Here is a 71683-nt window from a genome sequence, read left to right as displayed (position 1 = left end):
TCACAGTGATGTGCCAGTGCTGTAAATCTGGCTAAGACTGGTTTGTTTCTAGACACTGTGTTCCACAATGAGAAATACTGCATGTTATATTGTGCTTGTGTCTCCCCCTACAGGTCCTCGTACGGTAGTGCAGAAGCTGAAGGAAGAACCCAACGTTCTCCTGAACAGCAGAAAGCTACAGATACTGATGGTAATATTGAGGCAATGTATCAAATATAGCTAACAGTACAATCTTAGAAAAAAAAGGTTGAACCTTCAATTTAATTCTTACACCTTCAATGTGAAATGAAGCTGTAAGGTAAAAAAAATAATCAGAACCTGTTTTCAGAGAAAAAAGGACAAATAAATAACCTACGCTAACACATTTTTAAAGATACCTTTGATTTTATAACACCACTTAGTATTTGGGGGTAAAAATAAATATAATAACTGCTTAAAATTCACAAAAAAAATTCTTCACATGATGTTTATAGTGAATAGAAAGAATTGCAGTAAACTGGGCTATGAAGAAAAGACAGGTCTATTTATTCAGACCATTACAGTTTCCCTTAAACTCCATAAATAAATAAATAAATAAATAAATAAATAAAGAGAAGCCAAAAAAAATAATATTTTGAATTTATGAACTTTCAGTAATTAGTCATTAACTTCTAAGTTAGTGGTCCACTTCATATTCCTGGCAGTGTGTTTCTACAGAAATGTGTATATGTTTATTTCAGAGCTAATAAATTGAATGTGTAACATTATTTATGTAACACTGTGTTAAATATGTTAACTTTTTGGTGCAAATCTAATACAACAATATATATTTATATGGTTTAAAAAAATAAATATTACACAGAATTATGAAACATTAATTATGAAATATTCTTATATTCTCTCAGGTTGTTTTTCTTACATTTTTTTTTTGTGGTCATTTTGTTTTATTATTTTCTCACAGGTTCTGCAGTGAATGAGGAGACTAAGGCCAAAACATGAAAGATTTGCCTTCATAAGCCTGGCTTACTTCAGACTGATGGAAGATTTTCCAACTACGTATACAATTTTCACTTGTATCAGTGACCCTTTTGCTCCATGGTTTGCATAGATTACATACTTTACAAGCTGAGAGTTATACAATGACATAACAATAAACCACATGGCTGTAAGATCACTTTTTCAAGTCACAATGCAAAACATGCCTCGCATTTAATTGTATACACACTACATGTTTTGAACATTTTCTCAGAAAGTAAGCAAAACCTCTCACTCTAAAATAACACCCCTTAAACACAGTGTTTTTGCACTGGGAGAGGAAAAAAAGAGTCCTGAGTGAAAAATGACTGGTCAGGGTGGGCTGAGAGAATAATTGCCTTGATTGTCTCAGCCCACACCTCCACGCATCATAATAACACTCCATGGTCGTAATGACATAGCTGCGAGCCAGCCACTCGGACGTCAGTCCGTAATCCATGTCATTACTCGACAGTTTAGGAAATCCACAAATTACAGGTGCAGTAATGCTTTGGTTGCAATGAAAAAAAAAACACCACAGCACTTTTTGTGAATAGAAAGACAAGAAACAGGCATGTTTTATTCAACAAAGCTGTAGCTGTATACATAGAAAATATTCCAAGTAAAAAAAAAGTTATAAAATAGAATCAACATATTGTTTTGGGGTTTTTTTTGTCCTCTAGGGTTAGTTACTGCTGGGGTCTGGTTGGGTCTCCTATGACAGAGAAGCAGCCAGGACAGAAACGTTCAGGTGTTTTTGAGATGATGGGGGTCTCCCTTCTCAGCCGGACACCCACAGACTGAGCTATCCCATTCTGTGGAAGACGAAACGCAGTATTTTATATAAGAGCAGGCTTCTATCCTACTCCCAAAATAGCTTTCTTACATCTATTTGCTGATTTGCTAATTCCATCAGGTTCACTCTTAATATGGAACAGGTCCAGGTCAAAAGCCATTATTAACAGGTTCATCCACGTCACTTCAAGTTTAGAAACCCATATTTCTGATTAATATAAATTAAAACCAAGAGAATAAATTCTCAGGCTTTTCATGAGCTAGATCCTGAAGCCTGTATTTAGCCTCATTCAGCATCAGCACTCATTTCATCTAGCTAAGCTGACTTCCTTCTCTAAGGAACTCCTTTTTTTACAAGCTTACTAATTCAGTTTCGATTACTAGTTAACGTCGCGAGACTCATGTCAAAATCATTTTCATTTAAAAGAAATATAAACATCATCATCTGTCAGACTCACCTGAGACTCATCTAAAGGTCCTGTCTCCAAAGCTTCTGTCTGGATTTCTGGCTGAAGTGTCTAAAAGATTGAGAGTTCAGATCATGTCACCTCATATTACTGGCTTTTCATAAAGTAGTCCTTTTTTTTTTTGCTAGATTATTAAACATATTAGCAGAATGGATTTTTACTGGGAAAGCAATTCAATTATAATAATTAAGGAACATCCATATATACACATGAATCAAAATGAAATAAATCATCGTACCAGCTGAAGCCTGTCCATGGGCCCGGCTAGTGAAGAGCTTTGGAACAGAGCGATCAGAAGCAGAAGGATCAGCACAGCTCCTTTCATCCTGGCTGTTCGTTTGGTCTACCTTAAGTCGTGGTGCTGATGTTATATCTGTTCCTGCGCATATGTATACACCCACTGACAGCAGGGCGAGACTTACCGCCGCTCTAATGTCACTCCTGCGTCACTTGGGCTTAGAGTCCAGTCCATGAGATGAATAACTGATGAAAGACTTGGACAGACAAACCACATCTCTAAACGTTTGTTTCTAAGGGTGCGCAAAATATCTACATATCACAGAGGGTTGCAAATATGCAAATGAGACTGCTTACAAAGCACTTTTTTAATTTATCTATTTATTTATTATTTACTTTGGGGGATGTGGTAGCTTAGTGGTTAAGGTGTTGGACTAAGGTTGTGAGTAAGGGTGTCTGCCAGAAATGTGACATACATTATAGCCCAGTGAAATTCTTTTCTTTGCATCTCCCAGCTTGTCAGGAAGTTGGGGTCAGAGCACAGGGTCAGCCATGATACACCATCCCTTTAGCACAGAGGGTTAGGGGCCTTGCTCAAGAACCCAACAGTTGCAGCTTGGCGGTGCTGGAGCTTGAACGCCAATAATAAATACACTTTAGCCATTTTTTTTAGTCGCCTGTCCAATCTCAGATTGTGATCATGTTCCATGTTTGATCCACGTAGATATTTAAGTTTTGGGACATGTTTGTTATTATATCATATGTTTATTAAGTGCTTAAATTGTATATAAGTGCAAAAGTCTGCATTTAGTGTATTAGAGTTGACTTGTGTTCATTAGGGTTGCCAGGTGCTCAGGTTTGATGTGGACAGAAACTTTGGTGGAGTAGGAAAATGCCATTCTAGCTCTATCATTGTCATTCTCTCTCTCTTTAAGGCTTTTCACTCGTCATGTTATCGTCATTCTAAACCCAGCTTTTAACCCCCGGTTGTAATCCACTTGTAATTTTGAAGCGAAGTTGTCATTGCTTTTCGCAAGGGTTTATGCAGCGCTTTACTGAATCCGGGTTAACAGTGCTTTTGTGGTGCCAAAAGTGTACATTGTGAAACAATGCGTGTTCGGCTTTGCTCTGGCGTACTGTATATTTCAACAGTCACATGAGATTAGAGAGACCAGGCATAACATTATGACCACCTGCCTAATATTGAGTTGGTCCCCCCTTTTTCTGCCAAAACAGCCCTGACCCATCGAGGCATGGACTACACTAGATCCCTGAAGGTGTGCTGTGGTATCTGGCATCAAGATGTTAGCAGCAGATCCTTTAAGTCCTGTAAGATAGATACTGACCACTGCAGACCGGGAACACCCCACAAGAGCTGCAGTTTTGGAGATGCTCTGATCCAGTCGTTTTTTTTTTTTTTCCTCTTATTTGGCAGAAAACTAATTTATTAGAAATGTATTAAATTCCGGAGTTGATTCATCAGTCATTCGAGGCGAATCATTCTCTTCACCCTCGATTTAATGCTGTGTGTTTTGGCTATATTGTAAAAGTCTAATGCGTTTACCAGAGTAGAAATATAATTTTTAAAAAAAGAAAAAAGACTACACGAAGAATACTGATCATATAAAATCAGAAGCAACCAGATGTTTTGGTCATTAACCGGTTTACTTATACAAGTTAATGTGAATTATGCGGTTTGGGACACGGCCCTGAATTGGCTCTGAATGTGTGCACTTGCAGCTCAACATTATTAAACAGTATTTTTCTAACAGAAAGGATGCAGTTTCAAAACCTTACATTGTGTAGCTTTACATTTCTGGCATTTGGCAGACACCCTTATCCACAGCGATCTCGCTTTTTTATACAGCCGAGCAATTGAGGGTTAAGCGCCTTGCTCAGGGGCCCAGCAGGGGTAACGTTGTGGACCTGGGGTTTGAACTCACACCTTCTGATCAGTAGTCTAACACCATAATCACTAAGCTACCACACTGTGTTGTGATGTTATGCTGTCAACCAAACACACTTTAAACTGTGAGCATGAATTCAAAAAAGACAAAACATTTGTTCGTTAAAAAAAAAATAACATGATTTATTTCAGGACATTTACAAAACGATGCCCGTGACGTGAAAAAGACTCACAAATTTCAGTCACTGATTTGGATATCCTTCAGTCGAAACAGAAACGGTGTTAGCAGACTGGCTGTCTCTGTCTCCCAACTACACAAGCTCAAGCTCTCCCATCTCAAACAGAGGTAGCTAAAGATGATCAGACAGACGGCAAGACTAGAGATTCACTAGGCCATTACGAACCTCTGCTTTATTTATATATATATATATATATATATATATATAGTGTATATATATATATATATATATATATATATATATATATATATATATATATATATATATATACACATTATATATATTATATATATAACACTATATAATCTATAAACTTGATTCTCAATGTTAAGATAGTTTACTGAAGTCATAAAAAATAACCACAAAAAAAAAAACAAATACAGCTAAAAAAATTGTCGTCCGGAAAATTAAAAAAAAAAAAAAAGTAGTATAAAATACTGCACCATGACTGAACGATACGATACGTAATCTAGGCTATAATTCAATTCAACATCAATCAAGATCAGCAGAGGAATGGTCCGAAAAGGAGGAAAGAAATAAACAGACATCCAATACTCTAAATTCACAGTCAGTAATCCCAAATTAGGAGTTGTTACTTGCAATTACACAAAGCAGCTGGCTGGGAATTAAAAAGAAAAAAGCCCGTATTTTCCACACAAGCAACCCGAGCCTGGTCGCGTTATCTTAACATAACATAATTACCCCCAACCAGGATTTCAATGCCACTGCACAGATAACGGACATGACGCTGACGATGCTGGTTGTTAGTTAATTAATTCCACATCACCACCAGACTTCACGTCTTTTTGGTATTAAATGCATCGATTTTCACCCACGCAGAGAAGGAATGTAAGACTATTCAGGAGGTAAGACAGGCTCGTCGTTCTCGTCGGGCCCGAGCGTCCGTTTCTCCTCCACTAGGAGGCGCCTGAATGTCTCGAACGACTTCATTGAGAGCTCAGTGAAGTGGTAGAACGTGAACCTGGAGGAGTCCGGCGTGATGGCTGTATGGAATATGGCACGTCTGGTGGATGTTTTGCACAGTAACATCGAGGTTCCGTTGGTCCGCCGACGCTGCGTTGGTCGCAACGTTCTGAGCAAACGATATCCCAAATAAAACGCATGCTAGAAAATCTCACACACACACACACACACACGCATAATAATCTAAACAAGCTCCTGTTATCCCTATAAATAATGTGTGAGTATACTCTCCCAAATACCTTTTGCTCGTCAGTGGTTAGCATGTACCATCCTGCAGGTCTTAAATAAGCTTCCAGTCCATGAAGCGATTTGATTTTATCCCTTTATGTCTCACACACACACACACACACAAACACACACACTAACAGGAACTGAGTGGTCTGTATCCTAAACCGAAGAGCCCTAATACACAAAGTGCCAAACAGCTCGTCTTACAGTCATGACATCATTTCTTTTCACTGTTCTTTTCTTCTTCTTTCCCACTCTGTTCAAGCTTGCCGTCGTCTTGGCAGACCCTGACCGCACATGTGCACAATTTAATTTGACAACACCTGCCAACTAGATCCCCAAATGAATGTACGTGTTAATTTTTTTTTTTTTTTTTTTTTTAACAATTATGATCAGATTAAAGACTTTACATCACGCCGCTGCACCGTGTGTATGCTGTACGCAGGTTTTTTTTTTTGAGTTTTTGTTTTCTTTAAACGTCAAGTACAACAGCACAGCCCTTCTGCTGGGACAGAAGTGCATTATGGAAGTTCCCCGCATAGAAAAACAATATTTTTTAAAACTCCTTTGTTCACGTGGATGTATTGGCTAAGCTGGTTGCAGGGGTATACAGCCAACCCCGACCCCGCCTTCGTGGCACACCATGGGCGCCATAAACGTCCAGCGGTTGGTCTCTGGGTCGTACATCTCCACCGAGCTGAGGTTGGACTGGCCATCGTAGCCCCCGACCGCATAGAGATGGCCACAGTTAGCTACCAGAGAGACTCGACTGCGCCGTGTGTTCATGGCCACTAGATGGCTCCACTGCTTGGCTACAGAGCTGTACACTTCTGCGCTGCTCAGGAAACCAGAGCCGTCATAGCCTCCCACGACGTAGAGCTGACTGCCCAAAGCTGCTGCTCCATGCCTACACCTCTTGTTCAGCATGGGGGACAGGGGATGCCACTGCGCCGTGTGCTGGTTGTAATACTCCACCTAGTGGACAGGAGGAATGAACGTTACACCTTTTATAACTCAAGCTATATTCACATTTTATAACTGCAGGTCACTGTACTATGATGTTGGTGTTCCTACTACTGGTTGCCATAGTAATGTTTATCTGTGTGTGGCGCAGTTTTCTGTTTAGAAAATTAACTAGTGTATATACACCGATCAGGCATAACATTATGAACACTGAGAGTTGAGGAGATAATCAGTGTTATTCACTTCATGGCACCTGTTAGTGGGTGGGATATATCAGGCAGCAAGTGAACATTTTGTGCTCAAAGTTGATGTGTTAGAAGCAGGAAAAATGGGCAAGTGTAAGGATTTGAGCGAGTTTGACAAAGGGCCAAATTGTGATGGCTAGATGACTGGATCAGAGCATCTCCAAAACTGCAGCTCTTGTGGGGTGTTCCCTGTCTGCAGTGGTCAGTATCAGTCCTGTACCTTCTGCAAGTCCTTTAAGTCCTGTAAGTTGCAACTCACAAACTAAAAGATCTGCTGCTAATGTCTTAGTGCCAGAGCACACCTTCAGGGATCTAGTGGAGTCCATGCCTCAATGGATCAGGGCTGTTTTGGCAGCAAAAGGGGGACCAAAACAATATTAGCCAGGTGGTCATAATGTTATGACTGATATGTGGAAACGCATCACATACGAGATGAAGGAGAATCAATGTGTGCTCTCTATAGTTTTCACCCCCACTTTGTCCCATTGCCGGACACACGCTCATCTAGTCTCTAACGCTTACTACAAAATCAATGGAAATACATTACAAATATAAAATTACAAAAGTTTTAAAACAACTTTGCACAAAAAGTTAAAAAGAATAAAAGTTTTATGGAGTAGAAAATGATGAGAGGGAAATGTTTACTGTACACTGTGAGCCACCATTTTACTGTGACATCAGGCGGGTTTACATCAGATTCAAATTCAGTTTCACTGAACTTTTCCACGTCATGAGTCTAGTTTTCCCAGAGGATTGAGGCATGAAAATGACAGTAGGTTGTAGACTTTTGACATGCTGACCCCAGTGGAGTCACACACAGGAGAGGAGATGAATTCAGGATCATGTTGGAGGTGTCTCACTAACCGTGTTGAAAATCTGTAGACCATCGTGACCACCAGAAACATGAATCCTCCCTTCAAATATCGTCACGCCTGCAGCACTGCGACTCGCACTCATCTCCGTTACTATTGTCCATCTGGAGAAAACAAACACACACACAAAGACAAATTTCATTCCAGTGTTGTGATCATGTATCATGACTATATAAGAGAAACAGAAGAGGTCACGCCCACCTGTCCGTTTCTGGAGAATAGCACTCTACTGAATTGAGTGAGGACTTGCCATCATAGCCACCGCAGACGTATATGTGTCCATCCACCACCACGGTTCCCATCGCACTTCAAACAGAGGAAAGACATCAATAAATCTTCACGGATCAATCAATAATCACGGCACGGCTTTATTTCAGATCTCCACTATAACCAGAAGAAAACGGTTACTGATGATGAATGAATGCTCGACATAGCTGACTTCTATTCATATTCAGACTTAAATGTGGAATGTCCTAGAAGGCGAGTTCATTCTTGTTATCACTATGTGCTATAACAACTAATGCAGCTTCTCACTTAAGGAAGAAATTACAAAGTGCAATGAAAACATTCCCTGAAAAGCTTGACCTCGGACCATTCCTGAAGCTCCTTTAAATGTGAAATAGCCATGTACTTAAAGAAAGCTGCAGAATATCAACTAGACACTAACTGTGAATTAGTTAGTACCGTAGAAACGATGACATTTCAGATGCCAGTGAATATAAATCTCTATTGCTAGAGAATGTGCTTGTGTAGAATATTAATTCGACAATTTCTGGATAGACTTCCGTCTCTCTCTCTCTTATATACACACACATTTTTTAAATATTTTGACTTTTTTCCCCTTTCCCATCTCTGTAGTTAATTCTATTTTTAGTATCATTTTATTGAAATTTGACTTTTAGTATACATTTTTGCTGTATTAAATTTATTATTCAATTTCATTTTTGTATTCAATTGTTTTATTTTATTTTATTGTCTTTTCTTCTGGACAATTCTATTTTCTTTTCTTTTTTTTTTTTACAAGGACCATCAAAAAGACTTTACATTAATGAGTTAATGTTAAATGTGTGTTCATGTAGTCCCTTTACATTTCTTCAAATTAACATGTTGAAAGTAAGAGACATATTGCACCTATCCTTCTATTTGTAAAGTCTTGGCAACAATTTCAGTGAGGGACAACAATCAGAGTACATGTCTCTGACGGCATCTGTTACAGAAGAGGGCCTTGGACACGTGCTGTATATTAATATTTAGTTGTGTAAAATACAATTTTGTGTAAAAAAAAAAAACCCCAAAAACATGGCACTTCAGCACACCATCTTCACCTGCGCTGACTGTTCATGCTGGCGACTTTACTCCACGTGTCCGTCTCTGGGTTGTAGACTTCCACTGTGCTGAGGCGAGACTGGCCGTCGTAACCCCCGATAGCATACAGTAGCCCATTGACCACAGCCACACCCACTCGACTTCGGGCCGTGCTCATTTGCTGACAGCGTTCCCAGCAGTTAGCGATCGGATCAAACACTTCCACCACGTTTAATGAGTCACCTGGAGATAAAACACAGGACTCAATAAGTGAAGTACAGTAACGTCTCCGTTCTCCACTCTGGTTATTATACACAGATAGGAATCTCTGTTTAAATTGAATTTTAGTCTAACAATAAAGCAGGAAAAATCACCTGCACTGTTGAGTCCTCCGACTGCGTAGATTAACCCGGCGATGGACGTGCAGCATCGTTGCCGCGTCTTATAGGCAGGCAGGTGCGGCCGTCGCTCTGGCATGAGGTGATAATCCTTTGCTTCATCTACCAGATCCCTGTTTAAAGAGAAGCCTAATTTAAACCGCATGCAACATCTGGAGAGCAGATTCATCCAGATGTGGCCCTCATTCTGGGCAACAATGAAACAACCAGGATTTAATTCCAACGTTTAATTGTTTAAATTAATATTTGTTACAATATTCATGTTCATTCGAAAGAAATCAAGCAAGGAAAATGAATATCGTCGTTTCCATTAGCTCCAGTTTTGCAATCGTTTCTTATACGGAGAAATAATCCGTCAAGCAAAACAGCAGCGTCCATTTCGATTATTAATAGCAAGAAGTGCTATCTTGCTAGCTCACTGTTTACAAAATAAAATGAAACATCCCCGGTTACTATGACAACTGGCTGCAACCAATATGCCTGAGTTAGTGTACTATTTTAGCCTATAAAATAGTGTGTTATTATGCAGTTGAAACTGTTAGACAGATACAAAGATACAGGAACTTCCTCATTTATTCAAACAGTTATCAAAAATGATTATTTTTAAATCACAATTTTGTTTCCCCCATTATAAATGAGTATTAGCTGCTAGCAGAATTTAGCAGGAATTTCCATTCAGGTGTTCTTACACACGATAATATTATGACACTCCAGAGAGCTCTTCAGGTACGATTAGGAGAGTTAAAGCAGTCTCTAGATACACAGCGACTACACACAGCAGCAGACCTGCATTTGTGGCAGCAGCGCACCAGCTCGTCCTGCTGGACTCGATCAGCCAGGAACTGGGGTCGGCACAGGGGCAGTCGGGTCTTGGAAAGCAGCTCAGGTAAGCAAGTCTCGCGGTCTTCTCTCTGATGTCTCACCCACGCAAGGACGGCCTCGAACACCTACACCCAGGCAAGTGTAGCCATGGTGAGAGATGTACACTTTGGTTCTTATCTCATACAGATTAACAAGAAGATACGAAGGCAGGTGTTTCCCTGTTTGGGAACATTTTACATATAATAAGTGCGCCATAATGGGGAACACATGAGGAGCAGGAATATTTATTATTAAAAAATGCCAACTCTTGCTCCTAACTCTTTACCATTGGTCAGGTGGTGTTGATTTATTTTTCCTTGAACAGCACAGCTCTAACATTGATTCAGTTACGTTAGCTTTGGCTGTACTTCAATGTGTTTCTGCCTTATTTGTACTGTAGTCTACAGTCTATACACTGTCCTTCTAATCTGTTGCACATTTGACTACTGTGACAAAACAATTTCCCTCAGGAATCCATAGAGGTTTTATTCTCTACATTATCTCTCTCTCTCTCACCCCACTCTGTCCTTGTCTCTCTCTCTGCACCCCCCCACCCCTGTCCTAGTCTCTCTCCCTCTTTCTGTCCCCCTAGCTTTCCATCTCAATTTCTCCTTGTGTTCCACTCTCTCTCTCTCACCCTGTCTCACACTCTCTCTCTCGGTCTCTCTCTCTCTCTCTCTCTCTCTCTCACACTCTCCCCCTGTCCCTTTCTCTCTCTCTGTATTTCACCCTGTCTCACACTCTCTCTGTCCCTTTCTCTCTCTCTCTCTCTATACCACCCTGTATCAAACTATCTCTCTCTGTCCCTCTCTTTATATTTCATTTCTCTCAAACTCTCTCTCTCACCCTGTCTCCCACTCTCTCTGTACCTCTCTCTCCGTCTCTCCTTTTCTCCCACTCTGTCCCTCTCTCTCTCTTTTCCTTTCTCCCACTCTCTCTCTTACCCTACTCTGTCCTTGTCTCTCTCCCTGTCCCTCTCCCTCCCACGCTATTTCTCTCACATTTCTGTCTCTCTCTCTCTCCTTGTCTCCCACTCTCTCCATCCTTCTCTCTCACCGTCTCCCACTCTCGCTTTCACCCCACTCTGTCCCTCCATCCCTCCCACCATTTTTCTCTCACATTTCTGTCTCTCTCTCTCTCTCCTGGTTTCTCTCTCTCCCTCTCTTTCTCCCTGTGGTTAGATCAGTGCAGTGGTCAGTAACAACTAAAATCAGACCTGCTCCTCAGCCTTGACGTTGAGCTCATCGCAGCCCACAAGCTCGAGCACCTCATCAGGCCGCAGACTCAGAAACTCCTCCGACACAGAGACCTCCACAAAGTGCTGATGCACAAAGCTGTTGGCTGCATCGTACAGCGTCGTGCACATCATGGTCTCGGCGAACTGACGCACACCCAAGCAGTTCTTCGGATGCAACCTGGGATCACAGCGGAAGAATCGCAGTTTGTTTAGAGACTGATGCTATGCACATAAATAATGTTGCGCATTAAGTACTATAAAGTACTACCTCTCCTGAAGGAAAGAGCAGCAGGCGTCTTTAACATTCTGCAGCTGCAGGAAACTGGCGCCGATCAGGAGTGCTTGGACGTTCTGCTGGTCTATGGCTATGTGTCCGTTATACGCAAAATTGATCAGAGCTTCAAGAGCACTTTGAAGGGAAATGAAAAATAAAAAATAAAACACAAATCACTTTATTGTCAGCTCTTTGAGATTAAAACACATACACATTATACATCAGTCCACTGAGCTTTAAGCACATCAAGACCTGACAGAGTTTCCTGTTTGGCTTTAATTATTCTGGAGGTTTCCAGACACAAATAATAAAAAAAAAAGTTATTTACACAGTAAAACAGATGTGCAAAGGGGAAAATGTTTACTTCAGATTTTTTTTTTTACAACCAGTTACCTGGGATCCATGCCTTGCATGACGATCTCATCCTGTTTGCACTCGACCATGTCGTTGGTGAACATGGCATGGAAGTAGGGAATGGAAGCAGCCAGAACGATCCTGTGGGCACTAAACTTATGCTCTCCCACCTACAACACACACATATCAGAAACATCATCATATGCACCTCCATCTACACAAGATTTACTCTTCCTACACCCTCACGGAATGGAGTGTATACTCAGAAAGACCAAAATTTGAAAAGAGCATGAGATGTATTCTAACCATTTCCAGAATTCTGTCCAATTTCATAAAAACTTTACATTTCTGTCACAAACCATGAAACGGATTAAATGAAACATATTGCTATTAAAAAAAACCTGTTCTCTTTACAACCAGAAGTGAGTGTGTGAGTAAAAGAGAGTGAGAGTGAGAGAGAGAGAGAGAGAGAGAGAGAGTGTGTGAGTGAGTGAGTGAGTGAGTGTGTGTGTGAGAGAGAGAGAAAGAGAGAGACAGGGTGAGCTAAAGAGAGAGGGACAGAGAGAGAGTGGAAGACAAGGACAGAGGGGGGTGAAAGAGATGGTGAGATAGAGAGAGGGAGAGAGAGAGAGGGAGAGAGGATAATGTAGAGAATAAACCCTCTATGGATCCCTGAGGGAAATTCTATTGTCATATGATGAGGCATGAAACAAGCCAGAGGAACTCGAAGAATGTTGTTAATAGATGTAAAAAATATTGCGTCTGTTCTTTTATCTGAAAAACATGTCCAGCATTTAATGTATTCTAGGCTGCACAATAATAAAGAACGATTATTTAAATATTTCTACATTTACATTTATTCACTTGGCAGATGAACTGATCCAATGCTAATGCAGGCATGAGATGCAGAACTCAGAGATATAAACATTCACACACATTCTCTCTCTTTCTGTGCGCCTGTGTGTGCGAGAGAGATCTCGCACACAAAGACGCACACACGGGCGCATACATGCACCACGCAGGCGCACACACACCACGCAGACACACACATACACACACCATGCAAGTGCACACATACACACACACACCACGCAGGCGCGCACACGCAAACACCACGCAGGTGCGCACACGCAAACACACACCATACAAGTGCACACTACGCAAGTGCACACAAGCACACACACACAAACACACTCATCACACAGGTGCTCAAGCATATACACAACACACACATCACACAGGCACGCACACACCATGCAGGCACGCACACACACACCAGACAGGTGCACAAACACACACAAACCACGCAGGCGCAGGTACGTGCGAACACACAACACACAGGCACACAAGCAAACACACACACAGACACACATACTCAGGCTTGAACGGACACACTCAGGAGTAAAGTCGCAGCTATGGGTGATTTGCATAATCCTCTCCATGGTGTGCGAGTGTGTGGGAAGGACAAGGTCATGGGAGCGGTCAGGTGAGAGACACGCTGACAGGATTAATCAGCACACAGCCTATAAATGAGGCTTTGGATGCAGTAGGACAGACACAGCTGGAGCAAGCACATGAGGGTCATTTGAAGTGTTTTAATCTGACTATAATCATAAAGCAGATTAGAGCGAGGACATGGTGTCAGACACATCGTCCTGAGGGTCACAAACAAGCACAGATATGAACACAGTGGGCAACCAAAAGTAAATTATTTTCATAAGCAAATAATGGGATGGGATAAACAAATGACTGCTGAGTAAGCATGGGTCAGCAAACCATAAACAAATATCTGAAAGGGAAAAATATCGGACAGTAGATAAAAGCGTTTTAAAACCAGACGGTACATTATTTCTGTGAGACACTGACAAGATTTCAGATTAAAGTAGCCTCTGTTTTATGTTTACACGCCATCATGAAAAGACCTTCATTACACTGAAGTCATTTTTCCACTAGAAACTTTAGGAAAAAGTTTTTCAAAAATTTTTCAAAAATTTCTAAGTAATCTTGTTCATAAGCACAACTAGATTTTAAAATGCTTTGAGATAAAAGACTAATTAAGAGTTAACTTTTTCTTCTTATATCACAGCAATTTGCCCATGATTACATGTATTATCATTATTATTATATATTACCATTTATTATTATTATTTACAAATGACACGTGGTTTGTTTATTGTTTAGTTAGTAAACCGTTTATAGTTACTCTAAATGCAATCGAACATCTTTGTGACAAGTTAGTTTCTATTAATCACTTGCACTGCAGCAGCTATAAACATTCCTTCCCTCTTCTTCTCTCTCCTTGCTCTCTCTCTCTCTCTCTCTCTCTCTCTCTGTTCCGAAAACAAATAACAGCTTTTCCTGTTATAGTTCCTGTTATATGTTTCTGTGGTACAAACTGCCATTTAAAATGTTAAACAAAGGTCTCTGTGAATAAACCGTCATTACCCCACAAGAGCTCGATGGTTAGACGACTGGATCAGAGTATCTCCAAAACTGCAGCTCTTGTGGGGTGTTCCCGGTCTGCAGTGGTCAGTATCTATCAAAAGTGGTCCAAGGAAGGAACAGTGGTGAACCGGTGACAGGGTCATGGGCGGCCAAGGCTCATTGATGCACGTGGGGAGTGAAGGCTGGACCGTGTGATCCGATCCAACAGACGAGCTACTGTTGCTCAAACTGCTGAAGAAGTTAATGCTGGTTCTAACAGAAAGGTGTCAGAATACACAGTGCATGACGGGTCAGGACTGTTTGGGCAGCAGAAGGGGGACCGAATCAATTTTAGGCAGGTGTTATGCCTGTCGGTGTGTATGTACATATAGCAAAATGTAAGAATGTATACCTGACCAATCAGAATTAAGAATTAAAGCCTTCTGACCAATCAGAATCAGGAACTCCACAACACTGTGGCGCAGATAATTATTAAACAGGTTATATTGCTTTTTGAGAAACTAGTACAAGTTTTCCTAACCACAGAATTTATTTCTTTGCTGCTGTCATTTCATATGTAATTCTTTATAAAAAAAAAATGTTGATATACCGAAAAGCTGATATACCGAAGCTCGTGATGTCGGATTGTGCGATTATCATATAAAGTCACTTCAAAATGTCAGAATATGACAATCACACACACACACACACACACACACACACACACACACACACACAGAGTGCACGGTTATCAAATACACAAACCGTATAACTTATATAAACTTATATAAACATATAAATTCTATAATTAATAGTATAAGGTTGTTAACAGCTGGTGATGTACTGATTTGAATCAGCCAGCTGATGTCCAGAAGGGAAGGGCTGCTGCTTTCCTTTTACACTTTAAGCATAAATATTCAGATTTTTTTATTTATTTTTTTTTAACTCTTACATCAACATTCGACCTTTATCCTGAACACCTACTAATCTAATCTAAATGATATACAGAGATTAGATTTACACCGCTGCTCTCTGTGGGTGTTAGCTCTAGTGTGGGCAGAATTAGCCAAAGCTAAGCTAAGTAGGATGAAGCGATGACCACCTGAACACCACGCTCTTATTGGTCATCGCCATTTCTAACAGCGTACATTTCATAGATATTGATCTGTGACCCCGATCTGTTTCTCTCTCTCCTTCTTCCCAGGCTCGTCTCCGGCTGTCTCTCGGCTGCAGTCTTTCCCATGCTGACAAGCGGAGCCTGTTAGCTTAGCATAGCTGGGAACTTAGCAAGTGACTAAGTAGCTCAAACCATTTCCTACCTTGAGGGTAACATCGCAGAGTTTGCCCTGTCGTCGGATTTCCTCCATGACCGAATAACCACGAGTTGGTAAATCGTGGACGGAGAAATGCATCAAATCTTCCAGTTCCTCGGATATCATGTCCCCCATCGTCATTGAAGGAAGGGAAAACTAATTCTTTTTCTTTTTTTTTAACAACGCGAGACCGCTTTCTGGACTTCACGGGACACCGTAGCCCGGATCCTTGAAGTAGCCGGTGGCGCTGAACTACAGCGGCATGGAGGCATGGGCGGTGTCACTGTAGGCAAATCTCATCATATACTGTTTCACTTAGTGCTTTGAGTAGGCATAAGAGCAGACAATCGTATGTCTAAATCCGAGAGATAATACAGTGTCCCCTTTCACATCTTCTTTCTAGACCGTCTGGATCATTGTACTTGCTGTAGGGATTAAACTCCTCTCCCTCGGTGTCTTTCACCTGCAGGGATTATTAGATTATATTCCCAGATGCAGGGATTAATCCGAGCTCTTAAAGGAGCCCCTATTGTACACACGTATATTTGAGTGTAATCTAAACAAAAGAGATGCTTTGCTGTTGCTTCACTAACTATTTCACATGTTTATTAGCAGAAACTGTCTATACATCAAATACCCCCCCCCCTCTGTCTGTCTGTCTCTTTCTCGCTCTCTCTGTCTGGCTTGTCTGTCTGACACTCTCTCTCTCTCTCTCTCTCTCTCTCTCTCTCTCTCTCTGTCACACACATATTTTTCTTTTACAGACACAAGTCAAGTGTGGCCAGGGGAGATTCTAGGATTTCCATTTAAACCCCCAATGAGGGTCTAATAGTAAAAAAATAAATAAATAAAATAAAATAAACGTTTGGCTAACAGGAAAGGATGGTAAACGTTTTGCAGTATTCCACTGTATTGCTTAGATGTATATAACATTTGAGTAGTGAACAAGCCAAATACGAGTCTTTCTGATCACACACACAGTCTGATCCTCGCTCTGCAACGCCGCGGTCTGCGGATTGAAGAACGCGCTGAAAGACAAGGAGGAGTTGAAGTCTAAATTTAAAGGAGACTGAGGTTGATCACAGATTTGTGTAGAGCTTATGGAGAATCGCAGGCTTTTTTGGGGGGCTGACTAGAAATGTTAGCAGGGCTTTAGGGGCGCCCATGAGTAGGGCGGTGGTAGCTGGTAGCTCAAGTGGTTAAGGCTCTGGGTTGTTGATTGGAAGATCAGCACTGCCAAGCTGCCACCGCTGGGCCCTTGAGCAATGCTCCAGGGGCACTGCATCATGGCTGATCCTGCACTCTGACTCCAACCCTCCAAATAAGGATGGGATATATGAAGAAAGAATTATTATTATTATTATGAAGTATTCAAACACTAGGCCCATTATTTAAATGTGTGCAATATATCAACATACATTTAGGATATCTGTTACAAGGCACAAATCATCACATGCCCTAAAGTAGAATATTTTAATATAAACTTTGTCATATGTGTTAATTCAATGTCTAATGGGTAAATCAAGCAAACATTACAGGTGGCAAAATTAGAAAAAGTACATGTGCAGAGACAAAAGCAGGAGTGAGCCAAAGTCTGTGGGAAGTTCTGCAAGGTGCATTGAACATGAATCCCAAATACATTAAATTTAGATGTAGATCTGAAGAATCAAGATCTTACTCTGTTCTCACAGATGCTTCAGTAAAAGAGTAAATAATGATAATCCTAAGTCTGGCATAGAAAAACTATTAAAGCTTCTAGATTTAAAGATTCACACCAAATGAACAACAAATGACTGAATTGTTTAATTCTCTTTATAGTCAGTTTGTATATTCAGAAGTGTTTATTTCATTATTAATTTTTGTTAAAGACCTTCACAGAGTAACGTTTATCCCTAGTTCTGGTTTTTATTAGAAAATGTAGAGAGATAGAGAGAGAAAGACAGAGAGAAAGAAAGAGAGAGAGATAAAGAGAAAGAAAGACGGAAAAAGAGAGAGTGAGAAAGGAAGAAATAAATAAAAACAAATCACAAACTCATTCAGTATGAATTATTTGAACCAATTATTAATGACATTATTTTAATGTGTACAATAACATTTTGGCCATTTCTTAGTGACCTTTGGGTTTGTTTGTTTTTTCTGAAGTTTCCACTCACAGAGCCCATTTGTGTCAAAATTGTGGATAGATTTCACTTGACATTACTTTAATAAGGGTTTTAAAAACGTGCTTCATGCTTTATAGACCCCTGGTGTCCTCTTACCCACTACATTTTCACTAAACGTGGCTTTACAGTACATCTGGACGGTGATGTGGCCTGCTGCAGTGTGGTGTGGGACTGAATGAGAGAAACCTCTATATGTTTTTAAATGTGAGGTGATTTTTTTTAATGGCCAAATTCCCTGAACCTGTGCTCTGTATGGTGAAAGGGGCGTGGCCTCGGATATAATGAAGGCTTTTCAGCGGACCAATCAGCGAGCAGGAATGAGGGGAGGCTCAGTTTCGCTGGCTCTTAAACAAAGACCGTATATCCTTCTTTTTTTGGAAAGTCCAAACCGCCCACTAACGTATAGGAAATATTAGGTATTTAAGTAGCACACTATCTATTGTAAATACGGTAATCTAGTATAGGACGGAGCCAAATTTTAACACTGAGGGCTTTTTTCATGTATTATAAAGAGCTTTTATTAACAATTATCAGAGATAAGAAGAAATAAAACAATAATTTCCATTGGATATGTATAATATTTATAGGTATAATATTTTTGTTTTATAAATCAATCTAACGTGTTTTGACATAATACTAAAGGCGTATTCCGTTTTCTGATAATATTGTTGTAGGGAACAGTTTTGGACAGCAGAGGGCGCTAAAGATTTTTTAATCAGCAAAGGTTCATTTGTATGAAGGTTTAAAGTTTTACTGCTATTTATTGTCATTTATAGTTATTTTCCATATTGCATATTTAACACAGAGTCAGAAAGACCCTGGAGCCTATGCCACAGGACTCAGTTAGGGTGTATCGAGTCAACAGTGCACAATCACACACTACTTCATACACTGCAAACAAGTTAGAGATGCCAGTATGTCTACAATGTATTTCTTTGGACTTCGGGAGGAAACTGGAGTACCCAGAGGAAACCCCATAAGCAGCATGAGGAGAACATGCAAACTCCACAGACACAGGTGAGAATCATCCCTCAACTCAGGTGGTGTAATTTCCTACAGGATTAATAAAGTTCTATCTTATCTTATCTTATCTTAATGCTAAACATCAAGCCACCCCCTTCTTACTTATAGTCATTGTTGCTTTTCCGAAAGCATCTGATAAAGTTCTCAAATGTCAGAAACACATTTACTGATATGAATAAATCAATCAATAAATCACAAACCCATCTCAGTATGGATTTATTGGTGATTGTAATAATCAGTAAACCCTAAATCTCTTTAGACCTATGTCGCATGATATTAGACTCTATGCACAACTCTCTGGATTATTTGTTTTTCCATTTGCTCACCACTGACTAGAGCTTATCATAAAATGTCTAGACTCTAGAGACTAATACAGTGACTGTACTGACTATGCAGACTGAACTAGACCAGGGCATGGAGTGAGGTTTAATGCAGTATGCACAGGTCCAGATTAAAATTATGTGCAAAAAGGAAATTCCCCAACAAAGATGTAAACCACAATGCACAAATGTAAATGTTTAACCACTATTTGCGTTAATCTTTAATGAATTAAAATCCTAAGAAAAATCAGAAGAAATCAGCTTAAGAAATGTTTGCTGCTTCTGTGACTAAACATGGCACTGATTTTTAAATATTTTCATTGAGACTTCCTTTTTCTCTATTATTTGTAGCTTCTCTGTAATTGGTTATATTAGTATTTATTTACTACAACATGTTGAGATTTTAAGCGTCTTTTATATATATATTTTAGATTAAATATTATATATATATATAATTTCTAGTGCAGCATATATTTTATGTATATATTCTGTCACAATGTTAATGTTGAGTGGTGCATTACTGCCACGCAGAAAAGGGTTGAAAAAGAATAAAAATAGCTCATATGTGCGAGTCGGTTCACCAGAAAGAGTCGACTCGATGAGCCGAGTGGTTCAGTAAAGCTAAGTGAAGCTAAGAAAAAAATAGCATTTGTATGACTTTTATTTTTATTATGATACAGGACTCCTGAAAACGAAAACAATATGTGGAAATAAATCAGCTGTACTTTAACAGGAAGCACGAACTGCGACATTTACGATTTTGAAACACACACGTGCGTGCGCGCGCGCTCTCATGGTCTCACTCACAGGCAGGCAGGCAGGCGTACACACACACACACACACACTGCGCCTCTTGTGAGAGATTTACGGTAGCAATTTTTAAAAAGAGGAAATTCTGAAAGCACTCGTACACGGTCTGAAGAGCTGACGGGACAAAACGATGCTTGTAGCCTGTTAAAGTGGGGGTGTGTGTTTTGGGTGGTAGGGGGGAGGAGGTTATCTGCCATCCAGTAGCTCACACACGTCTCACACGTTCATGACGAGGATGAGGGGAACGAGGGAATATATATATGCGCTTTCCTCACACACCATCACCGTAGCCGAGCTGTTCTGCCTGCCTGCGATCTGGATCTGCTGTCTGTCGCGCGCAACTGCATTCTGCACACTGAGTTTGGCTTGATTTATTTATTTTTCCTCTCACCTTGTTCTTTGCATATCTCGGACATCATTTTGCAAATTGCATTGGTCACGATGATCAACAGTGTAGCGTAGTTCAATAACCAGGAGTACAGTTTCGCTACAAATCGCGTGTGCGTAGTTCGGGCTGTAGACAGATCCAGCAAGAAGAAGAGGAGGAGGAGGAGGAAGAGGAGGAGGAGGAGGGGGGAATTCAAGGCGTAAAATGACCATGTCGGTCCCAGAGAGAATCTCGGAGTCTGGAGGAAAGGAAGAGGAGAGCGAGGATGAGAGCGAGATCCTGGAGGAGAGCCCGTGTGGCCGCTGGCAGAAGCGTAAGGAGCAGGTAGGCTGCGTTCACTCCGCCGTGCACTAATCTACCGGCGGATTTCTCCTCCATCTGATTATGTGATTACATTCACTACAGACCCACACCAGCAGTAAGAATAGTTAAACATGGCCTACATCTTCACCACCCCCTGCCAAAAAAAAAAAACACTTAAAAAAAGGAGTGCATCTTGGATTGTAATTAATATTATAGCAACAACCCGCGCAACAGGACTGGTCATTAACTTGGAACCACTTGTGCAAACACGTCCCCTGAGACAATATGATCTACCTTATGTTTATTTCTTTTTTAAACGCAAAAAAAAAACCAAACAGGCGTGAGTTTATACTCACCCCGACCTAGGTTAATTAGACTTCTGCGCATGCGCAAGGTGATAACGTGGGTGTGGAGTTTTTAGTTGCCGGGTGTTAACTTGAGACCCACCCCCGACTTTGGCTTTACTGACCTCCACTTTGCGATAAGTGGTAGCTACAAAGCACTGAAACCTTATCTCTGTCTACACGCGTTCACACTTTACAGATACACACACACACAGAGTGCTCTCACAGCTGGAGAAAGACTAGGGCTGCGTTAACAGAGTTTATGGCAGGGTTTATCATGCTGCGTTCAAGACCTGTCTGAAATTACAAAGTGAGCGCACTTGAACGTCACGATAGTGTCGTACTTAACCTACAACTCATATATTTTATGGTCTCCGACTCTTGGAGGTGTGCCTACGCTATAGCATTTGACACCTGCAGCAAGCGGTACAATTAAAGTCGTAGTTTTTTTTAAAATTGTCAATTTCTTTTATTCAGTAAGGCAGTGTTGTTGATGGGGGGAAAAATCTAATGAATCCAAAATACACAGATCAAGGCATAACATTATGACCACCTACCTAATATTGTGTTGGTCCCCCCTTTGCTGCCAAAACAGCCCTGACCCATGTACTGTGTATTCTCACACCTTTCTATTAGAACCACCATTAACTTCTTCAGCAATTTGAGCAACAGTAGCTCGTCTGTTGGATCGGATCACACGGGCCAGCCTTCACTCCCCACATACATCAATAAGCCTTGGCCGCCCATGACCCTGCTGCCGGTTCACCACTGTTCCTTCCTTGGACCACTTTTGATAGATACTGACCACTGCAGACCGGGAACACCCCACAAGAGTAGTTTTGGAGATGCTCTGATCCAGTCGTCCTTACACTTGTCCATTTTTCCTGCTTCTAACACATCAACTTTGAGGACAAAATGTTCACTTGCTGCCTATAATATAATGATATGCCTGATCAGTGTACGTTTACTCAAATTGTCCAGTTTTCCGGACTAAATTGACCATGTCACAATCATAAACTACGAAGGAGGTGGTCATTGTCCCTGTAATGCTATGTTCACATATACAGCCACTGGCAGCGGCAACGTGACCAAAGTCCATTCAGTTTCTATGAGAGCTGGTGACTTCCTGCCACATGACCAGTATCAACTGGATGTGGGCATGTCCAGGGACGAAAAAAAGTTTAAAAAAATTCACAAAAAAGGCAACTTCAATCCCAATGATAGGCACTGCATCAAGTTGCTCCATATTTAGTTAAAATATTCTCAGTTCGCCAATGGTTTCCAGCTCTGACTGAAAATGAATGAGCTCCATCACTGCCAGTGTTTGTATGTGTGAATGCAACATTTCTAGGGATAGAGGATTTGTAATTAGCGTAGGAATTCATGTGTTAATTTGTTGTTTATTGCAGTATATTCATTGCACCTGGGAGAGGTTAGCAGCTGTTTGCCACACTGAAAGTTATAGCTGCTATGTAACAGGCTCTCAAACATAAGGGATTTTTTCACTTCCCATTTTCCAGTGACAAAACAGCGTAGTGGAGACTTAAAATATACTTGGTTACTTTACTGTTTAAAGTTTGCTGTTGAGACTTGGTTCACCAGTTAGTGATTTACGAGAACTACAATGGTGTTGGTGGTATTCACATGAAATTCGAAGCCTTTGAACCTGATTTGTTTGAGCAGAGTGTACAGATAAGGTGGTGAGGGAGCAGGACAGACTAAAGCTCTGCTGCATCTGTCTGTTCAGGTAGAAAGGATGTCTATCAGCAGGTCAAACAACAAGGTGGATACTGTAGGAAATTGAGCGGCATTAAGGATCATATCTTTTACTTTGTTTTAGAATGAAGAACGTCTGTGTATGCTTTATGAAAACATGTGCCTTGCATGTTGATTAGGTGTTGCATTGTCTCTGAGATGTGAACATATCTGCGTCGTTATGTGTAGAGCTCGAGCTGCAACATGCAAGTCAGAATTGCTGCGTATTTCCTGTGCTTTGAATTGAATGAGGATGGAATTGAAAACAAGCTTTGGTGAACATCTGTTTCTGTCCTAATGGTTTTATTTAATTAAGTGTTCAGGATTCCTTGTTTGTGGCTCAAATCAATAATTAAATCAATACATGCAAGTTTTCTTTTCTTGCAAAGTTATATGATATGGTAAAGCAAATGTATACATATGCTCTGGATTCTTCAAGGCTTTCTCAGGGTCTGTAGCTTCCATAAAAACTGTACAACCAATAAGGGTGAATGAATAATACTTAAGAGTTCCAGATCTTGTAAGAAATTTCTTGTTTAATTTATTAGCAACTGCTTCATCCTGGTCAGGGTTGAGATGTATCCGGAGCCTGTCGCAACCTATCATGAGACAGGAATACACCCTAGGGACACAAGTCATGCACTCACTAATACACCCCTAGGGGCTACTTTAGCTTTGGTTAATATATATATATATATATATATATATATGTATATATGTATATGTATATGCGCATCATATCATACAAGATGAAATTAGAGTGTGCTTTTCACTGTCTTCACTCCCATAGGTAGTCGCTACATAGAGTTGCTTCATATTTCAGTAAAGTTTTCTCAAGTTTGTCTCGTCACTGGACACGCCCACATCTAGTCACCAACTATCGCTCATGTCGGCTGTCATTGAAATGAAATGCTCTCTGGTCTCTTCGAGTCGCTATATATGAGAACATAGCATAAGAGTTCATTTAACACTGTATTTTTTTTTGTTGTTGATTCAGTGCGTAACTAATGGACTACCGCTGATGAAGATTGGCATTTCTAGTGTTGTGTAGATCAGTTACACTATTTTTCTCAGTGTACTGTTTTCCTCTGGGTGTTATGGAGTGGGCTTGTGCCGGCATGTTCTCCCCTAGCGCTTTCCTGTAAACTACAGCTATAAGACCTATAATTAGAGGAATGTGAGGGAGGTGTGTGTGTGTGAGCGTGAGCGTTCAGTACTTCAATTTAATTATTTGCTCCACATAAACAGGAGAGCCAGTGGCACACACAATTGCGTCAGCCTCACTTGCTCTGATGCACGTGCACGAGTGTTTTCAGAGTGTATAACATAACGACATCATTCTACGTATATAGCGCTAGCCTGCTGATGTTCCATCAGTAGCCCTTTATCACTGGTTTTACGATTCTCTTTTTCAGCACCTGCATCATTTTTCCCGCTACCAGGAGCCAAAGCAAAATCTGTTTCTTCCTCCAGTCTCAGTGGCTGCTGCTCTTATTGAAAGTGTTTGATTAGTTATCAGGAGCAGTTTTAGTATTTTCTTTATGGTGGATAGAGAGGCATTAGTGGCTGAGTGGTTGGCTAAAAAGAAACAGCATAAAAGCAATAAACAGTAAATATTAGCCTAAGTCTTACCTGTGAAGCAGTATCAAATAAAATGAAACAAGTCTCTGATTTTAGGCAGAATTATAGCAACTACAACCCAGGATTTGAAAAAAGTGATTTGCCGCAGGGACTCATTCTGTTTTCTAGGAGAATGCTTACTTTCGCGTCATTAAATAAGACTAGATGCTTTAAATGGATGTACAGCGCATCCAAAAAGTCAGAATCAGTGGGAATATGTAGAGCTAAGAACGTGATAGAGCATCTGAGGGAGCGCAAAAAGCACAAAGATGAGCATGTAGATCATAGTGAATGTCGTAAATAATAAACACAAAATTAAGTGTGAGTAGTTTTTCTCTCACTGGCTTGTAAACTTTTTGGGAACTCTGTACTAAATTATTCTTATTACAAACATGAAAGCATTATTGAGGCATATTGTTTATTTATTCTGTCACTTGTTCTGTTCCGGTCACTCTTTCCCAGTGCCATTTTAACACAAGTATTTTAAAACTTCCTGAGACATCACTCAGTGATGAGTCTTCCAAGCTTTCATCTGCATTAAACAATGACTCGCAGTGTCTCTTCCTGTAGCGTGACTGCTTCTGTTTGTAATGTGTTTCTCACAGAATCAATCCCAGAATCAGTTGCCTTGAGTACTGAAACCTGGCTTGTGTAAACATAAACTCTTCCTTCCTGCTTTAATTGTTGAAAGTGTGGAAACGGTTCTGTGAAGTGGCACATTAAAGTTCAATTAAAGGTGTGATCATAGCTCTGCTAGAACTTCCCATGCTAATTATAGACCTCAACCAAGAGACCGTAGATCCTTAAGAGGTGCGGTTTTGTCCTGAGAATGCGCTTGATTTTATATGCAAACTAATGCTTTATATGTAAACCACCACTTTTTTACATTTACATTTGGCAGACGCCCTTATCCAGAGCGACTTACAATTTAATTCATTCAACAACTGAGCAATTAAGGATTAAGGGGCCCAGCACTGGCAGCTTGGTGAACCTGGGATTCAAACTCACCTTCCAATCATTAGTCCAACACCTTAACCACTAAGCTACCACATCCCCTTTTGTTTGAATGTGGTACGAACTGAGCTGGTATATAGTCCCTAGATCACTTCTGTCAGAGCACATATTCAGCAAAAAGACCAATTTTGCAAAGAAAATAACTGTTGTTTCATAAACACTGCTTAGCTGCCTTACGTCTGACTGTGATATGTAGAGGCTGTGTGTTGTAGCTCACCTTTCATCCAGTGTCACAGTATAATTAACCCCAGGGATTCACAAAGCTGCATACTTCAGGAGCTACGTCGACATAAAACACGTACCAGCGTTCTATGTAGTAGAAGAGCACAGCACTATAGCCAAGTTATGAGTATATCTTTCATTACAGCTAGCCAATTAAATGGTTATAGTTTGTCATACACTGTTATTTCAAATGCTTCAAGAATACAGTTTATGTATTCAGCTGTGGAGGTTAAGAAAACACTGAATACGGCCAAAAGCTTGTGCATTCATTCATCTTCAGTAATTAGCGTGTCCTGGTCACAGCTGCGCTCGGCTAAAAGTTCTAAGATAACAAACAAAACAATCCGTATTTGTGGTCTGAGGGTGAGGTAGAACTGATGATCAAGATTACACTTGGGTGAGGATTCAGGAGCAGCACAGCATGTATCATTGTCTGGCATCGCACAAGGGTGTAGTAATACAACAAAGGCAAATTAAATTATAGAAAAACTTTATGAAATAAGACATTTCAGACCATGAACTAACTAATCTGATCAGCAGCTGTGATAAACAGAGTCCAAGCACATTCATAGCATGCAAAACTGTAAGAGGCATGCGACTGGGTGTTTCTGAGACGTCAGCGATCTCCAAAAACATACTTTTTTTTTTCCCCACGCATGTGTAAAATGATGAAAACTTGAAGGTGTCATCGTTTCCAGTGGTCAAAAACACAGACTTTGTGTAGAAAGGATCATATTAAAAAAGAAAGATCTAAGTTTACAACTGTAGCTAGAACTAACCGCAGATGGTTATATAATTATAACAATAATAATGGATTTTGCTTTCATTTCAGATTGGAAATACACAGAAGGTTCATTGTCTTGAATATTTAATATTCATATTCTGCACTATTTCTACGTCCCTGTTTAAAATATGAACAAATTTATGATCTTGACCATGTTAACAGCTTTGTACAAAATGTCTAATCTCTTCTGCTGAAGCATGTGTTCAGAAAAACATTGATAAAGTGGATCATAAGTGGAACAAACGTGTGGCGCCCATGGCAGCTCCAGTGCACTCTGTTATTACAGCAATTACATTTAAAAAAAATTATTTTTCGTTCCAGTTGCTGTCAGTAATATAATTTGTAATGAATATGGTTGTATTAAATTAGAAATTAATGCAAAGTGGTATTTTTTATTAGTGCTCTCAAACGATCTTTTGGTTTATTGGAAGATCCAACCATGACCCATTTGTAACCTCCTGGTATATTTTTGTGGCATTTATTTATTTATTTATTATTATACTAAGTAGTTAAGGGCTCATCAGTGGCAGTTAGTTGGTCCTGGGATTTGAGCTCACATCCTTACTATCAATAGTCACTGATCTACCGCTTTCTTGATAGGAGCTCAATCTTCATGGAGTCCATGATGTCCTGTATCTTAACAAGGTTCTCGGGGGCCTTTGAAGGAAAAAACATCTCACATCACACACCCTCCCGCATGCTTAACACTAGGGATAAGGTTCTTATCTGGAGGACTAAGTCCACATTGACTAAAAAGCTCTTTTCAGTCTAATCTACCTACCTACCCACCTACCTAAGGTCCAGTTCCGGTGTTCAGCAAACCAAATGCCAGCCATTTATTAAATATCTGTGGCCAGATGAAGTCTTTCTTCTCCCATATTGGCATTGAGATAGCATCTAATTGTAGATTTGCCAACTCACTGACCTCAGTATATTGCTGTAAATTTCCAAACATGATCATTGGGAATTGTTTTTGCCTCTCTACCCGTGCTCCTCACTGTATATTGGTGCAAAATACACTTGTGTCCTAATAGACCTCTAGGCAGGTTTATTAATGATCTGCTTGTTTAAAATTTAATTATCGCCTTATAACAGAGGATATGAGAGTTTTCAGACATGTAGCTATTTTTATAACACGTGTCTGATGTATGGGTCAGCACAATTTTTCTCATTTTATTTCTGTATTCTTTAATCTTCCCCGTGTTAATGAATCGCTAAGGCAATTTTCGCCTTGATGCAATCTGTAAATGATCCAGTCTTGAGACTAGTATAAAAGCATTGCACACTATATATTATGTGCTCCCTTAGCCACAAGCTATTTACCCATCGGAGATGGTTTGTCATTTCATTCACCTAGTGGATCTTAGTAATGTACAGGTATTCAAAAAATTGATGCTTTAGACCTGTCTATTTATTTATTTATTCTTTAAAAAAAGCTTGTTAGGCTACAAGGTGTAATAAAATACACTAGACTGGCAGCAATTTGTTTGACAGTACCATGGTAAAACGTTGTTGGCAGATCTATGACATCATGAGGCTGAAGCTAAGCTAAGCTTCAATCCTCAAGCCTGGCAAGGAGCTAGCATATTTTGGCATAGTAACTAAACTGGGTTTAACATTAGCATCCCTTGTGAAATATTCCCCAAGGCTTTAAAAGTTATAGATTAGTAAAAACTGAAGGTCGTGTCACTTTAGCATCGAAAGCTCTGAAATGACATTGTTGTCTGGGGGGTGGTGATGGTGGAGCTAGACTGCAGAACAGATCTTTAAAAAAAAATGATTCTTTCCCCATGCCACTGCTTTACCTCCTACATGCAGATTTGATGGTTTATTGCTGAGTCAGTAGCAGAGTTTAGACTACAGTCTTGAGGTATAATTGAACATGACATTGTGTGACTACGATGTTTTTCTCTTTTATCTTATCTACAATTGCGTCGCTCTTATCCAGACATTTATCTCATTCATAAATCTGAGCTAGACAAGGCCTTGTTCAAGAGTCCAAGAGTAGCAGATTGGAACTCATCATGACTTCTCATCAGTAGTCCAACGTATTAACCAATGAACTCCCACTTATCTGATTATCCACATCTAGCGTTGACAGAAGCAGCAGATGATTCTGAAGAAACTGAATGATTGAAGATTCTGAAGAAGGTCAACCACGATAATGCAGTCGTTATACAGCCGTAATGTAGCAACTTTTTTTTTTTGCAGCTTGCCCAGTGAGAAAGAGATGATTGTCAAATGCTAAACAAAGGTCAGCTGTGATCACTTTGTCAAGGACAGCAGCAGCACAGGGAAAACAATGGGATCATGCAGTAAAGTGTGTACAGAGATATTCCGGGCTAAAGGAAGTGAGTCCTTGGTTCTTCAGGACTGCTTTTGGACGTGGTTAGATTTAACCTGAAGCGGTCACTTTGCTTAACTGTTAGCATAATTGGGCCTACCTTTGTATTGTGTATGGACATGCAGACACACACACACTGGCTGCTGAGAACACATAAGCTTGATGATTGTGCGAAGCAGGCACATCTGTCTTTGTCTCTGGGTCTTTACTCTGTCTGATTCATTCACTCTGTTTTTTTTCTCTTTGATCTTGTCTCTGTTTGTGTCTAATTCTCTTGCTCTCACCCGACTAAACCTTTACCTCTCTCCTCTCTATATCTTGTTAAACTCAGTCTCTCTCCCTCTTTTATCTGTCTAGTGTTACCAAAACTCACTGCTCATTCTCTCCCCCTCTCTCTCTTTGTATGTCTTTTTTTTTTTTATCCTTTGTACGCACAAAATCTCTCTCGCTCTCCCTCTCTTTTTCTCTCTTATCCTTTCACCTTTGTCTCTATTGTCTATCTTGGTCTCTGCTCACTAAATCTCTCTTTGTCTTCACACCCTCTCTTTTACACACTAACACATACACACATACAGTAGTACACGTTGAACCATGCGTGGTATCTTTGTAAATTGTCAACAGGCTGCCAACGGAGTGGCCTTGGCACTGTTTGACCGGTCACGTAGATCATAAATCTACTATAACCTGTGCGATAATATATGCTAGCAAATGTTGTGCCCTTTATAGCTGCCCATTGCTTTCACTGATTTTATAGCGTTTGGGATTTTCATAGTGTGTGTTATTGCATTACAGCTCGAGTGTTCCTGGGTAGTTAGTCTTTATCGCCTCAAAGTGTACAATGACTACAAATGAGTGCGTGTATGGTGCACAACAATTGACTAGCGTCCCATCCATGGTGTAGTCCTGTCTCCTGGCATTCTCGGGAGAGGCTCCGGATCAGCCTTGGCCAAGACAAAGCAGTGACTGAAAATGTATCTAAACATCTCTATGTATTTCAAATCATTCAGTAATACAAGTTCAATTTCAGTTTCTTTCAATTGGAACATAATGTAAACCAGGACTGATGTTCATTCTGTATTTGAGTTACCTCAGAAGTACAAATGACCTCCAGCACATTCGAAATTTTCCTCATCAAACACTAACTTGTCAGTCCTTCCAGGATACTGCCATCAACAGAAATGAACACTGCAATACCTCGAGATTTTATGCACATTTATGGCATCCTCACAACACATTTACATTCAGCCCAGAGAAGGTAATTACATACGAGTCTTCACTGGTAGGAGTTTAAAAGAAGAATCCTGTGCTTGCAATTTAACTACTTCAAGTAGTTTTCCCCCCAAAAAATGCACAATATCTCATTTAAAGGTAAGAAGTCTTACTTTGTAATGCTGTGAGCAGCCATGATGGTTTGATGTCACTTTGTTAACTGGAAGGAAACTTGTAGTTGAGGAGAATACCCTGAGCAGATGAGTTAAGGAGGCTACTAGCTCTAATCAAACACAGTGTTATAATTTAGAGACGCCGGATGTCATGAGCAAATGAAGAAACGGAATGAAAAATGTGTGAGGTGTTTTCTCAGGTGAGGTTTTTTGCCTATAGCATGAATGTGATGAATTCAGTGAGGTTACTCAACGTTTCCTGGAATGTCGCACAATGCTTGGAGAAGTCTTGCATTAACTTGTCTTCATAAGGACACACACACACACACACTGCTTTTAACCTTGAGTAGATCCTCTATTGTTCTCACGTGCAGCTTCGCATACCTGAAACAGAAGATCTGGCACGGAAGATCTCCCCCAAAGGCAGCACTTCAATCCAAAAGGCTTACTGTATTGACTGGAGGCGGACAAGCTGAAAAACAGAACTGTGTGTGTGAGCGAGTGTGTGTGAGAACTGTGTGTGAGAGCGAGTGTATGAGACAGTGAGCGAGTGCATGGAGGAAATGTTGAGCGAATGTGTGTGTGTGAGACAGTGAGTGTGTGTGAAAAGTGAATGAGCGTGAGAGAGTGTGTGCATGTGTGTATTTGTGTGCAAGAGCGAGTGTGTGTGTGAGACAGTGAGTGAGTGTGTGAAAAGTGTGCTACAGACAGTGAGCGAGTGTGTGTGTGTAAGAGAGTGAGTGAATGTGTGTGAAAAGTGAATGAATGTGAGAGTGTGTGTGTGTTTGTGTATTTGTTTGTAAGAGCATGCATGTGTGTGTGAGCATGTGTCTGTGAGTGTGTGTGTGTGTGTCTGTGAGTGTGTGTGTTAGCATGAGCGTGTGTGTGTGAGCATGTGTCTGTGAGCGTGTGTGTGTGAGAGCATGTGTCTGTGAGTGTTTGTGTGAGCGTGTGTGTGTGAGCAAGTATAAGGCAAAGCCAGAGAAGGCTATTGGGAATTGGGGGTGTCTTTATTTAGTGGCAGTTAAGCTGATGGTTGTTTACATTGTAGATGTAGGTCCTGCAGCTGCACTATTCTCGGCCTGAACCCAGCCTGCACTCTCTGAATTTACACCCGATTACTAATTAGACATAATGCAGAGCTGCTAAGTTGACGACAGCACCAGGAAATGTCAGAGCTTTTCTACTTGACTTGCTGTTGCTTTGCCGCACACTGAAATAACTGCCATGCTGTTAGAATCACTTGTGTTTTTAACATGCTGCTCATTATTCGTACAGTTTGCTGAGAATGGAAAACAGGATCTCGTCCAGCAACTTCTCAGAACAAACTTACAGCTTTTTTCTTTCTCTCTCTCTCTCTCTCTCTCTCTCTCTCTCTCTTTTCAACAGTGCCTTTCCAGAATACCTCCTGTTGATTAGGATATCGTACTTAATAACTTAATACGAGTGATGCCAGATGCAGATTACGTTACATTATGACCCTTGTTTAATAAAAGAAGTTCTTGTGCAATCAGATCGGCTGTACGCGTAGTTGATTCGGGTAATTTGTGCTAATTGTTCTCGATAGCCGTGGCGAGTTCGGTTCTCCGAAAGATTCCCAGAAGAGTCCGTGTGAACTTGTGTAGGAAGGAAAATAAACTGTTTTAAAATACAGTACAGGATTAAGAGTGTGGATGAGGTTAATACGGGATATAAATTCAACTTCACCGCAGTAATATTAAGCAGTGGGTTTTGAGTAACAGGCTTTATTTTGGACTAAAGTGACATTTTTGATTGATTTACTAGACATTGACCAGGTTAAACCAAATTTTAATGCCTGCTCTTTGACCATATTTAAACTACCAGCTTCATAAATCACTCGGTTGGCTGCAGAATGTGTTCGAATGAATCGACTCTGCTCTGTACTTTGCACCTTTCGGTGGAAACCCCCCTGCTGAATTATCAACGCATGCTCATTAACACGTGCTCTTTTACTGTTACGTGAAAGACGCGACGCTGTGTAGAGCCTGTTTCTTTCATTTAAAATTTAAGATCAAATAGAGACACAGAAGAATTGGATTAATTTATAGCCTGGAAAGAATACGAGTATAAATCCAATCAAATTTCTCCTCTGGTACGTCCCCCTTAAATTAAAAGTAAACTACTATTCACACCACAACCATGCTGGAGGATGTGTGGGCATGTAGACGTCATATTTTCTGAAGAGAAAATCTTACCTTTCTGGAATAGGGTTGTGTTTTGGGATATGGAATTCCAAGGGATTTCTTAACACTGTGCCTAGAGAACAATATACACAATATACAGTGTTGAGGAATGTGTGCATTATAGTGTGTGTGTAGCATGTGTATTCTAGCATGTATCATTTTATTTTGAGGATTTATTTCTAACATACTGGGAGAAATGGAATGAGTATTGAGAATGATCATCAATGACCTTAATAACAGAATGAATATCATTTATTTTATTGGGGTTTATTTGTTTTGTTTTGTTTTTTACTTTGTAAAATCTAGAAAAATCGACGAAAATAAAAGCCTGACTGTAGCATTAAGATGTTACTTAGTGTATCTTCTTTCTTCATATGATGTACTTTTTCATTCTGGAGGAACATGTCAGTCGGATTACAGATTACTCAGTACAGATATCACCCTCATTGTGGTTGTTACAGTTTGACTATGAAAGAACCCCTGCTTATCTTAAACATGTTTTATCTTTTGGTCAGCGAGTTTGTTTCAGTCAGATGTGAGGGGAAAGTGCACCTTGGCCCACAGCCAGGCTAAAGGAAAGCCAGCGAGAGCCATTGGCCTTACAGCATGAAGCCATCCATCTGGTATTCCTCACCCTCCTGCTGCATGTTGCCTTGCCCAGATTCTAGGAACGAGGGGTTGTTATGAGTACACAATGTGCTCCCTAGATCAGATTAGTCTGAGGATATCTTAAGGATACAGTTTATAATTTCTATTGGGGGTGTCGCTGTGTCATGGTTTCATAGTTAGACCCAATCCTCCTGTAGACTTTTTTATTTAAAAAAAAAAAATAAAAATACTGCTTAAAATGCATTTCATTCTATTCAAGTCTCACACTTTGTACTAGATCAAGCCTTCACTATCATCCAGAGATCAGAGGTGCAAATCCCAGTGATGCCTCAGCCTTCTGTAGCTGTGAGTCTAAGGCTGTGTTTCAATCAGATCCTAGTTCAGTAGTCAGGGCACTGATCAAGGAGACGGATATTTTAAGGTCTCTCCCTCCCTCCCTCTCTCTCTCTCTCTCTCTCTCTCTCTCTGTCTCTCTGTCTCTCTCAGTCCCACAAAATCTTTTTCATGCACTGGAACATTCGCTCCCAAAAAAAAAATCCCACAAGCCTCTCAGCTCAAAAAAAAAAAAAAAAATAGAAATGGTGGACAAACTCTTAGTAACTTCATTTACAAATATAAGTAGCTTGTTATTATTGGTGTAGCTTCCAAATGATTACTTACGTTTAACTGAATTTGACATTCTGTATGCAGTTTGTTTGAGTCCAACGACTTTTAATATTCAGGGTGCCTTAATTGGCATTAAAATGTCTTAAATTCACATTCAAAGGATTTTATTTTTTTCGTTTTGAAATCGATTTGAAATCTTTTCGTTCATTTGTTACGCAGAACGAAACAGGCGGAACCAACTAAAATACCTTGGGGAAATGTAAATCAAATTTTACGTGTTCGGGGCCCGGTGTAGGCTGTGCAAAAAAAAAAAAAAAAATGTAAAACTTAGAACAATGGGGATTCAAGCATTGGAGACCCACATGCAGTGTGAAAAACACAAAGCGGTTGCAGAAACCTGTCAGAACCTGGCATTTCTCAGTTCTGCTCCGTCGCGCTCACATCATTAAGCCTATTACAGAGCGCCGCTGCATCCCGAACACCAGCGTCTGCATCAGCTTCAAGTTCAAGCACCACGACTTCTGCTCCAGCAGACACCAGAGCAACGCTTGGCTCCATCGCAACACTTTTATTTTTTCCTCTTATTTATTTACTTTTTTTCTAGGAATGTGCACTGCAGTTCGACTTGAAAAAGTTACACTCTCTTTCTATGGATGTACTAAATGTCAATTGGAGGTTTTTATAACTCCTGCAACAGGAGCATCATGAGCAGTTTGGTGGCACACAGCTAATTGTGGTGGGGAGCTGTGGCCTCCACACCCTACACAATGCCTGCAAACATGGCTTCTCCATTTGGCACCTGGAGAAGGTTCTGAGGGCCTTGCACATACTCTTTCCAATGCACCAGCTAGGAGGGAGGATTTCACTGCTCTAACCAAATGCCCAAAATTTCCACTTCCGTTCTGTGGACAGAAAATCTACCAGTCGTGTAGAGAGCTTTGGAGGTCTGGCCATCAGTGACCATGTACATGGATGCAGTTAGGAAAAAGAAGATAGCAAATCCAGGAACGGCATCTTATGACACTCTTGAAGCTGCTGAAAAAGACCCTCTTGGTCTTAAATTTCATTCTGCATGGTATTAAAAAGGTCTTAAAAAGTCTTAAATCTAACTCTTAGAAACCTGCAGATACCCTGATAGTGTTTAATTTTTAAAGGGTAAATTTTAAGGGTAAATTAAGTGTTTAATGATTTAAAGGAAAAAAATATATATATTAAAAAAAAAAAAATTAACAACAGGAAAAATGTCAGAAAGATATCAGTCCTGCCTGTTGCTGATAAAGCCAGTTTCCAATGCGAGTATGTTGTCTTGTTGCCAGAAATTGAGTCATCAGTGAACCAATGTGTTATGAGCCCTTAACAGTGCCTCAAATGAGCAAAACTGGCCATGCTTTCTACTTGAGAGGGATCTCTCTCTCTCTCTCTCTCTCTCTCTTTCTCTCTCTCTCATTCTCTAACCTATCAGTCACAGGGATATTAGTCAGTCATCAGCATATGTGAGCCATGCATGTGGAAGAGGGTAGACACCGCTTTCCTCCGGGTTATTTGTTGTGTTATGCTTGACCGTGAGAATAGTCCTGAAAAGCTGCAGTATTTAGATTTATATGTCTCAGAGGAAGCACATGAGACTTCACTCTCCTCTGTTTTGGTTGCTGTGTGATAGCACAGATGGTGGCTGGAATTGGCACATGAACATATTGGGGGATATCACTCGGAGGTAAAAGATGTCACGGAGTTAAATCTGTAATTTGTTTAGTACGTTTAATGTTTAAAAAGTAGCAGATGGTTAAAGACTGTTGAAGTATTCTGTTACATTTGTTTTATGTAGAAAAAAAAGTATCTATTTATATCCTTTTCATTCAGATCGTCTTCAAAGCAAACAGTTTCCCGAGACAGAAGGGTGTCGTGTTGAACCCTGCACTGCTTATTGATTCGGGTGTCCTGCTCTCATATGGTGGAGATTTTCTCTGGCGCTGTGCCATCGCTGTTCGACCGGATCGTTTAAGAACTGAAACAAGAGAATGCGAATAGTGCGTGGAAATATTCATCACTTTTACTCATGCTGCTAAACATCTCATTTTGTCACTACATAAATGTGGTGGCTGAATTTTAGATGCGTTGTGTGAGAGGAGGTGTAACCTGTGTGTACACTGTCGATTCACATAATGGCTCCCATTTAACCCAACTATGAAATTTCTCAGAGGGAATAGGCTTAAAGTGAATAATTGCTGGCGTGACATTTCATTTCAAGAGCTTGCAGGTGGAACAACCTGTCAGTCGACTGATGTATGAGTAATATAATCGATGAATGACGAGGTTAGTTGAATGGCTTCCTACATTCCAACATCCATTTCTGAACCTCTAGGCTTCCCCTGTATGGTCATCTTGTTCTCATTTACTACTCCCTCTGTAATGACCTTGTCCAGGTCATTTTGGTCCTGGTGAAGTGGTGATGAATGAATCAACGAACAAGCCAAAGTAGGATTTCAGGTGCGCAGGTTCCGGCCTACATCCTTGTTTCACATGCATACCTCAGTTTACTTTCAATCCTTACCCTTAATATATTTCAACCAGGAAATCTCTGGAAATAAACAGTATCTGTTTTGCAAGTTATTTCCAAGAATGTGCAAGAAGTTATGCAGATGTTGAGAGTGATCCAGTAAAACCAACACTTTTATAGCATTCCAAGCTCTAAGGAAGAAAGAAAAATTGGGGGAAGTGAAAGCTACATTCACATGAAGCTGTTGTAAGATTTATTTTTTGGTATAATTTTTTTTATTATTATTTTTATACTTCAGTTAGGGTTTGAGAAGTGGTAGTAGTGTGTGGAAGAGAGCTGTTCATTTGAAGGATAAAGTCTCCGTGACTGAATGGAGCTCTGAAAATAAAGTCAGTTCAGCTGTGTTATAGTGTGTGTGTGTGTGTGTCTGCATTATTCAAACTCTTCCGTAGACTGGAACTAGATCCTTTGTCTCTGCCCTCCTACTACACTAGGGTAGGGGTAGTTATGGGGGAATACTTCTAAAAAATTATAGTTCTAACAAAATGCATAGTATCACATGGAAATTAAGAAGAGGAAGAAGATGAAGACTGCATCATCAACAACAATAATAATAATTAATAATAAGAAGAAAAATAATAAGAAAAATAATAATTATTATTATTAGTAGTAGTAGTAGTAGTAGTATCATTATTGTTGTTGTTTTATATAATAATAATAATTGTAATAATAATACAATATAATTATTTTCTTCAAATAAGTGAACTACTACTAACAACAACAGCTATTATTATTATTATTATTATTATTGTTATCATCATTATAATTTTTTTAAAGTCCACAGTTTTCTCTGTGCAGAGTTAAGTGCAAGTCATAATTTTTTTTATATGTTCTCTGAATAAACTGTGAAGTTTATTCAGAGAAGCACATTGAAGTTTAGATCATAAGTAAGCCAGTGGGGGGGCATGCTTTTGTTTGAAGTGGACGGATTACTGCGTCCGGGTAATCTGCTTTTTTGCTTGAGTAGCTCTTCCATTCATAAGTTCCAGAGAAAAACAGTCAGCTGGATGACACCGTAGGTGGCATGAAATCACTGTTGTGTGTGAGCAAAGTGGAATTGCCTTTCGATGACAGCATGACTGTGGCATCTCTCAGCTGATGAAATCAAATCGTTTTGGTCAGATGAAAAGCTGACTCATAAAACTTCAGGAAACTTGTATCTGGCCAACAAAACACAGTAGCACAAAGGCTAATCTGATCGACGACAATCAGTGTGTTTACTCTAGTAGTAACACACAGGGCCTTTTCCATCAAAAGCATCTCGATCTGATTACAGCTGGCCAAAGTCCCTCAATCACATGGTTGATTTGGCTCACAAGGGTCAGACAGATTATTGTTATTGTGTGTGTGTGTGTACGTGTGTGTGTGCCTGTGTTCCTGTGTGTGTGTCCAAATGCTGGGTTGTACATTTGATTTTTACCCCAAGTGCAAGGTGACAGGAAACAAACTGGTTGCATAACCATTCAAACCAGACGGAGCACTCAGCTCACCCAGCCATAAATTTCCAACACACACACACACAGATTATATAAAGCCTTAATCTGTTTTCCACCACAATCTCTAATCTCTGTATAATCTGGGCTCTAGTGTATATCTTCAAATTATTCTGATTTGATGTTCAAACTAAAAACAAATAAATAACTAGAAACAGTGCAGCTGCTTCAGGGACTAGTGCTTGAGTTATCTATAGGGACCTCTGGCCATTTTAACTGTTGCAGTCCTTTGTGTGTATTTGATATAGGGAAAAGATAAGCAAAGTCGTTAGAGCATAGAACAAATGTTTATTCTGCAAAGTTTTATTTTAGAACTAACCCTTATTCCGTGTTCCTTCCTCCCTGTGTCTGTCATGTGAAACATTTGCCGTCTTATGCAACGGTCAGAGAAACCCACAGCGTGAAGACTCGCACCAAAAGCAAAAATAAAAAAAAACGTAATATCCTTCCCGCATTCAGAGTGATGAAGCTAGTAAGCCTTAAGAGATCATGTGTTACATATGAACTACAGTTTGAAAGCTTTTGTGTGGACTTTTTTTTTGGGCCTGTAGCCAGTCAAGGCAAATCTGCATTCTAATACAATATTTAACACCCTTGTCAAGTTCCCTTCGTGACTTGGAAGTAGATGAGGATGAAGGATACAGCAGGAAGACGCTCCAAGTCTTGCCCTTGGAATCAAGCACAATAAGGCAGACTTGGTTTCCGTGGTGATGGGTGTATTTCCTTTGCACATGTACAGAAGTGTAAACTTTTTTGATGTGTGTATAATAAAGTCAATAAATTTAATTCTTTTTTATTTGTATAGCGCTTTTAACAATGGACAGTGTCACAAGAAATCCGAATAAAAATTAAAAAGTTTTATTCACATTTATTTCTAATGAACAAGCCAGAAGCAACGTAAAATAAATCTCCCTGAGACTATATCTGGACTCAAAAGGGAAGCCATCCTCATCATGGTGTGATTATAAATGTATAAATGAGTAATATCGTGTATAATTGATCTTTACGTATATATACATAAAGCACTATTAGGACAGTTTGGAGGGGTGTTCCTCCCTCAAGTGGAGGAGTTCAAGTATCTCGGGGTTTTGTTTACGAGTGAGGGAAGGATGGAGTATGAGATTGACAGACGGATTGGTGCAGCAGCAATGCGGTCTATGTACTGGTCTGTTGTGGTGAAAGATCAGTTAATCTTTATCAGTCAATCTACGTTCCTACTCTTACTTATGGTCATGAGCTTTGGGTCACGACTGAAAGGACAAGATCGCAGATACAGGCGGCCGAAATGAGTTTCCTTCGTAAGGTGGCGGGGCGTTCCCTTAGAGATAAGGTAAGGAGTAAGGAGCTCTGTCACCCGGGAGGAGCTTGGAGTAGAGCCGCTGCTCCTCCAAATCGAAAGGGGCCAGTTGAGGTGGCTTGGGCATCTGTTTCGGATGCCTCCTGGACGTCTCCCAGGGGAGGTGTTCTGGGCATGCCCTACGGGGAAGAGACCCCGGGGAAGACCCAGGACACGCTGGAGTAACTATGTCTCTCGGCTGACCTGGGAACGCCTTGGAATTCCCCCAGGAGAGTTGGAGGAAGTGGCTAGGGAGAGGGAAGTCCGGGCATCCGATAAGCGGGAGACAATGACATGACTACACCCCTCCCATGAGGTGTTCACAGACATCACAGTACCAACATGCACAATTTTCAGTATTAAATCCTCAACTGAATAAAGCTCAATGTTGGCAGCGTTGCTTTAACAGGTTTCCTCGTCATTGCGGTCTGGCCGAAAATCGATTTCGTCTCTCAGTAAGCGATCTGTGATTGAAGCAGATGTAACTCACTTGCAAATTTTAACACCATCTGCATTTAATCAGCTTTAGATTAACCAAGACTGGAACTTTAATACTGGCGATTTTGAAAAGGAAGTGCATCCGGTCGCAATACCTCTTAAGAAAGTCCGTGTCTGTTTCTATTGCGGCACGTCGAAAGCATTTGGAAAGTATTGGATTGATTCTTAAGATGGTGAGATTAACACTCTTGGAGCGTAAAGCAGTGAGAGTGGTGTTACTGATGGAGGAGGGAAGCGATAGTGGCCTCCCACGGCTACGCTGCCACAAAGCCAGCCATTCACCAGCTGCAAGATTGCCAACTATCACTCTACAGCTTGGACATGATATTGCATAACATCACGTTTTCTTTTCTTTTTGTGAACTTCCTGTGTCTTAGTGTCTGAGTCTGTGGGTTTTTTGTATCCAGCATAAGCTGTGGTTTTGGTTTGTTTTGTAGAGCAGCATGGATTAATCTGGATTTAATATTGTCGTTGAATAGAATGGTGTTTTAGAGACAATTGATCTAGCTGCTCAGCTCTGTGTTTGGATTATGTTTTGACTAATGAATAAATATAAATGTAAATTTTACCCAAATGATGAAGTTAGTGAGGAGTACATTTACCTACGTATTTAAATATTCACTTTAGGAAGGAGTGTGTTGTACTTCGGATGAGTTAGGAACCATTTTTCTTTTGACTTCTGAATTTTAGGGAAATCAGTGATGGTTGGATGATTATATTCTTCTTTATCTTTCAGATCTTTCTGCTAGAGACAAAATAATCAGGACACATTTGGAATACATAGTCTCACATTTCAGAAATGCGTGCATTGTCTGTAGAGACATGATGAAATGTTATGAAAAAATGACATGAAGCTTGTATGTGTCTTTGGTTTACTCTTATGTAAGTGTTTCCAGGAATCTTTGGATCCAAACCACCAACCTGTCAGTATCCATCTGTAGTTTTTAACGCGTTTTTGTTCTACTGGCTAAAAAGTGGTGTATTTCTGTGTTAGACCTGCTGAGCCAGACTGCAGTGGGATCTGACTGTTTGCTGTGAAGATCATGGCATTATGTAAAAGGCACATTTAGATGTCTCTCTCTCTCTCTCTCTCTCTCCTGCCCCCCCTCTCTGTCTCTCTATGTCTCTCTGTCTCTCTCTCTCTCTCTCTCTCTCTCTCTCTCTCCTACTCTGTCTCTCTCTCTTTCTTACTCTGTCTCTCTCTCTCTCTCTCTCTCTCTCTCTCTCTCTCTCTGTGCCTGCTGGCTGAATTTGGCTGGGATTGCATGTCACATGAGTTGCAGACAGTCCATCTTGAGCTGTCACACACACACACACACACACACACACACACACAGCATTCAGACGACTGCCAAGTGCACAGTTGCATTTATATATAACATTTTCATATCACAAAAATGAGCAAACCCTTTGTCTCTGATTTACTTTTATCTTTATGATCTTGCATTATGATAAATATTTAGTTGTGCAAATTTCCAGTGGACAGCATTTTACTGTCAGCAAAATACGTATTTCTAGAAGAACCTCTTCCTAGCTAGAATGCAAAATTTCAGCGTCCACAAGAGCAAAATTGTTGAATATTATAGTTCTATTGAATATCCAGGTTCTAAGACAGCTCTGTAGAAGGTCCGAAGGTGCTGGCTGCAAGGCAAATCGCTCGTTCTGACACGTTATCGTTTCTATAGTAACAACCCATTCAAAGGGACTTGGTGGAGGAGATGTTTACAAAATGTCAGAAATAAAAACCAGAAATAATTTGTGTAGCAAATAAAAAGTGTAGCAAAAGCAAGCAAGTCATTATTACGGTTAGCTTACTGTGAAGCATTTCTGAAAGGATTCGCTGGGTCAGTGCTATGAAAGCTGTTCTTTTAAATCATACGCTTCAGGACAGAGAACATTTCACTTTGCTGCTGAACGTGATGGATCATATTTTATGTCTTATTAACTTATAAAGAGAGTGAAGTTATCTGTCTCTCCTCTCTCTCTCAGTCTCTCTTTGTGTGTGTCTTTCACTCTCTCTCTCGCTCTCTTTCTGTGTCTCTGTCACTCCCTCTTTCTGTCTCTTTCTCTCTCTTTCTCACTCTCTCTTTCTCATTCTCATTCTCTCTCTCTCTCTTTCTGTCTCTCTCTTTCTGTCTCTCTCTCTCTCTCTCTCTCTCACACACACACACACACACCTTTTATTGAGGGGTCTGAGGGCTGTAAGTGCTTGTGGAATAAAATACTGTTCTTTTTTTTTCACCCAACATGCTGATATGTTGGTAGTGGTAACCACTCTGAATGTGGTATATCTTGTTCTGCCGAATGCCATCAATCAGTTGCACAATATATCAGTGACAGATGAATGAGATCTGAGACAATCCTCGAACATTGTTCAGTAATATTCTGCTCCACTTCACTGCTATAACAATCACGGAAATAAACATTGCTGTACGGAGCGACATACTACAAACTCATCTAATGCACAGCCATATAAATCCATGTACCTTATTACATTAACATATTACCTTATTACGTTAACACAATTCTGTGTTCACTTAACTGTCACATGACTTTTTGTTGCTTGTTAGTTTTCCTGAACTTGGGTGTCTGACTTCCCATTTGACCATAAATTAGCTGTCTTTCTGATATAACACAAATAAAAACTTTCAGAGGAAAGAACAAGCAGGCCAGTGTCTCGCTCTACCATTGGCACTCGGCATATTGCTTCACTTCGTGTTTGTCTAAAAGTAAACGCGGCTTTGCTTCGCCAGCGGTCATTCTGTCAGTATAAATCACCAGCTCTCACTCTATAACCATTAGCCATTGCTCGACTGTTAGCCATTTTGTTCTTAATGCGGTAAGTTTGAACACGGAAATATACAGCAACCATACACATGGAGCAACAATCCATAAATTTACTGCATATTCTTGCCCGTGTTCCACAATCTGGTTTATGGCATGACCAGGGTTTTAAATGTGGTGTGTAATTAAAGCTTTTTAATTAATTGAATTTAGTCAATTTGCTATTTCATAGATGGCTTTCTAGATGATATACAGGCCCTAATACAAATATCTACAATTACACAATGACTTAAAGCAACACCAGCTAGATAAGATACATTTTCCTATTTAGTCTGAATATTGAAATCTGTACTCAGGACTGGTTCTGGGCTTGGTTGTGTGTGTGTGTGTTTGGGGGGGGGGGTGCGGGGGGGTTGGCTTGTAATTGCAGGTTTCAGAAAAATTCCTTCCAAAACATGCATCGATTGCACAAGTGCACACTAGTTTCATCCATTTATTCATGTTTTTTTTTTTTGTTTGTTTTTTTGTTTTTTTTTTATTAAGCTGTGAAGAACTGTATGTTTTGACTGCATGGCAAGTACATTTAAGAAGCTTATAGGTTAAAGGTGTGTCATGTGACAAAATTGTACTGACCTTGGAGCTCAAATTACCTCAAAAAATTTTAAGTGTAAAAAGTCTTCTTGAATTAAAGAAATGTAATGGAGCTCTTGAGGTTATTTGTCCATCAAAGTCCATTAGCCTGCTTACACGGACACACGCGAGTTCATCCACAGTCACCGGAATATTGAAATTTATGCAAACCTGAAGCTGTTCCTGTCCTCATCTAATGCTGTCAGTCAGCTGACAGGATAACACCGTGCTCTGTATGCTGATTTGTTTTGCTCTGTGAAATGATGCTGTAAGCTTGATGCGCCTCAGAATGAAGAGCGCTTCCTGCCAAGTGAGCGAATCCCTGCAAGGCTGAGATATTTCACATAGGTCTAGAGTGCAGTCTTGTTACTCAACCCTTTGCATTGTATAGTAACAGTAATGAGGCTTCATATACAGACAAGAAGCTGAGTAAGACCGAGCCTTCAGCCCAGAAATGGATAGCTTAATACAATCATGCCTACTGTGCATCACCGGTGCCTCATTTCCTGTTTAAAGCCGTCAAAAAGCAGTAAAGTGATGGGCAGACTGCTTTCCACATTTCTTCCAACTTCGCTTCAGCAATCCTGCTTATTTTCAGGAAGCGGGAGTTGGCTGCTGGCACTGCTTTCAGGCTTATTGTGCCTGCCACAAGCACCCGGGCACCTCATCCGGACTAAAACCGCGCCACTCTGCCAGGCTTAAATGACGCTGCCACGCTTGCTAACAAGGGTTATTTGTTTTCAGATTGTGGAGCTGGTCTCCCAATCCCTCTGGCTTGCTTGAGAGCTTACACAACCTGCATTGTTCTGAAGTTGAGGTGGAAAAGCTTGTGTCATTGTGCGTTTGAAGAGAGCGTGTTTTGTCTGTCAACTAGAAGCACGGCTTTGTGTTTCGGGTGACACCTGGGAAGCCGCTCTGTTATGAAGACAGACATCTCTTTCCAAGTTGCGACGTGTGTTCTTTAAGTTTTTGTAGGAAGCTGAACATGAAAGTAAAAGCAGTAGTGACCACAGCCTAAAGGACAGTATAATTGAATCGGGTGTTAAGCTGCTTTTAGACTGCCATTTTTGCAGACTATTAAGATTATTCATTGTCATACTTTATAAGAAATTATCCCAGTAAATCTTGGCCTAAGACTAGAACAGAATTATCACTGTGTGAATATGGAGCGTGTCCTCCACATCAGATCTAAAAGTATATGGACACTTGATTATCACACTGATTTGTGCCTTGTCCCCAGACTTGGGAGCACACAATTGTTTCTAAGAGGCCCAAACATGCTTCAGCATGACAATGTTCCTGTACATAACATGAGCTCTATGAAGACATGGTTTCCAGGAATGGACTGGAAGAACTTGAGTGTCCTGCACAGACCTCTGACCTCAAATCCACTGAACACCTTTGGGATGAACTGGAACACCGACTGCACCCCAGACCTCCTCACTGGTGCCTCCAAAATCTAGTGGAAAGTTTTACAAAGGTGGAGCTTATTATGAATGCAAAAAGAGAACCAATCTGGAAGAGGGGAAGTTCAGCAAGCACATATAGGTTTGATGCTCAGCTGTCCACAGACGTATGGCCGTATATAGTGAGTGAAAAATTTCAGCATCATACACATACATCCGACACACTATATATCACTATATCACCCAGATCTAGAGAAACATAAGGACATCAGAATCTGTTGAGTCTGCAAAATAGTAAGAAATTCTGAGGAAATATTAACACAGCTCTGATTCCTGTGACCTTAAAGGCATACTCTAACAGATGCTCCTTTAACCCATTAAAATCGCTACTCAGTAACTATCATGCATTAGTACATGCTACAAATTATTAACTACAGTAAACAATTCTGAAAGGTATTGTTAAAGAAAAATCTGGATGGGTCTTGGGAGTAAAAAGAGGAGACACATATCCATCCATGCTGCTTGGAGAAGAATTTTGGAATAAACCAAATGAACCAGCTAAACAAAAGTCACTTAATAATTTTAACACATTTTAATAATAATGTGTTTTGAATACTAAATAAGTCTTTATGGTAGTAGACAACTAGCATAAAAGATGCCTTAAACCAGAGGTCTTCAGGTGTTCATGCCTGAATAGAAGGGATATCTGATAATTGATTGGAGACTGAAGTGAAGACCGACAGCAGTGTTGTGACTACAGGGTGAGGATGTAGTGTCACTGCAGATTTAAGGAAGTTGTGCCTTAAGACTTGTGCTGAAGCTGATATTTTCCAGAAGTATGACAAACTCTGATTCACAGAAAGCATGGAGACATGCAATGACCTGCACTCAACACGTACACATCCATATCCATAATGTCTGTAAAACAGTTATGGTTACTGTAACTGTAACTGGGGAACTGTGTAGAATTAATAACAGGGTGTAACCATTCAAGGTAATTTGGGATACTACACTAAGAGAGCATGTCAAGGCAGGATATAAAAGTACTATTTGTTTTCATTTAGGAAGCAGTGGCATAGGTTCATAGTAGTTGGATTTACGAGAGCCCAGTACAAAAAATAAATAAATAAAAGCTTAGGTACCTGCTGGATTTATGAGAATACTGTTCCCAGTTATTAGACCTTTGGAGTTTGGATCTGTTTTTTAGCTGGGTCTTAAATTTCCTTCATGCAAAGTCAAACACATTGTCTTCACAAACAGGCAGATTGGATCATTCATCACAGATTCCAGGAGTTGCACAAACAACTTTAGCCTTGATGCTGTGAAAGGAGGTCATGGAGACACGGATCACTCGGGGCGGAAATGATTTAAGTAGTGACCCAGTGGTTAAAGCTTCTAGGTTGATGATCAGAAGGTTGTGCGTTCAATTCTTGCTTGTGCCAGACTGCCAGTAATGGGCTCTTTAATCCACTCTGCCCCAGGGCTACTGTATCATGTCTGTGTCTTCACTCGAACACCAGATAGGTAATAGAATTTCTTTGTACTTTATTTGTATTTGCGACAATAAAATATAAATTATTCTCTAGCCTGTGTGACTCGCATACGAGCATTGTAATGCTGGCTCAGACCAGAACGTTGTAAGTTTAATTCCCATGACTGCACAGTGTATGTGAGTCACTTTAGTTAAAAGCATCTGACAATATGGAGCAAAACGGATCTAATGGTAACAGGTAGTAAAATCACCCTACTCTGCATGTAGGAGGTCCAAGTGAGTGTGTGAGATCCTATTCATTCTTAACCAGGATTCAACCTTGGTATATTAAGGTCATGATTAACTGCAGGGAATTTAAAGCATCTTTACAATTGGAACCAGAAGACGAGCCTCTGCTCATGACTCACGCCGGCCTGTGGGCACCCACCACCGCTATTAGCAAACAGTTTGTGCGTTTATTTAAAGATCCCCAGGTTAAGCATAGACTAATTATACATCCACCGGCCGCCTAAACGATTCAGGTACTGGAAACGCTGTGAAAACACACATTTCTAGGAATGCCTTGTGTTTTCTCAAGACACTCAGCCAAAAGTGCCCATCACCCACAATGGGTTCTTTCTCTATTTACAAGGCTGGGTTTTAATCGGTTGCTTGACCTCACCGAATGTTTACTCTTATTATCGAATTTGTGCATGTAGTCACTCTACAAACATTCCATGCCAGGCTGAGACTTCCACATACACAAAGTAAAACAATGGAAACAGAATGGATTATTGAGAAAGCAGTTCGTTGAATGAACAGATGTTTCGCAGCAGGAGCGGTTCATACGACTTTCTGCAAAAAAGAGCAGGACACATTTATTTATATGAGGGAGAGGAAAACAACTTGTTTTCTGTGGTTTTCGAACAATTTGTAGTGTGTTTTATATTCTAAGTAGAAGGAAATGGGCCTGGGAAAAGTTGAAAATGTGTTTGTTTGACTGTTTCAGGTTAAATTTATTTGTGCAGACAGAGAAATAGAGAAAAGGAGAAAGGAAGCCGAGCAGAGATGATAAATGGTGTCCTATTAATGGGTAATAGGATGACTTTATGTTTAGAGGCTACAGCCTATTTTATGTTTCAGAAAAAGTATGAGGAATCAGTTTAGCACAGAATCGTTTTTTTTCCTTAAACAAGACTTAATAGAGCCTCTGTAACATGTAATTGCAGGATAATTTGTATATTTAACCCATACTCTGGTGTTCAAGTCTGCGACTTTCTTTCAATGGAAATCAGACATTTTTAATCAGTATAAACAAATGAATTTTTTTTATTGCTGTGAGTCTGATATAAAATGAGTCAGGACACTGTTTGCTTTCAAAGTGAGGTGTCTTTATCTCTGTTGGGTTAACCTTACACAGAAATTTAGTGGTTCAAGATAACACCTTCAGATTTTAGATGTTTACTTTTCTGTGAATATATTGCCCCTAGTAGTAAGCAAAAACAGAAATACTTAAGACAAACTACAAATTTTTAAAGCTTTGAGTGTCTACTTTGATATGAGCCATAAACTTTCACTATGTAGTGTCATGACATGACATAGAAATACAATCTTGATCACAGGCACAACCAAAACAAGTTTCATTTTTTTGGCCTCTGGGGAAAAGGGTTCATTGTTTTTGGAACATGTTGACATTTTAACTGACTTGATTGAAACAAATTTTATTTGTTTATATTTATAATTAATGGTTGAATGTCCATTAGCATAGGCATTATAGTCAGCTATCTCCCTAAGCATCTCTTATTCCTTTCAGTTAATAAAACCAAAAAAAAAAAGCAACTTGTCATATTTCAGGGAAACCAAAAAGTACAAAGTCTGATATCATGAAGACTTTCCAGTGATGGAAGAAATGATACTGGAAAGATTTCAAGATGATACTGGAAAAAAAACCCAGAGAAAGGTTCACTGTGTTAATCATTGCATGTTATAGGAAAAAAATCACTTCTAATTCGACAGATGTGTGAGATATAAAATAGTAAATGTTTAAACTAATGCAAAGAAATTGATATATGCTAAAAACAGAAAAATGTTCTATAAAGGATAAAGGGAGATATCTTATAAATAGCGCAAAGGTCAGTTGTGGAATTTATCTTCCATCAGAGCATAATGTGAACTCAAAGCCTGTCTTTTCTTTTCAGCTCAGTCAGGGGAACGTCCCTGGCATCGAGAGTGCTTCCTTGGCCATGGACACAGAAGAAGGAGTGGAGGTGGTGTGGAATGAGGTGCAGTTCTCTGACAAGAAGGTCTTCAAGGCGCATGAGGTAAAACCAGTCACTCATCTCCCTGATACATGTCATACCCGTAAGGTGCATGAAGGTTGGAGCAAATCCTAGTTGTCATGAGATATGTAAATAGAAGTGATGAAGCAGTCAATCACATCATCAGTACCATCATCATGGTACAGAGGGGTGAGAATGGTTAATGCCACCATTCTTGCATTGACAGCCTCAAGGGCTTTTCACTCTGAGCTTAACACCCCATGTTAACTTCTTTCTAAACCCTTTTTTTTACCCTCCGGGTGGAGGAACATTTCACATTAGTAATTCAGAGTTATGAAATACTGCTCTGAAGCAGGGTTAGCAAATGCTTTTGGTGTGATGTTAGAATGTTACATACCCATCAGAAATGAAAAGGCATGTGCCTCATATCACGTCCGCTGTACAGTCACAGAAACCCCACGAGTTGTGTAAACAGTAGTTGCAGCATTTCAGGGAAAATGTTTTTCTTTTTTAAACCTCAAATGGTGACAGAAAACGGATCTGTTGGTGAAAGAGGAGACAGTTTTAGTTGTGTTTTCAGGACAAACTGTGTGGCATTTGTGCATCTTTAATTTAACATGAAACAACCAAGGAGGGTTCACATGGTGGCATTTTTTCTCACTGACGTGAAAAAGCGTGAGACAGTTATTTAAAGCGGTCACACACTGTATTTATTCAGTCATGATTGTTAACACTGCAAATATACAAATCCAAAGGTTAAGCCAGGGTTAAGAATGTACAGTGTGAAGTGTTAGATTATGAAAACCCAGGATTAATTGTTCACACCGGGTAAAGTATGAGCAGCGTGTAATGTGAATGACTCAGGGTTAACTATACTGAAGTCTGAAAAGCCCTTCAGTCACCTAAAAAAACCATCACACTAAAGCATCAGTTCATTCAGTGTGCAGTCCCAATTTCCAACCTTATTTACTGAATGTATGCCTTTCCCAGAACTCTAAATGTCACTTTAGTCTCTGTTCCTATTAAAACAGAGCCAGTCCAGCAGTCTTTGTGCCTGAAGCTTCTGCCAATCTTGCCTCAATAATGATCCTTCTTTCAATGTCATTTACAGTAAATCCTTTCCTCTTGGCATTTTGAACCAAACATTGAGGTCAACTCTGTCTGCTCAGCATTTGTATACATGCACACTGTCCGGTATAACACTATTTACTTAATTGTATCATGCAGTACACGTGACTAGAAGCATCTTCACATCTTAAACAGATTCTTCCCATCTGTTCCAGAGGGATTAACCTGCGATAATGGCATTAAGAAAGGAATAAATCACAGCAGGAGGTGCTGTTGTAGGTTTGATATAACCCTAAACAACACAGAGCTTCAGTTAGCTAATTCTGATTTGATTATTCTCTATAATCGCATTTCCAGAAATGTTTTTTCCCCTCTTATACCACAGCAGAGTGCAATTACTATCAGTGTTATATTTGATTCCGAAAGATTGTGGAATATTCATGATACAAGTCAGTTCCTGTTCTGCTTACATTCTAACAACTAGAAACTGTCATTTTCTTTCAAGCCTCTCTTTTATACTCTATAAACTATATGATAAAATCTTTTCATTTTACCAAGAAACCACAAAGCCTGCTGGCCGGGAGATGTTTTTCCGTCTCCGAAATGTTAGGAGGATTACAGAAATGCTAAATAAACATCTCCTCACACAAAACATCACCATATCAACGGCTACACACGTCCCTGAACAAGAACTACTGAAATAATAACATATTAGAACGAGAGCAATAATATAACACTGCAAAACAAATCAACACCATCTGACCAATCAGATTTGAGAATTCCGCAACGCTGTGGTGTAAAGCACGATAGTACACAATATTATATATAAATATATATATTCTAAAATAAATATATTATATACAAATATATAATTAATATCTTCTGTAACTGGTTTTAGACTTTCTGTGAGGAGATGCTGTTTACTCAAAGACTAGAGTAAAACTGGGATACCATCAGATCCTTAGACTGGATTTTTAATAGGCTTTTACACTGCACTTAACCCCGGGTTATCATCATACTAAACCCTGCTTTTAACCCCGGGTAGAGGAACTTAGTAATTTAGTACAAGGGTTAGACCGGCTTTTCAAACAGTAAACAGTAGTTGAAGCGGTTGAGTGGGGTAAAAAAGTCAAATAGTGATGGAAAATACATCAGCTGGAGATTATTCTTTTTTAGGAAATGATTAATGTCAGGAAAGTAGAATAGAAACAGAAATATTTAAGAAACTGACTGAATAATTAGCAGAAGCAGGATATCGACAAACACTCGGTCAGCTACATGACTAATTTAAAAAGGCAAAAACAGATCTGTGAAAGATAATGACCTTGTTTTCTATTTTAAACCCAGTTTCTTCAAAATCAGCCAAGTGTCGAGGTTAATTTGATGTGAAATTGCAAGAAAAGCCATTATTTAAAGCGGTCTCATGCTGTATTTATCCAATCATAGTTGTTAACAACACAAATATGTAAATAAGAAGGTTAAGCCAGGGTTTAGGAATGTACATGTCAAATGCCAGATTATGAATAGCAAGGATTAATCGTTATCCACGGGTAAAGTATGAGCAGTATGAAATGTGAAACACGATAACCCAGGATTCTCTTTTCCCAGGGTGTAAAACGACCCAGGGTTCAAGTGTAAAAATGTACTTTAGTTAACTAAAGTAGGATCTGCTCCACAGTGCAGGCCGTGTCATGATCAGCACACAGGATGGCATGAAAATTGATGGCAGTGTGTTCTGGTCAAGGTGTTCTGTCTAATGACATAGATGTACTGTGTACTGATTTGTGTTTGTGTGTGTGTGTGTGTGTGTGTGTGTGTGTGTGTGTGTGTGTGTGTGTGTGTGTGTGTTTTAGGACCGAATCAGGGAAATGTTCGAGAACCTCATGCAGGTGGAGCACCCCAACATCGTTAAGTTTCATAAATACTGGCTGGACATGAGGGAGAACCGAGCCAGGGTGGGATATTTCACTGACATTGCATTTCTTTTATCAATAGGCTTTTAATATTTTTGATTGTATAATTGCAATGAACGATGCAAGTCGTTTTTTTTTTATGTCTGATATGTAAATGCAGAATTTTTCTGGATGGTTTTTACATTTCTTGTATTTAGTTCATTATTTATCAAAGAGTTGTCATAGATTTGATAGCTAAAAATGGATAGATTTTTTTTTAATTAGATTATAATTATAGTATGTCTTACACATTTATAATAGCCAGCATGTGGATTAGACGGCTAAGTGTTTTTTTATTAACTATACTCCTATATTAATTAGACCTTAAAGATAAACTGCTTTTTAACATGATTGTCTCTGTATCACAGGTGATTTTTATCACAGAATACATGTCCTCTGGAAGTCTTAAACAGTTTTTGAAGAAAACTAAGAAAAATCACAAGACGATGAATGTTAAGGTAGGACTTTTTCATTTTTTTAAAAAATAAGAGTTCCTCCTCATATACAGAATTTTGCAAGTGGTACACCACCACCCTGTGGTGAAGGAGGAACCACACTTTTGCATCCACACACCCTGTCTGCACCATGTCCCTTTTTCACTGTGTGTGTGTGTGTGTTTCTCATTCTCTTTGTGTTTGTGTGTGTGTGTGTGTGTGTGTGTGTGTGTGTGTGTGTGTGTGTGTGTGTGTGTGTGTTTTTTACTGTAGGCATGGAAACGCTGGTGCACACAGATCTTGTCTGCCCTCAGGTAAGACAAGTCCGATTACTGTTAGGAGGAGACACTGAAACAAATCCATTTATATTCCTTCAGATTTTAATTGTAATGAATTCATTTATTAATCAGAAAATTCAACCATTTCGAATTTGGTGAAATCTGTATCGCAGCACTGAATAACATTTTACAGTTAACAAAAAATAGATCCTGTGAATACGAGAAGATGTTTCATCAGAGGAAATGGGGAGGAAGGAAACCTAGTGAGAAAATGCACTATATACAAAATAATGCTTAATGCATTTTAAGATTTTGTTTATCTTAGATATTCAGTTTCTGTAGTGGGGGGATTGAAATCATCTGCTGCCTTGTTATCTGTTGGTTGTTATATTTATCAACCTGCACTGATGGGCACTGAAGCATAAAATATAGCCCACTGTTACATTTTTGTAATATATAAGGTTTTTGGCTTATAACGTCACATTTTTAGGAGATGGCACTATTCAACACAAGCAGAATGCAGCTATCTCCAGAGCCATGTCTTTTGAAGACTCTCTAGGCAGCATTTTAAACAAAAAGCTGCATGTTTTGCACAACCTTCAAAGTCATTGTACATCATGACCTTTAATGGGCAGTGTGCATGATTTAACTCAGGATGAATCCTCGAACTAGCAGCCACTATTTTCCTCATTTGGTAGAAACATCCTAAATTATATATCCATTAACGCAGATGTGCTCTATGTACATTAACCAAAGATCTATGAAGATCCACTTCAGATCTGTATCTGCTTTGCACTGCTGCCACATGATCGGCATATTGGATTGTATAACTGCATAATTATGTAGGTGTTTCTAGTATAATGGACAGCAATATACACTATATTGCCAAAAGTATTCACTCACCTGCCTTGACTCGCATATGAACTTAAGTGACATCCCATTCCTAATCCATAGGGTTCAATATGACGTCGGTCCACCCTTTGCAGCTATAACAGCTTCAACTCTTCTGGGAAGGCTGTCCACAAGGTTTAGGAGTGTGTTTATGGGAATTTTTGACCATTCTTCCAGAAGCGCATTTGTGAGGTCACACACTGATGTTGGACGAGAAGGCCTGGCTCTCAGTCTCCGCTCTAATTCATCCCAAAGGTGTTCTATGGGGTTGAGGTCAGGACTCTGTGCAGGCCAGTCAAGTTCCTCCACACCAGACTCGGTCATCCATGTCTTTATGGACCTTGCTTTGTGCACTGGTGCACAGTCATGTTGGAAGAGGAAGGGGCCAGCTCCAAACTGTTCCCACAAAGTTGGGAGCATGGAATTGTCCAAAATGTCTTGGTATGCTGAAGCATTCAGAGTTCCTTTCACTGGAACTAAGGGGCCAAGCCCAGCTCCTGAAAAACAACCCCACACCATAATCCCCCCTCCACCAAACTTTACACTTGGCATAATGCAGTCAGACAAGTACCGCTCTCCTGGCAACCACCAAACCCAGACTCGTCCATCAGATTGCCAGATGGAGAAGCGCAATTCGTCACTCCAGAGAACGCGTCTCCACTGCTCTAGAGTCCAGTGGCGGCGTGCTTTACACCACTGCATCCGACGCTTTGCATTGCACTTGGTGATGTATGGCTTGGATGCAGCTGCTCGGCCATGGAAACCCATTCCATGAAGCTCTCTGCGCACTGTTCTTGAGCTAATCTGAAGGCCACATGAAGTTTGGAGGTCTGTAACGATTGACTCTGCAGAAAGTTGGCGACCTCTTCGCACTATACACCTCAGCATCCGCTGACCCCACTCCGTCAGTTTACGTGGCCTACCACTTCGTGGCTGAGTTGCTGTCGTTCCCAAACACTTCCACGTTCTTATAATACAGCTGACAGTTGACTGTGGAATATTTAGGAGCGAGGAAATTTCACGACTGGATTTGTTGCACAGGTGGCATCCTATCACAGTTCCACGCTGGAATTCACTGAGCTCCTGAGAGCGACCCATTCTTTCACAAATGTTTGTAAAAACAGTCTGCATGCCTAGGTGCTTGATTTTATACACCTGTGGCCATGGAAGTGATTGGAACACCTGATTCTGATTATTTGGATGGGTGAGCGAATACTTTTGGCAATATAGTGTATGTATGAAATATTCATCCAGGGTTCGAATAGCCTGTGCTCCTGTCCCTTTCTCTTTTTCTTACAGTATTCTACCCCTCGTCTGTATAACCTGAATCTATTTGGTTTGGTTTGGTTTGGACTTACACTTAACATGGAGACAGATGTCAAAAAAAAAGTAATGAAAATCATTTACTGGTTAGAAATATAGCTAAACCAAGTGCACATAGAAATCGCAAAAAAACAATTGGAATATGGAGAACACAGAGCCAGGGCTAAATAATTGACCTTATAAATAATGTAGTGCTACAGCTATGTCCTATGTTTGTGTCTTGCGGCTCAGTGGACTACATTTTGGACTGCATATGCGAAAGCACCCTAAGATCGATCACAGCTATGAGAATGTTCCAGTAATCTTCACTTTTACTCAATTCACATTGTTCTTTCCCACCAGTTACCTGCACTCATGTGATCCACCCATTATCCACGGAAACCTGACATGCGACACCATCTTCATCCAGCACAATGGCCTCATAAAGATCGGCTCAGGTGCAGTTGCGTCTCTTCGCTCTGGAGTTTTGAAACAGAATTCACTGTCTGTAGTTTTTACTGTTTGTTTCTGGCTTCCTCTGCAGTGTGGCACAGGCTGTTCGTCAATGGTAAGTCCTCTTTTTTTCTTGCTGTTTTTCTTTACACCTACTATGGCCCTGAACTCATAATAATAAGCAGTCTGTTCATTTACATGTGCAGTTAGTGAATGTGTTGCAGTTGCCTAATAAAGATCTGTGAATGACATCATGGGAAAAGGAGTGGGAGGAAACACTATGGGAATGAGGTGTTTTGCATGCGCTAATTCCTCTCGATAACTGAAACTTCAAGAAAACACTGACAGCGAGAAACAAGGAGAATACAGTACGAGTGGAAAATAAAACCATGCAGATAGGAGAGTGAATTTAGTTAAGATAATTGAATGATTTGTTTAAATGCTGATTGTGTTAGCAAATATAAATGTGCAACCAATCTCTAATATTCAAATGAGTTTTTCCAAATTGTAGCACTTTTTTCAGATTTGGGCCAAGATGTGTCATGTGATGCAAATTTAGTATTAAGCAGCACAAGATCAAGCATTTTTGGCCACAACAATCATAAAAAAAAACTCTGGGGGACTGATTATAGTGGTGCAAAATTAACCTATTTAGAGAAACACCTAGAAACACCTTAAGTACACCTTAATGCAGATGTGCTCTGTGTACATTAACTGACGATCTATGAAGATCCACTCTAGATCTGTATCTGCATTATTTTCTGCTTTGCACTGCTGCCACATGATTGGCTGATTGTATATTTGCAGGTGTTTCTAGGATAATGAACAGCAGTATATGTATGGAATATTCATCCAGGGTTAGAATATTCTGTCCAGGGTCATCTGCCCAAGGCTTTCTCCTTGTCTTACAGTAATTCTACCCATTGGCTACTCTTTAAAAAATCTTGTACATTGTATGAAATGAATTCTGAATTGTACGAGTTTCTTCCTGTTGTACAAGATCAAAATATGCTATTGAAAAAAATACAAAACTGTGACATTATTCCTGCCATAAAATCACAAAAATGCACAATTCTAACAAAATCATCCACAATGTGCAAATAATAATAATTGTACATATACAATATACACACATGCATTGCATTATGCTGTAATTTCTACCTCAGTATTTTGATTCATTTGTATACCCTGTGATTTTACTTTAATTGCTGTAAATATGAGGTGAGTATTGTAAATAGTCATCATTGTCATACCTAGTGGCCTAGTACTCCATAATCCTCACAGATGATTACCAGCGGCAGTTTACATGGACGTTCTGTCTTTATATACACGCACAAGCATTCATCATGTCTTGTGTTTGAGCAGGCTGTCTGTTTGTGTGCTTTTCCCAGTATTCCCAGAGGCCATCCATGGGAACGTGCACCAGCACCGAGACGAGACGCGCAATCAGCACTACTTTGCTCCAGAGTATGGCCGTAAGTGTCCATCTAGATCTCTAGCTCTCTTTCTCTCTCTCTCTTGTTCTGTCTGCATTTATCTCTATAGTTCGACCCAAATGTACTTAAACATTCCAATATTTAATTTCTCCCTTTTTCCCTTGCAGTTGCTGAGGACGACTACTCTATTGATATATATTCTTTTGGTATCTGTGCTTTGGAGGTAAAACAGCTCAAATTGACTTGAATCAAGAAAACCATGTTGCTTGAGTATAATGGCTGATGATGTTCTGTTTTTCTCACTCCACTCAAGATGGCAGTTTTGGAGATTCAGGCAAATGGTGACACTGCTGTTTCCAAAGAGGCCATAGCACATGCTGGGCAGTCACTGGAGGACCCTCTCATGAGGGTAAAACAACATACTCATGATTTTCTTATAAGGCAGATTGTGCATGTACTACAGGAAATGTAATACAAGAAACTACTCTTAGAAATCGGACAGAACAACACAATCATGTAACCTGGCTGTAAAACCTTGATAAACATATAATTAATAATAAAAAATGTGTAATAAAATAAAGTACAAAATAAGCACAGCTTTATTTAGATGTTATATTGAATTCACATTTTCTGGAACACTAGTTCAGAGATTAGGGATAATTTATTAATTTATTAATTTATTAAAAACAAAATTTTATTAAATAACAAAACAGACCAATAGACTTGCCTCTAAAAGCTCCCTCAAGAGACTAGGATGATATCTCATAGCTTAAAGATTTAACAGAAAGCTTTAAGATCATAAACAGGATGTGAAGCCCAACATGCAGCCAGTATAGAAGGCTTGGGATAATATGCATTCCGAATTAGCAGAGGTTTTTCTCAAAGCAACAACAAGACAGCCAGCTGGCCAAACACTAAGAGTCCAGTCTAGAGGTTATGAAAGCAAATAGTTTCTGTCAGTATCATGGATAGTTTGTGCCTACAATTGGACATGTTTTTCTGTAGAGACGGTGCTAAAAATTGCAGGATAGTGTAGTGTAAAATCAGTAAACTTTCTCTGCAGACTTGACCCCATCAATACTTCTGTTTTAATATGGGGAAAAAACATTTCGATTCCTGCAAAAATGTATGTTTTTGTAACAGTGTCAAAAGGCAGGGTGGTATAAGCTGAAAACAATAGAAGTCATTTAAAAAAAAAAAAAAGCATTCATAAATATATTTTTTGGAATTTATAACCTTATGCTTATTTGTCTGATGATGATGATGATGATGATGATGATGATAAATTACATAAGTAATGATTGAAACCATTTCACTTGAATGTTTACTCAGGAGTTTACGCAGTCATGTGTGCGCACAGAGGCCAAGATGAGGCCGACAGCTCATGACCTGCTGTTCCACAGAGTACTATTTGAAGTCCACTCCTTGAAGCTGCTCGCTGCCCACTGCTTCATCAGCAACCAGTGTAAGTGAACACACCACTGTAAGAATGCTTCATGTTGAACAGTGGGAGAGTTTCTTCTTGTCACGCACAAGTCCATTTTCTCATTGCTGTTAACGTCATGTAAAAGCCCTGGATTTCATTATAATTAACTCGCTTTCCGAATAGGGTTATGGGAATTAATTTCAGGGAGTGGTAAAGACAAATATTGTAAATGTAATGTCCTTTACTAATTACATGATGAATACTGAACATTATATGAATGCTTACTAAGATTTTAGCTCATTATTTCATCACCAAACCTTTAACACTGCTGTCTAGTGAGACAGTATATGTTTCTGTTGGAACTGTAAGGAAGTTTACGAATACCAATAGTATTAAAGCTACACACACACGATCTCTCTTTAATACCAATAGTATTAAAGCTACACACACACGATCTCTCTTTAATACCAATAGTATTAAAGCTACACACACACGATCTCTCTCTCTCTCTCTCTCTCTCTCTCTATATATATATATATATATATATATATATATATATAGACATATAGACAGATGTATATATACAGACAGATGACAAATGAAAGGAAATCCTAGCGGCTCTGTTGTGTTGCAAAAGACATTTTGCTGCCAGGGTTTGAATCCACATGTTCTTCTGATGTTATGTTCATACATACACCAAGTCACCACAATAAAGCAAGCAGAGATCATTAAATTTAAATGAGAGCAGGCGACTTCTAGTGACATGAGCTACAGGAAATCACAGCGATGATATGTGGGTGTATTTAGCAGTGACAAAGTTGAGAGAAGATTAACTTTATGCAGCTTGGTGCAGAGACTAACAATGAGAGTGAAGACATGTCTGTGACAAAGAGCACACACTGCTTCTCCTTTATTTTGTATAGGGTGCATATGCATTGCTGAATTTTACATGTAAACAACATTTCCCCCTCCAGAATGTTTTTGATTTGTTGTCATGTAGAAAGCTAGTTGTGGCAACCCCTGATAAATGGCATTGCTATAGCAACCAGGAGTAGGAACTCGTACTGGAGACTTCATACTGCAGCACTAAAATCGCAGTGTGTGTTAACATGGCATTAGAGTCACTGCAATTCAGTAGCAAGTTATTCATCCTGATCATTTGTATCCTGTAATGAAACATTTCTATGGGAGTGGTCTCTTCCAGGATGACTCCGCCCCCATCTACATGCCATGTCGGATTACTGAATGGTTTGAACGTGATGTAAATTAAATGTAGTGGTCTTCATGTACCACAGGTCAGTCTAGTTTAACACTTATGGGAGCTTTTGAAGAGGAGTGTTAGACAGTGCTGTCCACTCCCATCATTATTTATTTTTTTTTAGAAGAATAGTGTTCATCCCTCCAGTAAAATTCCAGAGCCTTGTAGCATCTTTTCCAAGACACACTGAAAATGTTCTGGCTGCAAATAAACAACTTATAAACACCATATAACACCTTATATACATTAAGGTTTTTTTAATTTAATTTGTCACCTGTCTGTAGCTCATTATTGCACAACAAATTCAGATTAACTCATTTAAACCTAGAAGATTGATCTGATTCATGAGTCTGTATCTGACATGTCTAAGGGTTCCAACTGGTAAGATTCTGAGTAAACAGAAAATCATGAAGTTGTAAGTCTTCAAAAAATAAATTAATGCAAATATATTTGTTTAACTAATGAAGACCTATCTGATTATGATTTTCTTTTCAAACAGATCTGCTTCCTGAGAACTGTGTAGAGGAAAAGACCAAGGCGATAGACCCAAATGGCATCATGGCAGAGATAAACCACAGCGACCGACCGGGAATCCAGCTAAAGTATGTTACTCATGTCTCTCTGCCAAGCTTCTGCTCATCACACTTGACTTCTTTCCCTTCACGGCCTTCTCTTTTATTTGAAAGGTACTCCCATGTCTCACCACTGGAGCTGGACAAGTTCCTTGAGGATGTGAAGTAAGTGTGAAGAGGATGGGGGCTGGTTAAAGACATGTGGTTTTGATTTTAACCCATTATTAAATCTGTTTGAATGACCACTTATCATATTGTTTACGATATTTGTTTAGGAATGGGATCTACCCCCTAATGAACTTTGCCTCCCAGCGGCCGCATCCTATTCCGCGTGCCCTCTCTTTGTCCCAGGAGCATATGGAGACGGTGAAGACTCCAACTCCAGAGCCTCAGGAGACAGAAACCAGGAAGGTAGAAAGACTATATGTAAACTGGATCTGGTTTCTTTTAGGGAGAGTTTATATTCTGAGAAGTTAACAGTTCTCTAATACTCACTTAAATGCACTATATTGCCGGTCTACTGTAACAGGTTAATGAATTGAACTGTTTCATGCAGGTTATCCAGATGCACTGCAATTTAGAGGCAAATGAGGAAGGCACCAGGAGTCATGTGAGTTTAACACACACCACTATGACTGCTTTCATTCAGGCAACTTTGACTTGATATACAGAAAACATTGCATTGTCTGTCTCTTCAGCTTTCTCTGTTTTTGAAGATGGACGACAAACTTCACCGCCAGCTTAGCTGTGATGTTCTTCCAAGTAAGCACTTACATTACCTTTTTTTGAAGCCTTATTCAGCCTTGCTTATAAGTATTCTTGTGCCCTAATGATTGTATTCAAAAATTCTTAATTAAAGTATGTCATGCTGATGGCTATATGACTATATAGCTAACAGAAAGGTAGCGGATTTATATCATTGGGTTCGAGCTAGTTAATAATTCATCATAACCAGAGACGTCGCTAGGCCATTTTTAGGGTAACATTTCTGTTACCCTAAAAATTTCTGCTCCGCTAACATTTCTGCTCAGAAAAAACTATTTCTAAACCGCTTTCCACACTACCAAGGGCTAGGTGATCATTTAAACAAGTTTGATTTAAAAACATTTTTTAACATTATTCACGCTTGCACTGCAGCAATGTCAGATAGTATAACTTACTACTTACAACAGTAGTATAGAAATATCTTAAAGTATGAAGATGTACTTGATGAGAAACCGAATAACACACAAATGAGTAGAACAACCAAATTTATCAACAATTTATAATAGTCCATATTTCATCTATTCACATTATTGGCTCTATTCACATTACTGCCACATAATAAAGGCAGCATAAATGGAGCAAGCTTCTTGCATACTCTGCCTAAAAGCACATCTTGCTCTCTTACTGGCTAAATCGAGAAAAGGAAAACAATCTCATAACCCTCTATGTTCTGATAAACATTTTTTCTTTTGTAAGGCATGAGCATAATATTGTTCACTTGATTCAGTAAAAGAGTGTTCTGTTTAGACCATTCACTTTTTCCCCGTCGATACATACATATTGACTAATATTAGTGCACAAGACATACTAAACTGGGATATATTCATAGTATGGTCACTAGTTGCTGTGTGTATAAATAGATTGTCTGTGAATAGGTTATTAAGGAAGGGTGGTGTAATAAAAAATAACATATTAAGGTCATTTATAACATTTCTACCAGCAAGGCAGTGAATAAAATGGTTTATTTAATGCTATACAATACAAGAAATGTTATCTCATTGTAATTACCAGTAACTGTAGACTATGGAAAACTATTGAGGGTTTTTTTTTAATGAAGATGAAACTAACAGTTTCAGTCAAAAGATAAATATGGCACCCAGGCCTATCTGTGGTTATGCCCACAAAGATATACAAAAGCTCATGTTATTGTGTTGCCCAGTCATTGTATCATCATCTAACTTTTAATTAGAGATCTGATGGGTTTTTTTTTGTTGTTGTTGTTTTTTTTTTAGCTGACCATCCCAGAGATCTGGCCAGTGAGCTGGTCCACCATGCATTCATTAGTGAGGTGGGTTGAATAGCCTAACTAACATGCATGTGTGCTGTGTTTAATTAGCGATTTCATTCATGATAATCCAATTATGTGCTGATGTTGAACAGGATGACTGTGAGAAGTTGGCATGCTTTTTGGAAGAGGCACTGGGGAAACACTGGGGTGGGGCTACAACGTCTCCTTCGGCCATCGTGTTGACGCACTGAGTCGCACTGGAGCGCTGTTGTTAAACAGACGACTTGGCTGGAGCTGGTCTGAGAGAAAGGAGTGAGGGAGTTGAAGAGATACCAACACTTTTAAATGGGGAAAAGGGCACAACATGCCTTGAAGTGATAGAATTGCTCCATGGTAGCAAGGCTGTAAAGAACACTGACCATTAACATTTTCCCAAAACACAACAGGCTTGTTGCTCTTTCACCGGTGATGAATCCACCATGTATTCCTTTATATGTTTGACGGATTGTTGTGGACATTTTCAATGCCGTTTTACCATGCTGGATGGTAATATCCATCCTCCATCCAAGAAGTTTCTGGCATAAGGAAAATGCCACAGAAGTAAAGTCTTAGGAACAAAGGACTTTGAAACAAGAAAGAATACTATTGGTACAAATAATTGGTTCTCATGGGTCTGCCAACCCATGTGTCTTAAACTGTCAAGGATTTTTTTTTTTTTTTAAGATAACTGCGGTGCATATTTATTTATTGTTTAACTATTAAACATGACTAGAAAGTGTGACTTAAAATACCCAGTGAGAATCCAAATATGTGAGATGTTTTATTACTCCCTGCAAAAAAAAAGAAGAAGATTGAATAAATGAGTGACCAGGAGCTGATGAATGTACAGTACTGTAGCAAAGTGCCCTTTGGTTTTGTTATAGTTAGATTATTTCTCCCAATGTGAGACCTAAAGCAACTAAAAGGACTGGTTCTTACAAAGCACAAAGTGCCTAAGTAAGAAATGAATGTGTCAAAAGTACATGGAATGGGATTGCCATTAATCCATGAGCTTGATTTTGACAGTTTTGTGCTTCATCACTGGCAATAAGTTTAGATTTGCAACATTTAATGAATATGATTTTCTCTGTGTGTAATGTATACTAAATATTCTTAATACTCTTTGTGTAATATCCTTAGAACAAGGACACACTACATAAACACCCTTACACTCACTAGCCATTTTAAGAGGAACACCTGTGTCCCTGCTCATGCATGCAGTTCTCTATCTTAGCCAATCATATTGCAGCAGTACGTTAAAACATGGAGATGCAGGCCAGGTGCTTCAGTTAATAATTGATGTCCTTGTAAATGGAAAATGTCATCTCAGTGACTGGCGTAGATTGAATATTTAGGAATGTACTGATCTCCTAGGATTTTCACGCACAGTAGTCTTTCCGCAGAATGGTGTGGAAAATAAACAAAACATCCAGGTCTGCAGGTGGAAACATCTTGTTGATGAGAGCAGTCAGAGCAGAAAGAGTGGAGAGAAAGAGAGTTAATGCAAGATTCACCAGCTCAAACCTGACCAATCTTTTCGGACCTCTCTTATCAGCTGTCATTGGCAAACAATCACAGATCGGAGAGTTTCTGAAATGCTCAAAAACATCTCAACTGGAATGGGCACCAAAAGCATGCCATGGTCAAAGTCACTAAGATCACATTTTTCCCTATTCTGATGTTTGATGTGAATATTAATCAAAGCTCATAACCTGTACCTACATAATTTTATGCCTTGTGCTGCTGTCACATGATTGGCTGAGTGGACAGTTGCATGAATTCGATGAGTAAGTGATTAGAGTAGATCATTTCATCTGATAATTACCAGGTTAAGCTTCTGCACTGAGAACTAGCAGCTTATGAGGTAAAATCCCAGGGCTGGCAGAGTAAGCCCCTTAACTTTAACTGCTTGGCTTTATGATTAGATGGAACTGGATAAAAGAATCATCCAAATGATCACCAATAATATCAAACTGCTCTTGAAAAATGGTTTGATGGCAACCTTTATAATAGTTCTACGATTCTTGTTGGAATATTTTGACTTAGGAACACTTATTACACACTACCAAACGTGACCAAAGTAGTACCATTTATCTGTGCACTGGACTTTCTAGTCCAAGCCTCCAGGCACTTTATAATGTGAAATATATCCCATCATATGATTAATAAAAGTCATCAAGTGATGATGATATTTTAACATGTTGGATGAGAAGGAATCCCTCCATCAAGGTTAAAAGGGCTGTTTTTAGTTTTAGGTTTGCACCATATGCAGCAGTATTTGTAATGATTGACGTTCCGTTAAAGAGCCGTTTACATACACATATAAAAAACCAAGTGAGGTACATGCCAATTAACACTGAAGAACACTGGAATCAACAATGGCAGCTGGGGTTGGGGTAGATGAATGGAAAGGATGTTTAACACACTGCTTCTGGAAAATCTTACCAGGACTTTTTGGTCTGGGGCTTGTTTTATTGTAAATTAGTATGCTGTATAATTTTTCTGCCATTTATGCCAACGCTGTCAAAATTAAAAAGTTCTGGTCTTAAATTGTTCTAGCTAAAAGACCTTTTTTACTTTTAGTACAACAATAATCCCCTGCTAAAAATGCAGAAATTTCAGCGGTTCCCTTATTTGGATTTCAGGGCGATTTCAGTGATCCTATCACATTTGTGAATGGCTTTGGCTCTTAAACGTTTGCATTTATCTCAATAGAAATACTTTGCATGTCAGAACATGAATGTTATTACCAAGTTTTTTGGTAAAGTTATAAGTTGGAAGTGCAGTATATGACCAGCTACAGCATCCTTCTGAAATAATTGTTGTAACCCTTGATTATTTTCCTGTAGGACAGTTGATTAAAAAAACAAAACAAAACAAAAAAACAGCAGGGTCACACATGAAAATATGTTCTTAATTATATAATAAATCATTTTCTGTCATCCTTAAATTTTTGGATATTATGGAAAGTAGCTCGTCGATGATATATAGATAAAGGAAGAAATGAATGTGTGTAACCTCCACATACCTGCACAATAATTGGTGACATCCTCCCAGGCCTTGGTTAAATAGTTTAGTGTACATTCTGCGTTTTGGATTTATGCAATTTATTTTTACTTGTGTCAAATATTGTCTGTTATACAAATTGCTCAATAAAATCCTAAGAACCATAAAGTGCATACTGTGTGTGTGTTGATAGATAGATAGATAGATAGATAGATAGATAGATAGATAGATAGATAGATAGATAGATAGATAGATAGATAGATAGATAGACGGATAGACAGACGGATAGACAGACAGACGTTTGAGAATGTAGATGCAGCAAGGATCTAACATTTATGCACTAGATAAACATTTTACAAAGCAATGAAGAATTACAATCCAAGCACAGAGTTGAGCAAAGTAAGGACTGAGTGCCTGTGTAGTTCAGAGGGTTTGAAGTTACAATCTTCTAAAAAAAAATAAAAATCCTAAAAACGGTTTGTTTGCTCTGGTTTCTCATACAGTCCAAATATATACAAGGAGGACTAGTTATGCTAAATTTCCCCTAGGATTGAATGAGTGTGACATTCAGCTGAACAGATTCTCTCTGGAATATACCAGAATAAAGCTGATAAATATGAATGAAGGAATAAATAAATCATACACTTCCAGAAGAGTTTCATAACTCCACATCCACCTCTCACACACCCCTACTATGGTGAAATAACAGTAAACTAACATGATGCTTTTTCACTGTTAAGACCATGGAAGTTTCTATTTCACCCTCTCGAGAGCCAAACCTACAATCTAATTCCTGATATGGAACCGTTTATATGTTTATACTGTGTCATATTTTTTGGTATATGTTTATCTTCACGAGTTTAATCGGTACAGGCCAGGGTAAATGACCATATGTACGTCCACTGTTCTTTTGGACGGCGAGGGAATGGTCTAGAAACACGATGCAGCAGCAAATCGCTTTTATGAGTGAACTCTCGCGAGATGAGCCGATCGACTGTATGTGCGTGAGATCACAATCTCGCGATATTTCATAGTCTTCATCGCCACCGTAGGCGTCCGTGTGGGACAGAGTGCTTCATGGCGGTAGCGGGTTTTGCGGTAAATGAACCACTTCACTCCGTATCTTTTTACTCATATTTTGTTTGCAGTGCAGAAATACATGTTATGTATATTCATGCATGATTGCATTTTAGTAGATAGTTCTGTAGTTTGGCTTAGATTTCATTTAGCACGCGCGGTGCCTGCTAATCCCGTTAGCTAGCTGAGAGCGGGATTCTGGTCGCGCGGCCTGTTGCTGCTGTGGTGGACTCGCTATTAATTAACGTTCCAGCTAAAGGTCGCTGGAGTTTCACAAATTATTTTCCACTCAGTTTAGTATGTTAAAGTTAAGCTTCATCCTCGACCACAACGCTATCTGGTTGTGTTCAGTACTTTTAAACCAGTTACACCCCACGTATTTGGGTAGCTAGCTAATTGTAACGCGCCTCCATATTGTTGGATTCATGCTAGCGTGCCTGCTTTTTAAAAGACACCGCAATTCCGTCAAATCCCGCCTCCTTGTTTGGTGATTGGCTCTCGCGTCAACTTGAAATCACTCCGCCAATGTTGGTCTAGGAGGTGAGGGTTTCTTAGCCAATCATAATGCAGTGGTCGATGTGTGGCTGAATACGAGTGGGAATCAAATCTTGCTAGTTAGCTGCACCAACTTTGTTTCGTGATGATTTCACTTCTGGGCTTTACTTAGGCACTAATTTATTGGGTTGTAGCTTTAAAAAGCTGTACACTTCCCCTTTAGTGTGCGTCCTACTCGTTTTCAAGGTAAGAGGATGAGTTGAATGAGGCGATACGTAGTTGGTGAATACAGTACCACGTTATTGTTTTCTGTTCTGAGCATCTGTTCTGGAATAAAACATTTTCTTTGGGCGTGTCTACATAATCCAAAATCATGAATAAATTTGCTTAACTAATTTACATAACTAATTTAACTAATATACAGTTCTATCTTGTAAATTTAATATCGCTTCTAGAGCTAACATTGGCATGGAGGTAGCTGAAGTGTTTATGGCTCAGGGTCGTTTAACAGAAGATCAAGGTTCAAGCCCCAGCACCGCCAAGCTGCCATTGTTGGGCCCTTGAGCAAGGCCCCCAACCCACCCTGCTCCAGGGGCGCTGCATCATGGCTGACCCTGCGCTCTGATCCCAACCCCCGAGAATGGGATATGCAAAGACAGAATTTCACTGTGCAGTAATGTATATGTGACAAAGACAACTTAATTTAATATCATAATACAGCACAGACAAAATGTAACTGTAAAATGCAAATAAAACAAGCAATGGTGAACAGAAGGCTGGAGCAGCCATTTACAGAGGCCTAGCAGTATGGTAGTGTAGTGGAGCTTGGATTTAAACAGTGAAAGGATTGAACATTCATGGAGGCGTTGAGGCATTCCAGAGGTTGGGAGGAGCAGCACTAAATGAACGGTCACTCATGGAAGACCTGGATGTGCGAGGAATAGAAAGAAGACCAGTATCAAAGGAACATTTCATTTCATTTCATGTACTGAATGAGAAGCATTCAGTTTAAGAGAAGTGAGGGTCAGTAATTGTGCTGCTGGGCTTTGAACATACTGCAGCTTATTAAAGTAAAGTGATGGAAAACCAATAAACATAGAATTGCATAAAGCTAAACATGAGGAATGAAAATGTCAGGGTTACAGAGGCAAGCAGGTGAGTGGTAAAAGAAGGCAGTTTTGGTGACAGATGAAGTATGATCATTTATTTATGAGTCCAGAACAATGCAGAGATGTCAGTTGTATATGTTAGAGCCGGCCATAGTCCAACAGGCAGCATTGTCCTTACATAACGTAAGTCTTGAGTCCTATGAGGATTGGATCCCTTTATCAGGGAGGCATGTGTAGTTTCTGCAAACGATAGGATATGAATACGTAACGTGTTCATGGCATGGCGTCCAAGCGAAAGGGGAGGCACTGCAGTACAGAAAGGATGCTCGCTATTATTTCAGTTTGGTGACTGAAAGGGTCCCTTGTACACACCCAAGACTGTATATGGCTAGTAGTAGCAGTCAAACATTTTATTTATAATCACATAGAAAATCTCAAATGTGTATGCCGACTGGACTGAAATTATCAGATGGAGGAGAGTTTGTTAAAACAGAAGTTAATTTTCTCAGAGGAGGACTGTGAAAACCATTGACACAGCCGATCCAGATGAAATAAAATCACAGAAAAGCATCTGTAAAATGGGAAATTACCCCTGGACCCTTACCCCAGCATGTCATTTTAATTCTGTTTTGACGGGGCTTTAGATGTTCTCTCCTCTGTGTGTCTCATTTTACTAAAAAAAAATTTTTCCTCTCCTTTCTAGATTCTGAACAATAAATAAACAATAAGTGGTCTCCTAGGATATTTCTTCACAAGTGACGTGAATTAGGACGCCTTAGAAGAGAACAGGGACGTGGAAGAGAGCAAGTAAGTAGTCCATCATCATTTCTGTAGATGTCTTGAGCCTTGGATCAAAGTGTGATCTGGCCAATACACACGCCACCTCCACAAAGTTTTTATTTATTTTTTTAGAAATAAATACCATTCATCAGGTCATAGGAGAAGCTATTAGAGCTAAGATATGTAATGTAAAAAACATAGAAATCCCATCAGTGAACATGACTTCATGATGCCCTAAATGGTTGGAGAAGAGCTTTCCCTGATTTTTTTTGATGTCAGTGTTCAGTCTGTTGTCTCGCTATCAAGTATCTCTTGTTCTAAGTAGGTTTGTCTTTTTCTTTTCCTTTTTATGTCGTTTCTCTCTGTGTCGTCTGTGCTGTAGAGCATATCTCTTGACTGTACTATAATTCCAAAGCCAATGGCAGAACAAATTGGGTTCAAACCTCCTTAAGGGGGGCTCTGCATCACTGGAGTTCATTTGAGCAAAGGTACTTCAGTTTTCTTCTGTGTAGTACTGAGTCAGGCAGGTCACCTCATCACACTTACTGTGTAGCATTCCCACTTTTAAGGTAAAGTGGCTAGCATCCTCCCCTCAATGCCAGTTCTTCTGCTGGAGGGGAAAAAGTACAACCTTGGTTTGCCTATTGTAATCTTTACTTAATCTTAATAAAGCAGCATCTCGGAGAACTGCAGTGTGTTGCAGTTTTACTGTACCAAACTGATGAACATAGCTCTTCAGTTTAATGTCTTGTTTTGTAGAGTTTTTTCTGCTTTGTATAGGTTTATATAACAGTATACTGAAAAATGTCCTGCCCTTTCAGAGCATGTACAGCAGCTTGAAACACAAGAATTGTAGGCATTTATTCAGATTCATTAGATTTGCATTTCAGTATAAAATTGCACCATCATCTAATCTAAATGTTTATCCTTTTTTTTCCCCTTCAAATTTAAGGCTGTGTTTGCTCTGAAATTAAATGATCATAAAGTTTAAGGGTTATGTCACCCAAGCTTTGGGTCTCACAAGTCTGTTCTCCACAGGGAGGCAAGGCTCTGATGATGGAGAATGGACAGAGCACAGCCTCGAAGCTTGGCTTGCCACCTCTCACGCCTGAACAGCAGGAGGCCCTGCAGAAGGTGACCATCTCTTTGTGTATCCCTCTACAATCTAAACATTCACTGCTGTGCCTCTGTAAAGCGACGTTCATGTTAGCTGGATTGAGTTGACAGTTTAACCAGTGATTATTATGGACTCATTTGCATTCCTGTTTTTGTTGAATGCAAGTGCATGTGATTAGTGGAGAAGAGAAAAGCTAGATCTATACCTTCAGTATTAGTGTGATGTGTCTGATAGTATTATTTTTTATCTGCTGGCACATGCTTCGGGTTATGAATAATTTGGACATCCTTCAAGATGAGCCAAATATGGTTGATTTCAGTTTTTGCTGTTTTTTTTTTTTTTTTCAAATGACGTTTTAATGGCTTTATCACAGGCAAAGAAGTATGCCATGGAGCAGAGCATCAAGAGTGTGCTGGTCAAGCAGAGCCTCGCTCAGCAGCAGCCAATTAACAACCTCCAGGTACCTGAAGTTTACTTGGATGGCTTTTGGAAAAACCTCATTGTTCTTCTGTAAACTCTTCATCTACAGCTGTATCTGCATGCAGTTGTTTCAAGTATCAGGAAAAGCTGGCTGTAATTGTGAATATCATCAGTCTTTGTATATCAAGTCATTCAGAAATTTCAAAGCGGACGAATCATTGCAATTCTCTCTCACTTCACTCCAGATACCCAATTCCTTACAGATGGCCTCACTGACCATGGCTGGCTTCGGTGACTCACTTTCACCCTTACAGTCGGTAAGCAGGAGCAGATAGCTTAGACATTTTAAGACTTTATAAACAAATATGATCTATTAATATTGCAAGAACATGGTCTTCCTCCATTTCTTGGCATACATGTAGTTGCGTAGTACTCATGTGTGTAATGTCAGGAGGTAAAGCAGAGCCAGTGCTATGTCTTCGGTGCCAGTATGTTCAGAGTATGCTGGTTCTATCCTCAATCACTGGAACACTCTTTAAGCACATGCTATTTTAAATCAATAGATTATATTTGATCTTTTGGGAGTAGTTTGAGGTCTGACTGAGTTTTTCATTCCAGGTTGCAGCACAGAGGCAGCGAGCACTTGCCATAATGTGCCGTGTTTACGTAGGCTCAATCTACTATGAGCTTGGAGAGGATACCATTAGACAAGCATTCGCGCCGTTTGGGCCAATCAAGAGTATCGACATGTCCTGGGACTCGGTTACACTAAAGCACAAGGCATGTGAACCCTTACATGTTTAGTGTACAGGTTTGACTGACTGTTACTTTTTTCCAGAATCTGACCAGATGTCCATCCCTTTCTCTGTCTCTCTCTCTTTCTCTCTATACAGGGTTTTGCATTTGTAGAATATGAGGTACCAGAGGCAGCACAGCTGGCATTAGAGCAGATGAACTCAGTCATGTTAGGGGGGAGAAACATTAAAGTAAGTGGGTCTTTTCTAAATAACTGTTCAGGTTGTTCAAAACTGTAAATAGATTTTTCAGAAAAAGATCTGCTGGAATTATAAATAGTATAATTAAAATATATTAAAAATATCTGGAAGTGTGTTTCATTGTTTAATGATTCTTCAAAGGTCGGACGGCCAAGCAACATTGGTCAGGCTCAGCCAATCATAGACCAGTTAGCCGAAGAAGCCCGCGCCTTTAACAGAATCTACGTAGCATCTGTGCACCCTGACCTGTCAGACGATGACATCAAGAGCGTCTTTGAGGCCTTTGGGAGAATCAAGTCCTGTACGCTGGCACGGGAGCCCACGACAGGGAAACACAAGGGATACGGCTTCATAGGTGAGAATAAGGCCTCTGCTTTTGTTCGGTTGTAAATACTGTGAATGCGGCCGAGAGCGGTCAGTCATAGAGGAATGCTGTTCTCTACATATGTCTCGCAGGGGATAGAGGAGGGGTGGGGCAGGTTCCTCACATGCTTTCATAGTAAGTTTTTGTTTTTTTGTTGTTGTCGTTATTTTCCTTAGGCTCAGTTGCGGACAATTTGCCATAAGTGCCCTCTGGTAATTACACAGTAAATGACACAGTGCTCTGCCAGAAGATTTAAGTTGAGCCTGTCTCTCGGGCCTTTCGAGTCTTACATTGCTGTTCCCTTCTTCTCTAGAGTATGACAAGGCCCAGTCAGCGCAGGACGCAGTATCCTCTATGAACCTGTTTGATTTGGGTGGTCAATATCTGCGCGTGGGTAAGGCAGTGACCCCACCTATCCCGATGCTGACGCCCACCGCACCTGGGGGCCTGCCCCCTGCTGCTGCTGTGGCTGCTGCTGCGGCCACTGCCAAAATCACCGCCCAGGTGAGCCCCTCTTTACTTTTTTATCATCTATTGTTAGTCAGGAGAGTGTGCGTGTGTGTGTGCGTGTGAGTGTGCGTGAGAGATCAGCTGCTTCCATTTGGCACTAGAATGGTTCGTTGATTAAAATAAGGCAGCGTGAATTTATTTTTTAATGGGCTTGTCAAGGCTAGAGGAGATACATGGTGCTGTATGTGAGGGCTTGTCAGTTTAGCTTTTGACTGGCATGAAGACAGCATTACTTATATGAGACAGAGCTTTTTACATGCAGAAAGATA

General features: G+C 39.8%; 4 protein-coding genes and 1 non-coding gene across 9 annotated transcripts in view; 4 read left to right on the top strand and 1 right to left on the bottom strand.

Annotated features, from left to right (window-relative positions):
- The window catches only part of bfsp2 (beaded filament structural protein 2, phakinin), a 6199-nt gene extending 4887 nt beyond the window's left edge, over window positions 1–1312 (top strand). Inside the window, exons 7-8 of the mRNA XM_058394177.1 lie at window positions 114–190; window positions 941–1312. Of these exons, the coding sequence (XP_058250160.1) occupies window positions 114–190; window positions 941–978 (115 nt within the window). The 3' untranslated portion in view covers window positions 979–1312. The remainder of the gene's footprint in view (window positions 1–113; window positions 191–940) is intronic.
- A 3673-nt stretch (window positions 1313–4985) lies between these two features.
- On the bottom strand, window positions 4986–16299 carry klhl18 (kelch-like family member 18). 3 transcript variants are annotated; one of them, XM_058395438.1, is made up of 10 exons: window positions 15931–16042; window positions 12398–12528; window positions 11999–12139; window positions 11710–11908; window positions 10419–10579; window positions 9609–9745; window positions 9255–9477; window positions 8131–8235; window positions 7922–8033; window positions 4986–6824 (listed from the first exon to the last, which is right to left on the bottom strand). In XM_058395438.1, the coding sequence occupies exons 2-10, from the start codon at window positions 12460–12462 to the stop codon at window positions 6438–6440; spliced, it is 1530 nt and encodes a 509-aa protein (XP_058251421.1). In that variant the 5' UTR covers window positions 12463–12528; window positions 15931–16042; the 3' UTR covers window positions 4986–6437. The 3 variants fall into 3 exon arrangements, with proteins under 3 accessions (XP_058251421.1, XP_058251420.1, XP_058251419.1); XM_058395437.1 differs by lacking the exon at window positions 15931–16042 and adding an exon at window positions 14804–15493; XM_058395436.1 differs by lacking the exon at window positions 15931–16042 and adding an exon at window positions 16102–16299 and having other exon boundaries at window positions 4987–6824.
- A 4158-nt stretch (window positions 16300–20457) lies between these two features.
- nrbp2a (nuclear receptor binding protein 2a) lies at window positions 20458–62375 on the top strand. Its single transcript, XM_058395443.1, has 18 exons — window positions 20458–21122; window positions 48359–48481; window positions 51361–51462; window positions 51828–51917; window positions 52167–52207; window positions 54728–54822; window positions 54909–54932; window positions 56209–56292; window positions 56421–56476; window positions 56567–56662; window positions 57586–57718; window positions 59437–59539; window positions 59624–59674; window positions 59785–59920; window positions 60066–60119; window positions 60208–60271; window positions 61507–61562; window positions 61655–62375. The coding sequence occupies exons 1-18, from the start codon at window positions 21003–21005 to the stop codon at window positions 61751–61753; spliced, it is 1527 nt and encodes a 508-aa protein (XP_058251426.1). The 5' UTR covers window positions 20458–21002; the 3' UTR covers window positions 61754–62375.
- Window positions 62376–65543: 3168 nt separating this feature from the next.
- The window catches only part of puf60a (poly-U binding splicing factor a), a 14390-nt gene continuing 8250 nt past the window's right edge, over window positions 65544–71683 (top strand). For 2 of the 3 annotated variants that reach the window (XM_058395442.1, XM_058395439.1), the window contains exons 1-9: window positions 65544–65645; window positions 67932–68035; window positions 69047–69142; window positions 69499–69585; window positions 69791–69862; window positions 70164–70325; window positions 70439–70531; window positions 70682–70895; window positions 71218–71408. In XM_058395442.1, the coding sequence (XP_058251425.1) occupies window positions 69062–69142; window positions 69499–69585; window positions 69791–69862; window positions 70164–70325; window positions 70439–70531; window positions 70682–70895; window positions 71218–71408 (900 nt within the window). In that variant the 5' untranslated portion in view covers window positions 65544–65645; window positions 67932–68035; window positions 69047–69061. Of the gene's footprint in view, window positions 65646–67931; window positions 68036–68390; window positions 68497–69046; window positions 69143–69498; window positions 69586–69790; window positions 69863–70163; window positions 70326–70438; window positions 70532–70681; window positions 70896–71217; window positions 71409–71683 lie in introns of all 3 variants that reach the window. The other variant, XM_058395440.1, reaches the window with a different exon arrangement.
- On the top strand, window positions 69943–70079 carry LOC131356999 (small nucleolar RNA SNORA57). Its single transcript, XR_009205199.1, has one exon. It is a non-coding gene; the product is annotated as a small nucleolar RNA SNORA57 (small nucleolar RNA).

Source organism: Hemibagrus wyckioides, linkage group LG07 (assembly GCF_019097595.1).
Source record: "Hemibagrus wyckioides isolate EC202008001 linkage group LG07, SWU_Hwy_1.0, whole genome shotgun sequence".
Taxonomy (NCBI): domain Eukaryota; kingdom Metazoa; phylum Chordata; class Actinopteri; order Siluriformes; family Bagridae; genus Hemibagrus; species Hemibagrus wyckioides.
The sequence above is the reverse complement of the archived record's forward strand: the minus strand, read 5'-3'. Positions and strand labels throughout refer to the sequence as shown.

Coding starts and splice junctions, on each gene's coding strand:
- klhl18 (XM_058395436.1), bottom strand. CDS start 16,236: ATGACGATGGGGGACATGATATCCGAGGAACTGGAAGATTTGATGCAT. Junction 9,746..10,418: donor CGCTGCTGCCACAAATGCAG/GTCTGCTGCTGT, acceptor CTCTTTAAACAG/GGATCTGGTAGATGAAGCAA. Junction 8,236..9,254: donor AGCATGAACAGTCAGCGCAG/GTGAAGATGGTG, acceptor CTCTGTTTGAAG/TGCGATGGGAACCGTGGTGG.
- nrbp2a (XM_058395443.1), top strand. CDS start 21,003: ATGACCATGTCGGTCCCAGAGAGAATCTCGGAGTCTGGAGGAAAGGAA. Junction 51,463..51,827: donor TGAGGGAGAACCGAGCCAGG/GTGGGATATTTC, acceptor TCTGTATCACAG/GTGATTTTTATCACAGAATA. Junction 59,675..59,784: donor AAGTTCCTTGAGGATGTGAA/GTAAGTGTGAAG, acceptor ATATTTGTTTAG/GAATGGGATCTACCCCCTAA.